The sequence below is a fragment of the Silene latifolia genome, chromosome 7 (assembly GCF_048544455.1).
Source record: "Silene latifolia isolate original U9 population chromosome 7, ASM4854445v1, whole genome shotgun sequence".
Taxonomy (NCBI): Eukaryota; Viridiplantae; Streptophyta; class Magnoliopsida; order Caryophyllales; family Caryophyllaceae; genus Silene; species Silene latifolia.
The window spans coordinates 80,902,924-80,975,012 of record NC_133532.1 but is presented as its reverse complement, the minus strand read 5'-3'; the positions used below and the strand labels follow the sequence as shown (position 1 = coordinate 80,975,012).

The following is a 72,089-nucleotide window of genomic DNA, read 5'->3' as shown; positions in this document are numbered from 1 at the left end:
GGAAAATGAATGCTAAACTAAGTCCGTCTGAGTAACTGTTTCTTGGGGGTTTGATTGTTTATTCTAAACTAAGGAGATGTAAAGGAAAGAGAACGAAAGAGGAATAACAAATAAGCTTTAAAGAGATCAGCAAAAAGAGAGAAATAGCTAGGATAGTCGGTTCACCATGGTTTCCTAGGAGTCCAGTCTAGGGTCATAGGTCAATATAAACTCGGTCTGCAGGGTAGTGAAAAGGTCCTCTCGGTCCGCTATTCGCCCTAACACATTACTAACTTAGCTTTCACCCTCATTAGAATGCTCTAATGTTCATTGCAAGCCTTACCCCTTCCAATCTCTCGATCTAGGTCAAGGTGTACCGAATCAATTAGCTAAATGCGTCGACTCAAGCAACTAATCGCTATTAAATTCAATGATTAACAACACAGACCTAATTTGCACCAAACCATAATCACCTATTCATAATCCCCCAAATTACCATGGCTCCCCTATGTCCTATCATAGAAGATTAGCTATGCATACTTATTAAAGAATCAATAACAACAAATAAAACAAATATATAGGACATGGTGATAAATTACTAGGCAAAACAAGGGGAAGAATGAAAGAGAAAAGAGATGAATAGAACAAGAATGATAAAATGCAATAATGATTAATTAAATTGAAGATTAGAAATACCAATACAAGAGAGTTCCAAGCAATCCAGAATTTTAGGTTTTTAGATTAAAGTTCTAAGAGAGGAGATGAGATAGAGAGAGAGAGAGAGAGAGAGAGAGAGAGAGAGAGAGAGAGAGAGAGAGAGAGAGAGAGAGAGAGAGAGAGAGAGAGAGAGAGCTGTCTGCCGTCCTTTCTCTTATTTATTCCAAGATATAAAATAGAATATCCGAAATTCAACTAAAAGATTGCATAATAAGTTAAACCTCATGATCGAGTAGAACTAAACTACTCGATCAAAGACAATAAGCAACAAACCTCTCGATCGAGAGTAACAAAAGTACTCGATCGAGGAACTCAGTAAACACCCATCTCGATCGAGTAAAGAAAGGACTCGATCGAGATCTTTTAGCATCCAAAGTACTCGATCGACTGGTTTTGACAACCAATCTTGGTCGATCGAGTATAGCAGCAATATATCAGCGTAGATCAACTCCGAACATCTTCCGAGGCCACTTCACGCACCCATAGGCAACAATTTCCGGGCTCCGATTCTTCTTTCTTCAAAATGCACGCAAATGGGGCAAGTTTAGGCTCCATTATGCTCCTTCCGGCTCATTCCTGCAATTAATACAACATAGACCAAAGTAGAGTATTCGGGGGACATTTGTAGCTAGATGCCACATAAATAACACATAAATGCGTGTAAATATAGGGTACCTTATATAAAATACACGCATTAGGTATCCTGGGTGAGTAAAAGCGGGTGGTTCCTCCGGTTTTTGTTGGGCTTGTTGTTGGCGGGCATTTTTCTCTCGGGTACTCCTTGTATTCCTTGACATGCTACAAAATGAAGCCACATAACAAGATATAGAATAGGGAAGGTAAGAGTTGGAAGCCAAAATTGGATGTAAATGAAAATTGTCCTCCACTTCTCAATTTGGTAAAAGACCATTAGAATCAAATCCTAACATAAGAGGTTACATGTTATCGCAAATCCATTTAATTCCTTAAGAAGTAATTAAGACAAGAATTTACTTGATAAAATTACAGCTCCGGGTAAGTGAAATGCTTATTTTCGACACTTTAAAGTCCTTAAGACGGAAAAAATTTCAATGTAAGGCTACCTCAAGCATCATAAGTTTAAGGTTTTGAGAAATTATGAGTAAGCAACACAATTAGTACGGATAAAAATTAAAATTTTTACATGGTTTGTGCCGGATTTTCAAGAATTTGGTCACATTTTAAGACAAACTTTTCTTAGTTTACCTCATATTATAGTAACAACTATCAATTTCATAGTCCAACAACATACTTAAACCATTTTTAAGACGCAAATTACTTTTGTTCATGGGTGTTTTAAGAGGAATTTGAAAATTTCACCCAAGTTTTAAGACAAATTAGGTTTCGTTTTGAGACCGGACACCACATTACTAATCAAGATAGTAGTCTTGTAAGGCAATTAAATCAAGTTTTTACCCAAGAAAATCAAAATTTGGGCATGACTTACCTATATTTCAAAAATTTGGGCATGACTTACCTATATTTCAAAAATTTAAGACGGAGTTTTAAGACGAAATTTTCACATGCTAAACAAGATTCATCAATAACAACAAAGGTTAAGCCTTTGTTGTTCAATTAAACTCAACAAGAAGTACCAAAATCTAAGGTACAAGCTCGACTATTATTTTCGTCTTCTTCACATTAGGTTGTAAAATTGGCACAAAATCTTGATATTTAGCAACAACAATGGTGTAGAAAGCTATTTACTACCATGAATTAAGGAACAACATTAAATTGGTTGGCAATTCTTGAGCACATTATTGTAGATCTAGCAATTAAGATGGAGTGAACAAGAGAAAAGATGGTCTACTTACATTTTTAATTAGGAAGAGATTTAAGACGGAAAAATTAGAGTAGAAGCTTAATCCAAGTAACAAGTTTCAACAATAGAGTTTTGGTATGATTTTTGCAGGAATTTTGGCATTGAAATAATGAGGTGAAAGTAGGATATGAAGGAGATAAGAAATGAGAGGAATCGGATTAAACCCGTGTAATTCCCAGCCCAGCTCTCACTCGGTCGAGTGGTGAGTGCACTCGGTGTGAGTGGCATTTTTTCAGAATGTTTTTAGTTTCTGGAAACGGGTCAACTCAGTCAAGGGCCAGGGTCCATTTGGTTGAGTGCACTTTACTCATCCGAGTGTGGACTCATACTCGTTAGAGTAATTACTTACGGCTTAAAATTTTAGGTCGAATTAGAACGATGAAGTTCCTGCAACACAAAGAGAAGGTTCGGTGGTCCACCGATTATCGGCGATTCACCCGAGTTAGTCCCTACATTACGCTACATACCCTCTTTGGTACGCTACCGTAGCACTAGTAATTACGCTACCAACATACTTCACTAATCATATATTACGTATACACTAGCATGCATTTAATTAGCACACGGTGCAACAATTTTGAGAGTAAAACTATCATCCATATACCAACACGTGCTATTCATCCTCAACCATGCTACTCACACTAATCTAAGCATTCAAACTCATGCACATTCACACATCATTGAGCACAACTATATCATATAAGGAATTTAACGCTAATCATACATTCATTCAACCCCACAACTTTTCACACAGTGTTCACCCATGACCGTAACCACCCTCGTAATGACCAATCGAGACAATAGGCACTAGTTTTGATATGACGGCGCCTACTCATCCAAAACCAATCTCCCATTATACTCATGTCGGGTCCATTTTATTAGATACAGAAAGGTTCATTTTGGTTCATTGGTTTGGGTTCCATAATCGTCGCTTTGATACCACTTTGTAACACCCCCTTCTTGCCCGGCAACCGCAATGGGAGGATGTTACCATCTCGGTCTCTCGAGGCGGTGAAATCGGAGTTGCAATTTATAAACAACTTAAATAAATAACAAGTTTAGTCATTACATTAATGCAAAGAAATGAATAAAAGAATAAACTCATGACCACTATACTTTTCTAGCCAATTATACTTGACTCGGATGTCATCAAGCTCGTCCCATCTCCCAGGTGCTACCAACGATAACCTGTACTTAACCTGCTCCCCATATGATCGGAAATATCATATGGATCAACACAGGCCACCCCGGAAATAGGTGACAATTACACAGACACACAACAGGACAATTTCAATAATTCAATATAAGACAAAACATGATAAATAAGTATCCAACATGCCAATTACATGAATTAGACATGATTACACAATCATTATACCCGTAACGGGACGTGCCCAGACGTACCCTCAACCATCGGTGCTAGGGACACGCCCACGACACCACACCTCACCACAAAGGTACTGAGACAATGTACCGGGTTCGGAAGCCAACCGGATCCCCTGCCAGACGTTGTGTCTTACCCACACGAGTCCCTTTGATCTCAAGCTATTAATGTGCACATCCCTCTTGAAGAGGGAAGCTCCAAGAGGCGACTCAAGCGTAAGACGGTCTTCCAACCAACTTACGTCTTCGGAACAACAAAGATCACCACCAACAATTATCAACCATCACAAATATTGTTAGATACACCACAATATCAATATGTCAATATGCTCGTCTCATAATGATTATGCAAAACTCTTACCAATTTACCTTTTTCTCATACATCATGATTACTAACTAACCATATCATTTCAATCCTAACAACATAAAAGACTCCCCAAATTCCTCAACATTACCATGTGATACAAATCCGACTTAGTTTATGCAAATGATGTAAAAGACATATAAATATACACACACATTATTAAAATCGAGTAAGATTACCCTGCCTTTTCACATTCTTCATGAGCTACTCGAATTTCATACGACTTCGTCTTATAAGACCGTCTTATCCCTAAACAAATAATGTAATACCATCACCAATACATCCTACACTAATATATAATACAAATCTCTTATTATCACCCACTAATTATCCATATTACTTATACTCATTACTAACTAATTAACCCAAATAAAACCCCCAAAAGTTAGGGTTAATACTTAAATAAGGTTGAGTGGAAATCGACTTACAAGTGTGGATGGTGAATAACAAGGCGAGGAATTCCTTAAAGCAAACTTGGATCTTTGGAGGAGGAGGTCTATGAGGTTTCTTAGAGAGAAGGGAGAGGATTTGGAGTGAGAAAGGATAAGATGAAATGAATAAAGATGAGGTTTGAGATTATCTTATCCCTATTTCTGATTCAGTGACACTCACTCAGTCGGGTAAATGACTTACTCGGTCTATAATTGTCTCACTAGGTCTAGTCCAGGTCTCACTTGGTCTAGTGTATCATCATACTTTCACTCTCGAGTACATCTTACCTCGTCCGATGGTCCTCTCACGCAAACCAAGGTATAAAAGTGGGTCGTAAAAGGTACGGGTATTAAATTTTCACATGGATTTGTTTATAAAAGGTGATAACAAAAGACTCGAAACAACGTATAGAATTTGTACAAACATGCATTATAACTGTATGCATAGTGCTAGTAACGGGTTTTGGCTTAGAAGGGTGGTTGTCACACCAAGTTATCAAACACTGGTCTGTGGAGAAATCTGTCCCAAACATGAGCAGGGTTAGTTCCTAGTACCATTCGCTCGAGTAGTAAAAGCTCTTGATACAAACATGAGTATGCATCACGGTGTGGTTGACATCAATCGCTATCCATCCTCTAAAAACAAATAGTAATTTGTGCTTGATAAGAGTGTCGTTGGGGCTCTCAAACAAACATGATAGGGCAGTCGTATACCTATCAAAAATAAACTAACTAAACTAACTATATAGCTAGGGAAGTCAGGTCGATCTCCTCAGGGAGGCAAGATATTTGTAGAAGTCCGTCTATTTGGTCACAAATGCGGGGGGTTGTTTAAATTGGTTTTCTAAACTAGAAGGTTTTAAGGAAAGAGAAGTAAAGACAAGAGCAGTAAAGGCAGGAAAATAAATTTAAACTATCAAATAGCGAAAGGTCATGTCAGGATTTCAGTTCACTACGGTAGTCCAGTGACTCAACTGTAAACAGCTTAGACAAATTCATGCGAGACGGATATGGAAAGGTCCTTCCGGTCCACTTTCTACCCTAAACTTCCACTAACTTCACTTCCGTCCTCGTCAGGGTAGTCTACTGTTCATAGCAGGCCTATTTAGTCCAATCTTCCGATCCAGGATTAATTTTAGCCAGATTAAAGGGGTGACTCAGAAGCGTGCAGTCAACTAAGTCGGTAAAAATACAGTTAAATTAATATGGTGACAGAGTCTCACAATTAACTCATCTAAACTATTTACTACATCGTCACATTTCTACCGTAGATCCCTTAATCCCAACATGAATTAGATTTAGCTACTCATATCGCTATTAATATTATCAAAACTAACAACAAATGATGAACTAACAATAAACATAATGAAATAAATAATAAAGTGCATAAAAGAGAAGTAGGGCAGAAAATAAATGAAGCAAGACAAGTAATTAAAGCAATCGAAATAGAGATTATTATTAAGAAAGGAGAAAGAGATTACAATCGTGCGAATCCGGCGTAAAGAACACACAAATCCAAGCGAAATAATTTCGAAAATAAGGTTACAGTGAAGAGAAAAAGTAACACAGTCTTTGTTGTGAATAATGGATAAAAGCTCAGTAAAGAAAAAGAATCCTCCTAATAACCTAGCTAATGCGTGCTTAAATAGGAAAATAACCAAGTTTATCAAGTTAAAACAACTCACGGGCTAATTAAAGCCCACGCCAACAGAAACCACTCGATCGAGTAGAATAAATCCACTCGATCGAGCAGAACACCAGAAAATCTACTCGATCGAGTAGAATAGTTACTCGATCGAGTAACTCTCTTTTCAGCACTTCTGGATCGAGTAAATAACTACTCGATCGATCAACTGAGGCCATAAAAACCACTCAATCGAGTGATAAAACTACTCGATCGAGTCTTCTTCCTTCAAATCAGCCCAATCTCGTCACCGACTGCCTCGTAAACCGTGCCTTCACGCATTCCAATGCAGTATCTCACTCTGGAAAATCCCGTCTCCTCTAAATGCATGCAAACAGGACGAAAAGTGGTACGATTCCACTACTTTCGTGTTTATTTCTACAAAACAGACAAAATGAACCAAAGTAGCCAATTCGGGGCATAATACTATATAAACAGTACAAAAATGCATGGAAATACGTGCTAAAATAGGCTAAAAAGACTATACAATATGCACGTATCAAATCTCCCCAAACTGAACCTTTACTCGTCCTCGAGTAAACTAAAATGCAACTAATGGAACGGAAATGAAAACTCAGAGCTAGCTTAACTTGTCTACTTGAACCAATTTAATGCAACAAAACTAACAGTTATAGTTAAGCAGTCAATACGCATACGTGTTATAAGCTGTTCAGAAATATAACCAACATATCGACCTTGCAAGACCAACAAAATCGGACTCTCTCGTGGTCACTCTTCTCTCATGAAGTAAAGGGTGAATGTTATATGTAAAAGAGAGAAGGAAAGACAGTCACTCACCTAAATGCGACCTACATAGCATGCATGCAACAAAAATGAAAGACAATTCAAGTACTAATGCACACACTCCAACCAATAATGTCCGTCACAGCCGAGGGCTTACAAATAATATGGGAATAGTGAGGTTCAGGTGAGAAAAGGCAAAACAAGTTATGGTAATGTGGAGGTAAAAGCGTCAAGCTAGTTCCTAACAGGACTATAATAAACCATCCGAATCTCAACTAACTGAAAAATAGAATACAAGTGCCCTTCATTTGGCACACGGCTCACTAAACTCATACACAATCTCCTCAAAAATATGGAATAAGAACGGAGGAGTCGGACGGTCACAAACTTTCCTTTTTAACACCGTCTAAATGAATCAAATCAAACGTTTTTTTTCTTTCTTCTTCTTTCACGTGAATCAGCCTCTTTTTTTTATTATTATTATTATTATTTTTTACAATATTTCTTCTTCACGTTTTCCACTTTTTTTTCTTTTTCAATTCTCCTTTTTTTTTTCTTTTTCTCCCTCCTCTATTTACCCCAACTCCATACAAATAAATACGGGCCAAACTGCAGACGGAAAATCATACCACAGAAGACATACTAAACTAGCTTGACTAGGCAGGCTCAGTTTGGAATGTAGCTAATGGGTCAAAAAGGCAAGTTTTGGCTTAAGTGGAGCTAAATGGGTGAAAAATATAAGGAAAGGGGGAAAATTTGCAAGCACCTCCCTGCATGTGACACCAACCACAAACCCGAATGTGTGCATTTGACAAGAAATTGAATGCCATAAAAGTGCAATAAAATGATGAACATGCTATGCAAGGAGTACTACTCTCAATTCCTAATGAACCGGTCATGAATGTCACCAGTTATGGGCTCTAAAACTCAGAATTTATGGAGTAGTTTGCCAATTTATCAGGTCAAGTCTAAACAGTCAGCTATATTTGAACAGAAACTCGTAGACTATGCGTATGATAGAGCTAATAACTATCAACAGAAGTGCAAGGCTCAAGTAAAATGACAAGTTATAGTGCAGTTTCATCACGGAAATCTACCGTTCCGACTCAACCTATATGCAAAAATAAACGTGAAATTTTTGAATTTTTGAATTTTTTCTAATTTTTTTGATTTTTTTTTTTGAATTTTTTAAAGAAATAAACAAACAATGCAAGCTGAAATAAATAAACGTGAATGCAAAACAAATGCAAATGCGGACTCAAAAGGATGCAATACCCTCGTCAAACCAAAACGGACAACGCCCTCGTTGTCCTCCAGCATACACCAACAGATATATACAGGGGAACGGGAATATACAACCAATAAAGAATAAAAACAATAAAATAAAAAGGAGACAAAAATAAAAGAGTAAGATGTACATACAAAACACGAACTTCCCCAAACCAGCCAGAAAACTGGGGAAGTGAGTAGACCAGTAGCTACTGATCAGCCTCGTCATCACGGACGTCCTCCACCGTGAACTCTGGATCCTCCTCCTCTGCTCAACTCGAGCTCTCTCCTCCTCCTCCGCTCAGCTCGAGCTCTCTCCACTACCACCTCGGGGTCCTCGTCCTCGTCCTCCTCCTCCTCCTCAGCAGGCTCCGGGTACCCCTCAGCTGGGTACCGGTAAAAGGAAGGGTGTGGCCAACCCTCTGGGATCGGGCGGTGTCGACTCAAGTGGTACTCGTATAGAGGGAACAAAGTCAAAGCTAAGTCCCCCTCCATACGAGCCTGTCTCTCTGCAATCTCAACTAGAAAACCGTCACGACGCCCTTGGTCCGTGACCGAGGACTCCTCAAAGGGTGGTGGAGGTACAAAATTAGCCGGTTGGACCGGCTGTGCCGGTGTCTGGTCGGTGGGTGCAGGAGTAGGAGTGGGAGTAGGGGTCGGGATGGGAGTAGCCGTGGAAGGCTGGACACTCCCAGAAGGTGTGGACCCCTCTCCAGTCTCAAGTCTACGCCGCTTCTTAGCGGCGGGTAAAGTGGGAGGTGGTCGGAGTGGAAGGTGGTAGTCAGACAGTGGTGGAAGTCGGGCGCCCCTAGCGACCGTAGGCAAAGGGGCTAGAAAGGGGGAGAGTGTCACAAGGTAGGTCGACAGACAAGGAACCGTCTATCTTTCATGTCTGGTAGTCGGTAGTGAGCCAATGCTGACAGTGCATGGCATCCAGGCTCAAGTACCTCTCTCCCCGGAGGTACGGTAAGTCACGAGGCCAGACAGGGAACAGGCAAGAATGGTGGCTATGCCATCGCAGGCAATAGATCCCGTGATCTTCAGCCCCTGGGCCTGGAAGTACTGGGCGGTCAGATACGCGATGTTGAGGGTAAAGGGACCCTCGCAGTCGATGTTCAGGTAACCGCCTAAGATGGAGAGCTTGTTGTTGTTGATGTTGTTTGGCTCCTTTCGGCCAAAAATGGTGCTCCTCATCAGTCTAAGAAAGTAATGGGCAGGGGGGAGGTAGACCTGTGCGAGCTTTCGCTCGGGAAAGTTGGTCTGGGCCAAGGTCCGCCAAAGCTGAACAATGACCTCCTAGGGGCAGTAGCGTCGCCCGTAAAGGAGAGGCCAAGTCTACTACCAAAGTCCTCCAAAGTCATCGAAAAAGTCCGGTTGAACAACCGGAAAGACACAGAAGGACTAGTGGGGGCAGCGTCGTGTGCCCTGGAGGAGAAGGTGAAGGAGCTGAGGAACTCAAGACTCAGCTCCAGAAAGGTACGGCCACTCATAGTAATGAGTCCGGCTATCCCCGTGCCCCGTAAAAGCTCACAAACTGTCTCGTAGATGTCGAGTCTCTCAAGTGCCGATTTATCTAAAAACCGGGTAGGTAAAAACTCACAGCCTAGGAGGTTATAAAACCTCTTACGATGTACACCGTTAATGAAAATTACCTGCGGGTAATCTGGGTGAGAGTCGAAGGAGTTATCCCCTCGAACAGTGACCGTGCCAGAAGGAGCAGCTGAAGTGGAAGTGCTAGGAGCTAGCGTAGAATGGGAACGTCCACGACCTCGGCCCCGACCTCTAGAACCCGAAGTAGAAGCTCGTCCAGTGACGGTGCAAGGAACTAAGGCCGCTCTAAAGGCAGCTGCAACTGCTGGTGAGTCTGCCATAGGTGTGCTCACCGTGGCTGGAGTAAAGGTTGTGGCTGTTGTGACCACCACTAACGAAGAAAGACTAGAAGAGCGGCGGTGGTGGTGGTCAGAATCGAAGTGGCAGCCAAAAAGAGCTAGCAAGCAGTGCTAGTCGGCGAAAAAAAAGATCCGGCAACTGAAACTAAGAAGAAGTGAAGTCTTTGGGCGGTGCGGGGACAAGGGACTACCGTCTCGCAGACAGAGACAAAGACGGACGGCGTAAGAGCTCGACGAAGGCATTGAGATAGAGTCCATCCCGAATAAATAATAAAGGGGGAATTGATAAGAAAACAGCGGCTAAACAGCATGAAAACCAGCATGGTAACGGCATGACAATCCTCAAACAGTCGAAGAATTCGACTACAAAATTTAAAATTCCCATAATTTCCTCAAAATTTCGAATGAAAGCGGGTAAAAAGCAAGAGGGGCGGGGTAGCAAGCATCAACAGCAGCAGTTAAGCAACAATTGAAGTTAACTAAGCATATGGCAGCAGCAAAAACCAAGTCTTTCAGTCAAAAACCAGGTTTCAGTCGAAAAATTCGACTGTAACGTGCCCTAAACGCAAATTTCGCGCAAAATTCGAATTAAACATGTAAGAATCAATGAGGCAAGGGGTAGCTCTGGCTCGAAAGTACTCAAGTCTTCCTTTCGTGATTTTCTCTGCAGACGGAGTCTATGCCTGAATAGTCTCTTTGGCTCTGAATCAGCTGAAACTAACTCAAACCTGTCTGACCTGGGCATAAACAACACTGAAAGAAAATAAATAAGAACTGCCTCAAGGAATAAAAAAATTCCCTGAGATGGATAAAATAAACGAAACAAAGAAAGATAGGGCAATTGCCTCCCCGGCAACGGCGCCAAAATTTGATAGGGCAGTCGTATACCTATTAAAAATAAACTAACTAAACTAACTATATAGTTAGGGAAGTCAGGTCGATCTCCTCAAGGAGGCAAGATATCTGTAGAAGTCCGTCTATTTGGTCACAAATGGGGGGGTTGTTTAAATTGGTTTTCTAAACTAGAAGGTTTAAAGGAAAGAGAAGTAAAGACAAGAGCAGTAAAGGTAGGAAAATAGATTTAAACTATCAAATAGAGAAAGGTCATGTCAGGATTTCGGTTCACTACGGTAGTCCAGTGACTCAACTGTAAACAGCTAAGACAAATTAATGCGAGATGGATATGGAAAGGTCCTTCCGGTCCACTTTCTACCCTAAAGTTCCACTAACTTAACTTCCGTCCTCGTCAGGGTAGTCTACTATTCATAGCAGGCCTATTTAGTCCAATCTTCCGATCCAGGATTAATTTTAACCAGATTAAAGGGGTGACTCAGAAGCGTGCACTCAACTAAGTCGGTAAAAATATAGTTAAATTACTATGGTGACAGAGTCTCACAATTAACTCATCTAAACTATTTACTACATCGTCACATTTCTACCGTAGATCCCCTAATCCCAACATGAATTAGATTTAGCTACTCATATCGCTATTAATATTATCAAAACTAACAACAAATGATGAACTAACAATAAACATAATGAAATAAATAATAAAGTGCATAAAAGAGAATTAGGGCATAAAATAAATGAAGCAAGACAAGTAATTAAAGCAATCGAAATAGAGATCATTATTAAGAAAGGAGAAAGAGATTACAATCGTGCGAATCCGGCGTAAAGAACACACAAATCCAAGCGAAATAATCCCGAAAATAAGGTTACAGTGAAGAGAAAAAGTAACGCAGTCTTTGTTGTGAATAATGGATAAAAGCTCAGTAAAGAAAAAGAATCCCCCTAATGACCTAGCTAATGCGTGCTTAAATAGGAAAATAACCAAGTTTATCAACTTAAAACAACTCACGGGCTAATTAAAGCCCACGCCAACAGAAAGCACTCGATCGAGTAGAATAAATCCACTCGATCGAGCAAAACACCAGAAAATCTACTCGATCGAGTAGAATAGTTACTCGATCGAGTAACTCTCTTTTCAGCACTTCTGGATCGAGTAAATAACTACTCGATCGATCAACTGAGGCCATAAAAACCACTCGATCGAGTGATAAAACTACTCGATCGAGTATTCTTCCTTCAAATCAGCCCAATCTAGTCACTGACTGCCTCGTAAACTGTGCCTTCACGCATTCCAATGCAGTATCTTAATCTGGAAAATCCCGTCTCCTCTAAATGCATGCAAAAAGGACGAAAAGTGGTACGATTTCACTACTTTCGCGTTCATTTCTACAAAACGGACAAAACGAACCAAAGTAGCCAATTCGGGGCATAATACTATATAAACAGTACAAAAATGCATGAAAATACGTGCTAAAATAGGCTAAAAAGACTATACAATATGCACGTATCAAAACACATTTGTATTTCAACAAACAACTAGTTAGTGGTTAAGTCAAGCTCGATCCATGGGGCGGGGGTACTCAAATTGTTTAATCTAATTATGGTTGTGCTTGGGGTTGTCACAATTGTAATGGGTTGATGATTCTAATCTAATAGAAGCAATGGAAAGTAAACAAGCAACAAAAGGGAAAGATGTAAACAAATGACTAAAAATGCTAGGGTGTCATGGGTTCATAGGGGGTTTATGGGAGTTGATCATACAAACATGTTCTCTACTAGATGCAAGCACTTATTGTTGTGATGGGATCGAGTTGGTGTATAAGCTTACAATCCATAAGAAGGTTTGGGTCCCGGAGCCGAATCGAGTAGATTGTACAACACCTACAAGTCGACTTAATCCTTCTTATTCAACTATATGCATGGTCTAATGAGACTCGAGTTGGTGTATAAGCTTACAAGTCTCATTGAAAAGATAGGTGATGGGTAAAAAATGCAAGGATTCAAAGGCTTGCATTTCATCAAACATAACATGTGCATAAGTTGAAATCACAACAAGCAAGCAAATTAATTATGAAAACATATTAGATTAAGCATGAATCATTCCCCATGTTTGTTTCCCCTAATTCCCCATTAATCCTAGCTAAATGACTACTCACTCATGATCAAGTTTAACATGTTAATAAGGTTGTCAATCATACTAACAAAGCAAAACATGATGAATAAATGATGTGAGTAACAATAATTAAACAAGAGTAAAAGAGATTATACACCTACTTGATATGATCCAAATAATAAAGTAAAGAATAAAAGAAGAGAACTTGATTGATTGATGAAGAGTTGTCAATTCTCCAATAATAACCCAATAATCTTCAATTACCCAATAATAATAAACTTGAACAATGATTAAGGAAAGATTAATATGTAATTTTGTGGAATGATTGAGATTAATCTATTCTAATCTACTCCTAATGAAAACTTAATCTAATCTAAGAGGACTTGATTTAATCTAAGGGAACTTGATCCTTTTATTATTACAAATGGAGTATATATAGTGGTACATCATTAGGTTAAGCAAGGGTAGATTAGTAAATAACAATGCTAAGTGTTTGAGCACGGAACTGCAACTCTCGAGGGATATGCGCGGATCACGTAGCAAGGAAAAGCCTTATGTATAACAATCCGCTCGTCCCGAGCGAAATACGAGCAACCTGAGCCTCAACCCAAGCGGGTTGATTTTGTCCCGAGCGGGTTGAGGAGTATCCCGCTCTACTTGAGCTTCACCTGCGCGGGTTGAGCTGATGTTCTCTTTTTTCTTGCTTTTAAGCCTATGATGCTTCAATATACTCTTTATTCCTACTTCCTTGGTCATCATTCTTGCCTCCTCTTTATACTTAGTCCATCCAAGATCGTCAACAAGCTTCCGAATATGCGCGAGAGACGGGAATTCCGCCTCATTATCTCCTTTCCTATAAGACATATAAAATGCACTAGGAAAGCAAAATAGAAAGCATTTGACGGATAAAATGGCCATGAAATGTTATAATAGTATGCAAAATAGGTTCAATTAGGGGACTAAATGTACGCAAATAAGAGTCACATCAAACAGCCCCAAACCGAACCTTTACTCGTCCCGAGTAAAGAGGTGACTAGAACTAGACCTTTATTTAAACTATCCTAATAATATAACCGATGTGAGATAATTAATGGGTCTCACTCTGCCCCTTCAACTCACAATAAGACAACCATAAGGTAGGATGCCTTCTTGCAAGGCAAGGTGGGGCTTGCCAAAATGGCGACACATCCAAGCATTAAAGCACACAAAACAAGTAATGGATGCATCTACAAAAATAAATAGCCACTTTCCTCATCTAAGTGGCAGAAATCATCTAAAGGGGAAGCAATTTAAGGGTACACACTCCATCATAGATATTGTTTCTCCAAGCTACTAAGTCTAAAAGGATACCAACAAATCACCTCCAAGTTGTGTCAAACAAGGGTACCTTTGTCCACAATCGCTAAATGCTTTTGTCAAGAGTAGGCTCCATATGGTGTTAGAAACACTGTAGGATCGCGGAATTCCCCTTTTTTCTTAGACAAGAAGAAGGGTCGTCCCTTCTCCACCATGCAACAAATAAGATCAATGGATAAAAAAGGGATTCAAAGTGTATGAGTTTCACATTTGTAGTTTGCTTTTGTTTTGTTATTCCCCCCAATTTCTTATGGTATTTGACTTTTGAGAACATTACTTGCCATTTTTTATGTATGGCATTTTTGATTCTTTGCAATTCTTTTCAATATTGCATTTTTGAACATTTTTCAAAGTCACCCCATTTTGTAGCAAGGGCACTTTTATTGAAGCATAGGATTCTATTTTTGCTCATCTTTTCATTTGATGCAATTTGCAAACTTCTTATTTTTTTTCGTTTTTTTTTATGCTTGAACTCAATTTGGTAATTTTTGTGCCAAATCCCTTTTTGTTGACAAAATATGATGATAGAAGTGTAAGAACGGTTGCATGGCTTCAAAGGTCACCTTGGAATAAACGGTAACCAAGGAGTTATCACACCACAAGGTACTCTTGACTAGGCCTTAATCCATGGGTCAAAGGATACTAGCATGTCACATCCTAGGGTGTTTTACAAGCATTCTAATGACCAAAGTCTTAAGAAGAAAAAGTATCTACAAGGGCCTTATATACACTTGTCAAGTTTCCCAAATAGATGCTTTCACAAAATTTTTTCTAAATGCAACTATATGCCATGATGCAACTATCATTTATACAACCTAATGCGTATGCTTCTACCTACTAGTATGTCATATAATCTAAATGCAATCCTATAATCACATTGTTTATACCGCATCAAACAAAATAGAGCCACATAGTCATTAACATAAAGAGGAAAAAGGAGATTGGAAAGATCATACCATGTGGTCTTCAATATCCTCATGTCTCGGATGTGGCGTAGTCGATCAATGTGAAAAAGCATAAACAAACAAGCAAACAAGTACATACAATATATACAATTCTACAATATGAAGGAAATGAACATGTTTTTGATTTTTTCAAATTTTCAAATTTTTATGGTTTTTGATTTATGAAATAAAAAGACATGTTTTTGTATTTTTCAAAATTTTTAATTTTTTTGTATTTTTGGAATATAAATTCCCATCCCCCACTTTATTTTGGACATTCTCCTCAATGTACATGTAGGAGTAGGAATGAAAAAGAAAGTACATGTTTTTTGGATTTCTGAATTTATGGAAATAAATGCAATGATATGAATGAATGCATGCTCTAACTAAATGCAATTCTATATGACATATATAACAAATGAATGCAATCTAAACTATATTATATAACGCATGATTTCTAGTAAACTATGGTCACCTATGATCAAACTTCCCCAAACCGATTTAAACACTATTTCTAGTGTAGATAGAAATAGGTTTGGTCATTAGCGACTATGCATGAATTCTAGTCTATATGCAACTAACTATATAAATCATGTGAGATATATTACAATGCAAACTAGTCTAACCATGTGAGATATATTACAATGCAAACTATACTATATGAACTAACTAACGCAATATAAAATATAATACAAATACAAGCCTAAAATATATGATATATGTATGTCGCTTCATGGTTTAACCTCCCCAAACAGATTTTAAACACTATTTCTAATGTAGGAAGAAAGGGGTTTAATCATGAGGTAACTACATAAATACAACTATATATGAGAGATAGGGAAAGAAAAGGGTTATTACAATCATTGTTGGAGATGAAGATGGTAGATATGAAGCATATATATAGCCATGACACAAGCCAAATGAGAGAAAAAGATGAATTTCAGGGTCAACCCGCTCGGGTTGAAAATAACCCGCTCGAGTTCAGCCTCAACCCGCTTGGGTTGATTTGGTCCCGCTCGGGTTGAAGGCTGGGACGCGCGTTTTCTCAGGAATCCGCCCAGATTCTTGAGCAGGGAACTTTCTTTCTTTTCTTGGCCTTCAATACGCACGAGTTGGACTCGGGACGCACGGATCTCAAGCAGTTTTGACCCAACGCCTTTTTAATGATAGAAAAGATGTTCACAAGCCCAAAATCTCAATTTTCTTCATTTCTTTACATTTTCTACCTTCTTATTTTCATCAATTTCCTTCAAAAAGCTCAATTAAAAATATGAGATCCCTCCCTTTCATCTCTCATGCAATTTATTAAATGAATGAATGCAAAATTACACTAAATGCATATATACAAATTAATGGTTATTGAGGAACTCCATCAAACCAAATATTATCAATAAACAATTTCATGGAAGATTATCACGAGCACTCAAAGCACGTAGAAGTCGGTCAATTCTTGGGAGTGAGATATAAATAGGCATGGAATGGGTAGTTGGTTGGCAATTCACTCAACTCTTCCTCCAAATAGTCAAAATCACCACATTCAATGCAAGTACTCTCATTATCATCTAAGGTGATTTCAAGTGCGTCTATTTTGGGTTCCCAAATGTTCTCATATTCTTCATCCCAACAAGGACCATTATCAAAGGAGTTGTCATAACAAGGCTCGCCAAGTTCAACACAATTGTCTCCCTCTAAAATGTCATCCTGAAAGGGTGAATTTTCACTCAAGCTCACATACATATCACTCTCGCTTTGCCCATTAACATCAAATTCCATGGAAGTTGGTTTCATTATTACACAAAAAGAGTAAGGTGACGGCATCCAAGCATTGGTTTCACAATCAAGAATGTACTCCTCCTCCTCATCACTCTCTTCATCTAGCACTCCATCTTCCCAAGGAGGGGAAAATGTATGGGCATAGTAGGTTGGCTTAAGGTTATAGGAAGGTTTCTTATTCTCACAAATCTCATTTTCATCATAGTTTTCCTCAATGAATTTTTGAAATGTGGTTTTTATCGCTTTCATACCTTTCTTGGCACTCTCAAAGTTGTCATGTACAATTTGCTTAAGACAATGGATGGTCATAAACTCAACAAATTCCCAAAATTCCTCACAACTCATCTCACATATCCTACCACCACTCAAGTGAAATGCCAAGTTGCGGGTTTCAAGGTTTATGCCATTATAAACAACACAACATACTTCATAATTTGAAAGAGTAAAACCATGATGCCAAGCATGAGTCATATAATCTTCAAATCTTGCAATATATTTATCAAATGACTCATTTTCATATTGCCAAAAAGTGAATGTAGACATGTTAAACATATGAAATAATGTAAGTACAAGAATTAAAATTCTCAAGGAACCAAAATCCCTCAAGAAGACGCACAACTAAAACTAGACAAAAGAACAATTCAAACACACAACACCGTCCCCGGCAACGGCGCCATTTTGATGAACGTGTCGTTGTACGCCCTCAAACACATTTATACCCAACTATTAGCATAGCAAGCAAGTCGGGGTCGATCCACGGGATGGGGGTATTCGAAGGTAAATAAAACGAGATGCAAACAATTGATTAAAGGCACTACGGTGTCATGGGTTCATAGGGGATTCATGGGAGTTGATCATACAAACATATTCTCAAATTATAAGCAAGCACTTATTGTTGTGATGGGATCGAGTTGGTGTATAAGCTTACAATCCCTAAGAAGGTTTGGGTCCCAGAGTCGAATCGATTAGATTGTACAACACCTACAAGTCGACTAAATCCTTCCTATTCAACTATATGCATGGTCTAATGAGACTGGAGTTGGTCTATAAGCTTACAAGTCTCATTGAAAATATAGGTGATGGGTAAAAAATGCAAGGATTCAAAGGCTCGCATTTCATCAAACATAACATGTGCATAAGTTGAAATCACAACAAGCAAGCAAATTAATTATGAAAACATATTAGATTAAGCATGAATCATTCCCCATGTTTGTTTCCCCTAATTCCCCATTAATCCTAGCTAAATGACTACTTACTCATGATCAAGTTTAATGTGTTAATAAGAATGTCAATCATACTAACAAAGCAAAACATGATGAATAAATGATGTGATTAGCAATAATTAAACAAGAGTAAAAGAGATTATACCTACTTGAGATGATCCAAATTATAAAGCAAAGAATAAAAGAAGAGAACTTGATTGATTGATGAAGAGTTGTTAATTCTCCAATAATAACCCAATAATCTTCAATTACCCAATAATAATAAACTTGAACAATGATGAAGGGAAGATTAATATGTAATTTTGTGGAATAATTGAGATTAATTTGTTCTAATCTACTCCTAATGAAAGCTTAATCTAATCTAAGAGGGCTTGATTTAATCTAAGGGAACTTGATCCTTTTATTATTACAAATGGAGTATATATAGTGGTACATCATTAGGTTAAGCAAGGGTAGATTAGTAAATAACAATTCTAGTGTTTGAGCACGGAATTGCAACTCTCGGGGGATATGCGCGGATCATGTAGCAAGGAAAAGCCTTATGTCCAACAATCCGCTCGCCCCGAGCGAAATACGAGCAACCTGAGCCTCAACCCGAGCGGGTTGATTTTGTCCCGAGCGGGTTGAGGAGTATCCCGCTATACTTGAGCTTGACCCGCGCGGGTTGAGCTACTGTTCTCTTTTTTCTTGCTTTTAAGCCTATGATGCTTCTATATACTCTTTATTAATACTTCCTTGATCATCATTCTTGCCTCCTCTTCATACTTAGTCCATCCAAGATCGTCAACAAGCTTCCGAATATGCGCGAGATACGGGAATTCCGCCTCATTATTTCCTTTCCTATAAGACATATAAAATGCACTAGGAAAGCAAAATAGAAAGTATTTGACGGATAAAATGGCCATGAAATATTATAATAGTATGCAAAATAGGTTCAATTAGGGGACTAAATATACGCAAATAAGAGTCACATCAGTGCTATTGAGACAGGACGATTGGTCAGAATTGGTTTTGGTAAGAACCTAAGAAGGCTCGCTAGATGAAACGATCGAAGAAGATCGAGTAATGAGAATCAGCAATTGTCTTATATTAACTATTTCTCAACCATGTTCAAATTTCAAAACGGGTACTATCAGACTAAGTCTAAGTGTATCATCCTCAGCGAAGTCGACAAACTGTGGAACAACGCCACCTGTACTGCACGCACCGACGAGTTAAAGTTTAAAGCGGCGGCACTTCTTCCCATGGAAATTTGTAAACAAAACACGTCATGGACCGTTACGGACTTGTAAGGCTTAGAAGCCAGTGGAAGGTTGAACAAGCCAGCATTTGAGGAGTCGTCGCCATTTTTTTGTGGAAAACTAGAAACCGTTCGAATACTTCATGCCATTTCAAGGGATAAAGTATTGACATGAACACTAAGAAATTCGTTACCCTTAGAATTGTCTTGAATGACTATCAGAATGACAATAAACAAGGGTGCTCACATATATCAGAGTAAGGGATAAGGGTACGTACTAGGAAGTTCTTTAATCGAACATCTATCCCCCCCCCCCTCCCCTCCACCTCGATAAGAGCCTCTACTAATGATTGGGAACGTCGTTTATACTCGATATAGTTGATTATATGCATGCAATGCAACATCCATTGGATTAATCCTACCATATGAATATTAACAAAGGCTCTGTTCTTTTGGATTGAAATTGTCCGAACTGAACTGAACTTAATGGAGCAGAACTGAACTGAACTGAACTGAACTTAATGGAGTTGAACTGAACTAATCTGAACTGAACTAAACTGAAATAATAATAAAAAGATTACACTAATAATAGTAATACCAATAATAATAAATATTATAATAACAACAATACCAATAATAATAATAAATATTATAATAATATTATTCATTAAGAATAATAATATATAAATATAATAATAATAATAATAATAATAATAATAATAATAATAATAATAATAATAATAATAAAATATAATAATAATAATAATAACGAAAAAATAAATAATATAATAATAATAATTATAGTTCTAATATAATAACTTATTAATATAATAATAATAATAATAATAATAATAATAATAATAATAATAATAATAATAATAATAATAATAATAATAATAATAATAATAATAATAATAATAATAATAATAATAATAATAAATAATAATAATAATAATAATAATAATAATAAATATGTTATGAATAATATTAATAATAATGAATATATTAAAAAAATAATAAATATAAATATAATAATAATAATAATAATAATAAATATATTAAATATAAATATAATAATATAAACAATAGAAATTAATTATTAACAAATACTACCTTCTATTCACAATAAACTTCCCTATTTCCTTTTTCGTCTATTCACAATAACTTTCCTATTTCCTTTTTTGGTAAGTGTTTGTGTAGTCCAAATTTAATTGTATGGTGGGGTAGTGTATTGTGTGGTCCAAATTTAATTATATGGTGGGGTAGTGTGTTTCCTTAATTTTTGTGTCAAAATGAAAGGGGGAGTTTATTGTGAAAAGAATGGAGTATAATAGTAATATAATAATATAATAATAATAATAGTAATAACAATAGTAAATACATTAATACAATAATAATAATAATAATAGTAATAGTAGTAATAGTAGTAATAATAATAATAATAATAATAATAATAAGAATAATAATAATAAGAAGAAGAAGAAGAAGAAGAAGAAGAAGAAGAAGAAGAAGAAGAAGAAGAAGAAGAAGAAGAAGAAGAATATCAATAAGAATATAAAATAAGAATAATAATATTAATGTTGAAATAAACTAATATGAACTTACCTGAACTGAACTGATCTGAACTAAATTGAACTGAACTGAATTGAATGGAGCTGAACTGAATTGAACTGAACTTAATGGAACTGAACTGAACTGAACTTATCAGAATTGAAATTAAGTCCAAAAGAACAAGGCCTAAGTCGGTGAAAAAACAATATAGAAATTAGAAGGTCAAAGTGGGAATTTACATAAATTACATGTGAGGAAAGCCAAGCAAATAAAGCATACATAGCAAAATACTAGATTAAATTACAAGGCGAAAGATGAAATTTACGTCATAAGTATGCTTTTAAAAGATGTTTAAAAGAAGAAAACAAAATAAAATAAAAGAATAATTTTCAAAACAGTATATAAACGATTGGATATAAATTACAAAAGTCAAATATATTAGAATTAGGCGATAAACAAGCATATTAGTCGATTTGTAAGGAATATATACGAGTTACGTTGGGACGAGCTTAGTTCGGGGGCATACACCAACTCGGAACAGGCACAACAGATGATGCGTCTTCTGGAAGAGGCACAACATCCTTTGCGTCTGTTCTAGATCAGTGGGTTCTGACTGTGAAAGTCAGACCCATAGTTGTTAGTGTCAATTGATTTGATTTAATCGATTGCTTTGATTATTATAACACGCAGGAAGTAATTTAGGCATATTTTACATCTTGGGATCGTCACGAATTCATTGAAGTCTGGTTTGTAGGTGGATCATACAACGATAAAGAATGTCGTAGTCGGAATTGATTTACAAGTTACAAATTCGAATTAAGGCAAATAATTAGATCGAAGATTTAAGATTGATATAAAGATATTTATCTGAAGTTAAGAACGTGTACAAAAATTTGAATTCAAGAGACTTAGGGAAAATCGAAGCTCTTTAACCCGAATTTGAGACGGTGACGAAAAACGATTAATATTGATTATTAGCAATTTAGGTCGAAAAAAAGGGTTTGATGAAAATAATTTACAAACACGGTTTAGAAAGAACTAAATGAAATAAAGAAGAAAAAATGAAGAAAGGAAAATAAAGACGAAACAACAAATACTCGAGGAAGAAGAAGAAGTGCAGCAACTGAATAGGAGTCCCTAGAAGAGGCGCAACATCTGCTGCGGCTGTTCTAGAAGGCGCATCAGTTGATGTGATTCTTCCCCACGTTGTTTCTTTACTGTTTTTGTCAAAAGGGTTTAAAGCCTGATTTTTATGAAATACTTATGACTTGTTAGCATCCTCGTGATATAAACTCTTACAAATTATTACAGAAACAATAAAACAAGAATAAATGATCGGATTACACCCTCGTACTTGCATGTTAGAGAAGCGAGATTTAACTAAAATCATCCTTTAGTGGTAACTCAACTCGATTTTAATGAAGTTTGACAGTGCCCTTGATTGCTCAAGAAATTTAGCGAAATTGATTGATTGATTAATGTGTAGTAGTAAAATTTGGTTAGTCATAAAACGAGACGGGTATCACGAAATGATTCGGGTTTATGTTGTCGAATTGATCAAGCACGTAGATGTCAAAGGCAATAACAAAGTTCTAGGATACAAAGAGAGAAGAGAAGGGCGGACACTAGCGTGAAAAGTATGACGGACGAAACCCTGATCTATTTATAGTAGTTGTGAAAAGATCCGGAAAATACTTCAAGCTGCTAGAAATCAGGCTCAGGAGAAGGCGCAAAAAGTATTGCAACCCTTCCAAGAGGGGCAGCACCCATTGCGTCTTCTCCTCAGACCTTTCCTCCTCAACAAGAAAGTTTATGCGGTTTATTTAGGAAAAAGGAAGATATAGGACTTCTTTATTCCGCAAGGCAAAATTTTCGTGGAAATTAGTAATAAAATAATATTAGTGATACGAACTTCTAGAATATTTTGATTCGGATTAAGACGGTTTTAGAAAATGAAGACGGTTTTTTACCCGTACTCCAAATGAACCCTAATAACGGACAAACGACCGTATCGGCACGTAGTTGACGACCAAGGAGTTAACACGAATGTTTGAAATACCACTTGTCGACGGATTTATAAGATGTCATAAAATCGCAATGTATACTAAACATGCGGCCCAATTATCATCAGCTAATTGGCGAAAGGTGTAGAAATGAGGTACACTTATCATGATTATTCAATTTTTATCTACATTTTTCAAGTTTCACCTAACCGTTAACTAATCATGCCAAATAGAGTTGTAGTGTGCTTTCTAAAAATGAAAAAAAAACTTGACATAACTAAACAGTTATAAATACAATCAGATGAATACGAAACTTTAGCAAATATTAAACAACAATTTCCACCGTAGAAGAAAATTTTGTTTTATCATTCTAATTTCAATAAAATGGAGTTAATGGCGAAGTTGTTGAAGCGTCGACTGTAGAGCTATTGTCACGGCATGCCAACCAGCTTGTGTAGGGTGGACTAAATCCCAAAAGAAATATGACTCGGGATTTTTACAAACATTATACATTTTATTACCTTTTTCATCCACATCTCCGCATTCATATGCCTTATTTATACCCATGCAACATGGCTTTAATGGATTGTCAAACCTTATATTTCCTGCGTAACAAACCCAGATTAATTGAGTTGACATACTTATATATATATATCGTCACATAATTAACTAATAAACATGAAGAAGACAAACCTTGTTGAGCTCCTTTTTCATGGATGATGGATGAGAAGGCGGTGTATAGATCAACAACAACAAAAGGGTTATGAAGGTGTTTATTCAACTTGGAGACCGCTTGTTGTAACAATAGATTATGAAACTTGACAGCCTTGTTAGATGTAGAATTGCACAGCTGAAATGATGTTTCAAATGTGTTTGTAGGTAAACATCCCAAGGGTTGTAATGATGTTAATGATATCTTCTTCACTCCTAAATTGTATATCCGTTGAAGATCAATTACTAGTTGGTTCACCACTTGTGCAATATATGATTGAAGATCCTGTTGCATTTATATAAAACAATGCTATCTAGTTAGCACTTTTGCAAGCCCGCAAAAGTGGGTGTTTTTTTCACCCGCTTTGAAAATTACTAACTATTACGTAGTAGATTTTTTTTTTTTAGATAAGGACGATATAAGTTATATATACGTAAGAAAAAAAAATTAATCGTTACCAACCAACGACTCTAAACTTATGTGATTTTGATACGAAGCACCCCATTAGCTCCTGCCACATGGTCTAATAAGATTTTAAACTTATAAGTTGTAAACTATTATAATTACGCATGTAAAACTAATAATCTAGAAAATTCTTGTACATATATAAGTAGTTCTTAAACCTTTAATGATAGGCAAAAATGTCATTAAGGAGGGTGCCAAAACATCTTACGATGTTTGTATGTAGTAATATAAAGGATTAATTCAAAACAATAATCCCAATTATGAACGACCTTTTTATATTAATTCATACTATATTTAAATTTAGAATAATCTTAACTATTTGCCTCGTTTTCTCAAAATAGAAAACTGTAGATTTTAGCTTGTTGTTTTGTAAAAAAAATGTATATAATAATAACTACTCAATTTACTCTCTTTAGGGCTTGCTTGGGATGAGAGTAATAACTAAGGGAGTAATAGAGCTAAAATGAACTAAAAAATTGAGGGAAGAGATGGAGGTTGAAGATAGAAATGGGCAAATATAGTGTAATAGTCCCTCCATGCATTAAGGGAGTAATTGTTATCCACCTCCCCCTCCAAGTAATTATTACCTCCATATAGAGGTAATAATTCCTCCCTCACCTCCTCTTTCCACCCTCCACAACCACCACAAAGCATCAATCTCCTCTCATTTCTTCTTATTTTAGCTCTCATTACTCCCTTAATAATTACTCTCATCCCAAGCAAGCCCTTAAAAGAATCACTACCTCATATACTTTTGTCCGCCATTTAATACAAATGAGGTTTTTTGACCGGCCTTAGCTTAGACTATTTTAAGTTGAAGATTTGATAGTTGAGTTTATTCTAAATTAAAATGTAGTATGGATTAATATGATAAGATCGTCCATAATTAGAACACCAGGCGATGTCATTAGACCCACTCGAGGTATTCGACAGGAAGACCCGCTTTCGCCGTATATATTTATTATGTGCGCCGAAACTTTATCAAGATCACTACAAAAAAAATAGTGATCTTAGTTCTATTGATAATGGTATTAGAATTGGAGTTGGGGTGGAGAAAATTTCATTTCTTACTTTTGCGGATGACACTATTATTTTCACTAAAGCCTCTAATCAGAGTTGTAGAACCATTAAGTCTATATTAGATAAATTTTGCACGATATCAAGACAATTTGTTAATTTTGACAAATCTACTTTTCAATGCACTAGAAATATTGATCGTTCTCTTCGTGAATCTTTTAGCGGTATTATTCGTATGAACGAGGAAGCTCATTTAGGTAAATATTTATGATGTCCTATAATTGACAGCAGAGTGACTAAAAATACTTCTGAAAGTATTGTTCATTCTTCTTGCACTCAATTATCGAAATGGAAAGCGAATTCATTATCGCAAGGAGGTAGACTAGTTCTGGTAAATGCTAATTTAGCCGCGAAGGGAACTTTTCAAATGCAAAGCTTCCTTCTTCCTTCATCATCCATAATAGATTAGATAAAATTAATCGAGACTTTCTCTGGAATAAGAACCATTTTCAGCGTTCCAATAATTTGATTTGTTGGCATAAAGTTTGTTTACCGAAATCGTTTGGTGGACAGGGGATAAAGTCTTCTGAAGCAGCTAATAAAGCTCTTCAAACGAAACTTTTATGGAAAATTCTTATGGATAAAGAAAGCATATGGGTCAAAGTGATTACTAAAAAATACCTGAGAAATTGTTCACTCTTTGATCATAAGCCTAATTCAGTCTCTTTGTGGCAATGGCGTAAACTTATGAGTCTTTGGGCTCTATTTAGAAAAGGGTTGTGATAACAGGTAGGAAATGGCAGCAATATTAAATTCTGGACTGATAATTGGGTCTTTTCACACCCAATTACCAGCACTATTGGTGATGATAGTACCCGTGATCCTAATTTTTTGGTTAAAGATTTCATTACCTCTGATAAACAATGGGATGTTTGTAAATTATCCAATTTAGTGAACAACGATGTTGTTAATCGGATTACTAACATTCCACTGCCACATAATGATATTCCGGATACCCTCCTTTGGGGGTTGTCCGTAGATGGAATTTTTTCTACCAAAACAGCAACATGGTTAGCACAAGGTTTGTTCGATCAAAGTCTTGAAAAATATGAATTTTACTGGATTTGGAAATTGAATATTCCTCCAAAGTTAAAATTTTTCCTTTGGAAAGCCTGTGTTGATGGCCTTCCAACGAAGAGCAGCCTTCTTAAAAGTCATATTAATGTCCCACCTATTTGTGTTTTGTGCAACCATCATATTGAAAATAAAGAGCATTTCTTTTACGAATGTCCCTTGATTGGTTCGGTTATCCAAGACATGAATATTATTAGCTTTAATAATTTTTTGTCAAATTATGATAATATTACAAGTCAAAGCTTTCTTATGAAATTCTATTATCTCAAAGACTTAATTCCAAAAGATGATTTCATTAAAATTATCTTTATTTGGTGGAATGCATGGTTTTATAGAAATGACTTTATCTTTAACAATGTTCATATCAATAGCAGCAAAATTATTATTTTATGTAATAATAACATTAAGATCTGGAATGAGACTAGACAAAAGGACCTAAACAATCCCAAAAAAGACAAGTCAACTAGAATCAATTCTAGTAAGGAAGAAATCTGGTGGGATCGAGAAACTTAGAAACAGTTTCCTAAAGCTAAATTTTGACGGTTCGAGAATAGAAGGCAATAAAGTTGCTTTAGGATATTGTATAAGAGATCATAATGGTAAAGTCGTTTTTTTAGGAGCAAAAAAATGTGAATCTAATAGTATTCTTCTTGCGGAAGCTCTCGCTTTAAAAGAATGTATTTTCGCCGCTAAACACTTAAGAATCTCAAAATTAATTGTGGAGGGTGATAATTTATGTGTTATTAACTCACTTCGTAGTACTTGGCAAATTCCTTGGAAAATCTCTAGTATTATCAAGGATGTGAAATTAGACCTTCATTTCTTCGATGAAGTGATAATTAAACATTACTTTCGTGAAGCTAAACAAGGTTGCTGACTTCATGGCTTCTATTGGATGTCCAACTCTTTCGAGGTGGTTTGAAAGCCGGTGGCTTCAACTTACCTCTCTCATTCGAAAGGATAAGATAGGTTAGTTCTATCCTGGAGGTAGGGGCATCTTGTAACAAACGGAGGCCCGGGACATCGCAAAAAAATGAAGCCCCAAATATGAATGTACAAGTTTACTATACTTCGATGTTTATATTGAATTCATCAACAATGCTTGTAAATTCAGTGTCCAAAATTGAAGGCCCGGTTTCTCCGCCCGTGGTTGCACGGGGTCTTAGACGCCCTTGCCTAGAGGATCGACACTACTAGAATAAATGGAAAAAAGATCATCAATAAATAACCAAGTAAATACTTACATGGTTTCTTTAACATAAGAAACCAATTTTCATAGATAAATCGTGTCTTAAAAAGTAACAAAGAAACCATTGTTCTTATAAAAGGTTTCTTAGTTTTAAATTAAAAAAAAATTAAAAGGCTGAAATTAACCCATGCCATTCCCTCTCTAGTCATTAGATTCCCTTCCCACACATTATCCCTAATAACCCCTTTACCCCTCTATTTCTATCACAGGTATGCCGCCTCTCCAGCATTCCGTGAGTGGCAGGCCGACGGTGCAAGGTCACCTCCACGACTCCGTCACAATCATCGTTGACACGTTTTTCGCCCTCTCTTCAATCTCTCCACGCAGCTGTGAGTCGATTGTAAGTATTCTTCCCCAAATCCCAAATCTCAATGTTATATCATCAAGCCCTATCTAAAGTCATATTAACTCTATTAGATTAATTATTACTAGTTTTTGGATTTTTTGCATAATTGTATGCATTTTCGGAGTGGTTTTGTGGTTATATACCTTCAATTCTCAATTGCTCAAACCCTAATTAATTAATCAATTTCAATTCATATTCTTTAATTTTGACGATTTGGTAGTTAGTTTTGAGATAGTTCTACTTTGGTACCTTGACTTTTCACACGATTGAAATGTGGTAGTTTTAAGACTGTTTTTACTGATTTCTAAGTTATGGATTGAAAAAGGTGAATCGTTTATATGGTTTAAGCCTGTGTTTACTTGAATTCGTCATGAAAATAAAGAAGATAGTCTTTTTGAAAGAATTACAATGCTAGATGATGCTTTCTTTAGTGCGGATGTATAAGGAAATGCTAGAATTTGGAATTGGTTCTTCAATTAGAATCGCTGGTACTTTCTAAATAACAAGGTTTGGTTGCCTGTTTTGGGAGTTTTAATTGTTCTAGAGGAGTGAAAGGATTAATAGCTTAATGTTTTGACTGCAATGACTATTTTGTTCACAGGTTATTATGAAACCTGGTACATTACTTAATACCATGAATTTTCTTCAAGATTCAATCAAGGTAACTTGAATGTAGATACATCAGTGAGTTAATAACTATTTAATATTAATGAAACATAGATAAAGATAAATGAACATGTGTTCATAACGGTTCAATGGAAATTACTGTTTGTTTCTAGGCTGGTACCCTTGGTAGCTACAACGTTGAGCAACCAAACCCTTATTAAAGGCCATGGTAATTCCCCAAAGGTATATCTGAGTTAATAGTTTGTGTTTATGTTACTCCATCTCCTCAAATTGTCTAGAATGACATACCTATCTGAGGTTCTTCAAAATGAGACTAAGTAATACTGTTAAGTGTTTAAGAAGCAGGTTAAGTTGAATTCTATTGTAAGTTGATGAATCACTCATTATGTTTGTTTGTTTTATCAAAATACAGTCAAGGAAACTAAAGAACTGAATCTTACGAAGCGACACTAGAATAAACGTTGGGAAGGACACACTTTTCGTAAGTTAATCAGTCTCTTATTATATCGAACTTCTTTTTCTAGGAATTATGAAATTTATATATGGCTTTTAGTCGTTTGTTGTTTTTATAAACTTGAGTTTGTTAACGTTATGGGCTACTATTTTTTAGTCTCATATTTAGAGTAGATTTATGAGTTCTTATTTAGGGTTTATATGCAAATTTGCAATTTCCATGTTGTTCGTTTGATTTCCACCAAAGTTCAGAGATGTTACTTGTATGTAACACCTCAAAACTAGTGTCTAAGCAAAGCACCCGATCATGTTCTTAAATAGATTTTCATGTGAAATAGTCCCATTATATCTATTATTACTGAGAGCATTTTTATATTGCAATTTTGAACACTTTTGCAAGCTTTAGAGAACTGAGGTTCGTCTTTTAGATGTAATGTCATCACATCCAATAAGCCCCTTCTCTTTTTCTCCCCCCACCTCATCTATGTAACTTCTTGATATTTTTAAGTTAAAGATAATACTATATTGTAATACCCAGGATATTTAAGAACGTTGTTGACCGATCTTGTTGACGAAACAGACCTTAGGGATGAATGGGTGAGGGATCAGGCTTGTAACATGAGGTTTATAGGATTACTTACTCAACCTAGCTGAGGCTTCTCGGCCGAGTATCACCTATACTCGACCGAGTAGAGCCTACTCGGCCGAGTACTCCTGTACTCGACCGAGTATGGCTGCTGTCGACACGTTAATATAAACGCAAGTTCGCGAGATTAATTTCATTTTCTCATTTCCTCGACATTTTCTCTTTCTCTAACCCTAGCCTATCTCCCTCCCCTATCACTCCATAGCTTCACACTTTAATGTAATTAGCCTAAACCTCCACCATGGGAATGACGGGATTCGCTGAGGAAGGATGACGTGGGTGGTGGTCGTCTATGCCATCGTCGATGCGTAATGTTAGGTAAGTTTCTGCCTTGTGTTCATTTGAGTGATTCTTTGAGTATAGATGTGTAATAGGAGATGGTTATCGTGGTTAGGATGCTTATTAGAGTCGTGCGTGGCTGTGTATGGAGGTCTTACATGCTTAGCGACGAGGTAGGGTTTCCCTACTCAGTTTACTGTTAATTGATTTAAGATTGTGATTGTACTGTGTATAATTTTTATCTACTGATCATCGGAGTATTGGTGTAGTGATGACGGTGGTGTTGTGGCGGTGTTATGACGATTGTGGTGTTGTGACAGTTGTGAGGCTGTGTGTGTTGTGATGGTGGTGGGGTCACTTGCGGGAGTGACTTCACACCCTAGTTCGCTCTCCGTGGAACCCGCCACGGGAGGGGATGTGCACATTAAGGGACAGGGATTGTTAGTCGCTCGTTGATGAGCTGGACTAGGTGGGATGGACTGCGGTCACCCACTGGCGACGAGGATTATCTGTTGCGATGGGTAATCTGGCAGGGCTACACCCTTCGGGGTGTAGTCAGTTATTGTGCGAGGTCGTGAGACTGGGATAGAGGTGATGATTGTTTACATTGTTATTGTCTTACATTTGATTAGTCGATCGACCCCCGTTGTTTTTTTGTAAAACTGCGGTGATCCATTCGGGGATGGTGAGCGGTTGGCTTAAGGTAGTCTTGATTGTGGTGCTAGGATTGGAGGGATCGAGTCATCACGCTACCAGTTTAGAGATGGGGGTCATAAGTGTTGTAGTTGTATCTCAGTTATAAAGACTTTGTATTGAGTTGTATGGTACGAATCATTTAATAATATAAGATTGTTCTTTTGTTGTCTAATTTGATCTACTCCCTCGGGAAACCGAGATGGTGACACCGTCATACACTGAAATGGTCCTTGGTAAGGCATCCTGGTGTGCGGGGGTGTTACAAAGTGGTATCAGAGCCGACGATTTTGGAACCTGAACCAATGAATCTAATGAATATAGGGTGTCAATTAAATTAAACCTGGTGTATGTACGTTGGGAGCCCCAGCCGATGCTAGATTTTGGGTGAGTAGGCGCCCTCATTTAAAAATCATGGCCCCATCGGACTTAAGCCAGACACGGGAAAAAGGTAGCTAGTGAGAGTCGTTGATTTCTTGGTGATGATTGTTGTGTGTATCTATTATTAGGGTGATATGTGTTTTGATGTATGTGTGGAAAAGTTGGAGTGAGTGATGGAATTGTTGCAATGTGCGACCAGTGGTAAGTTAACCAATTTGTTTCACGATGAATGGGTTGTGTGTTGAATTGCTGCTTTGCAAATGTGGTTAAGGTGTATGGCTGGTGACTAGTAGAATTAGAGATGATGTGACATAAGAGCTAAATCTTGCAGGTACCGTAATTAGATTGTTGACGTATGTTATAAGGGTATGGGATAATAGTTTCTTGGCATAGTGAGGAATGAAGGTAGGAGTGATGATTGTCTGACGATGGATGTACAAATATACGTGTTGTTATGTGTTTATGTGGTAGAAATCAGCTTTAATAGTGACGAGCCGGTTGCACGGAACTCCGAACGATATTATCTAATTTTGCAGGAACAATGAAAAGTTACGACTTTGTCTTCACTTTCGGAAAACTCGACCGAGTAGGTGACTGTACTCGACCGAGTAGACCATACTCGACCGAGTATCAAGCTATACAACCGAGTATACGTTTTGTGGAAATAAAAATTGCTTCTGTTCTTCAAAATTCGACCGAGTAAGAAGGGTACACGACCGAGTAAACCACACTCGGCCGAGTATTCCTAAACACTCGACCGAGTAGTCGACACTCGACCGAGTATTCCCAATACTCGACCGAGTAGTACTGTAGCAGGTCTTATACGGGTTATACAAAAACCCTATTTTCGTGCCTTTCTTTCTTATTTCCGCCTCCCATCTTCACCTTCCCTTCTCTCTAAAAACTCCATATCCTTCCTTTCTCAAGCTTTTGGGTAAAACCTTGGTGTTCCACCTGTTCTTGTTTGCCCCAAATCAATTTAAGGTAAGATTTAAACTCAATTTCCTCATTTGTTTCCAAAGTTATGGTATACTAGCATGCTATATTTCGATTTTCTTGCTAAAACAGTTGAAATTTAGTCTTTAACTTATTGGTTCTTGGATCCAGCTGTATATAGATCTTGTGTATGCCTTGATTGATTAATTTCATGGTTTAAAATTCAATTTCTGAATTCTAGGGTTACCAAAAACGAAACTCTCTTGGTTGTTGATGATTATTCCTTAATTTGAAACAATTTAAAGCTTGCAACCATATAAATTGTAGGGTAATTGGTGATTTTCTGATAATTTGTCTTAAAAAGATTGTTCAAAAATCGTTATACAATTGAAAACAGTCCGTCTTTTGCACTAAGAATTTTTGTGTCAATCCCTTGTTAAAGATTGTTTCCTTGCAGTATGGTGAAAACCAGAGGCTTACCCAACAAAAGAACTCATGCTAATGTCCAGCTAGAGACTGGTCAGTCAAGCACTGAACCGGTAGTTCCACCGGTGGAGGCACATCCATCGGTAATATTCTCTGACTTCAATCATCGTAAGGCTTTTGTGGCTCTTATGCGTCGCCCTTTTCGTCCCACCCGCTGTGTTAATCCTGGTATCCTTGAGACTTTAGGGATCAAGGAGGACATATTTCACATCTTTCAGATTTTGGGTATGGAGGGTTTGTACCATCAGAGAAAGAAATCCTACCCCCACTTGACCTTAGAGTTTTTGAGCTCTTTTGTTTATGATAAGAAGGGAAAGACTGTCTCTTTTCGTTTCATGAATGAAGATCATGAGCTTACCCTAGATGAGTTTGCTGATCATTTGGGTCTTGAGGCCGAGGGGGAGGGGTACCTTAGTGATGTAGCCAAGAACAGTGGTGCACCTCTTTACCTTCCATATTGGACTAGCAGACCTGCCCCTAGTGCCAGTGCCATGCTTATTAATGATGTTCAGCACATTTCCCTTCGTATGTTTCTGAACATGATGACCTGTTTGTTGTACTCGAGAGATGATGTGAGCAAGCTTAATTCTCATGAGGTTATGCTTCTTATGTCTTACCTTAACCTACACCGTCAGAAACCGTTCTACTATAGTGCCCCTGGTGTAGTGTGCTCTAGTCTTGAGCGCATGGCACAGTCCGAGACTCGACATATTGCCTGCGGGGCCATAGTGACCCGCCTAGCTCAGCGCCTGACAGATTTTGAGGCCCCACCTCCTGAGGGGAATGAGTATGTAGAGATTGTGCCTACCATGGATGCTCAGTACTGGCGTCAGAACCGATGGTTGAGGAAGATGGATGATGGGTCTTATGCCTGGAGGGTGAGGGGAACTATGTGGATGGTGCTTCCGAACCCAGCTCATCTCCATGTTGTTGATCATTTGGCTGAGTGGGAGACTTGTGCCATTCCTAGACCTGAGCCCCAGTCCTACCTGATTGACCCACGGATTCTCTTGGACTTACCTGAGCCTGTCACCGTACCTGAGGGACAACAGCAGGCACCTCCCCCACCTAGGGAGCGCCGTGGAGTGAGGCAGTCTAGGGCAGACCCGGTTGTACCTGAGCCCTCTTACTCTGCTCCTGACTCCTATCCTTACCATCCTTACCAGTATTCGCCCTACCCCACAGTGCATGATCCCAAGATGCAGCCGCATGACCTGGCTGAGCGGATCTCTTCTACTTTGGTGCTCCGCAACCTGCATGAGATGACCCTCAACCAGGGCATAGGGACAAAGTTAGCACAGCCTGTCTGGTGGAGGGGACCGGGAGTGGATACTGGAGTATTCCACAGCTATGGGGTTGACCCGAGTTACTGGAGACCTCCGGAGGAGACTGAGTTCGGCTACCTCGCGGGACCGTGGGGAGCCAACGCTAGCAGTCAGCTAGGAGGGGATTACTCAGCAGCAGCAGGCTTTCCAAGAGCGGGGAGTTCAGGTGCAGGTACTTCTGGCGCAGGTGGTGATGATGACATGGAGGAGGGTCCTCATTATTGATCTTATGTTGTTGCGTTATTTGGTTTGACTTCTTTGATGTTGGATTTATTTCGTTTGTGCCGGATTTAGTACTTCTATTTTGGTTGTTGCTTTCGGGATTTATTATCTATTGTTGGATGACTGTACTCGGCCATAAGGCCGTTACTTACTTAATTTATCGTATGGAGACGTGTTGAATGTCGTTTATGTTAGGAATTAGTTGTGTTTAATATTACTGGGAAGAATTTGATGCAGGTTGATTGTGAATGCTCTAGGTAATGTCGTCAAAACGCTCTCTGACTGTCATAACTCGACCGAGCATAGTTACTACTCGACCGAGCATAGTTACTACTCGACCGAGTAGAGCTTACTCGGCCGAGTATACAAATATACTCGACCGAGTAGAGCTTACTCGACCGAGTAGCCTTTCATACTCGGCCGATTATTGCTGATACAGAGAACTGATGGGAAATAGCTATGTGAATTACATAATTATTGTGATAATTGTATGAAAGAGTTTGTTAGTGCCTTATTTTTGCTATTTTATACTATAAGATGTTCCACAGATGGATTATGATTGTATCACGGATACGTGATTGTTGGAATAAGCTATGAATTTGTGAATGTTTCGTTGTATAACATTGGTTGGGTACCATAAACTTAAATTGTTTAGGGGAGGAATACCCGAATCACTAAATTATATGAAAGGTAACACCATACTCATACAGCGTGGTAACTGTAACAAGTTTTATACGTATATATGTTTGGTTACAGTGATAATTGCCTCAACGGGTTACGCATAAAACTGCTATTTCTCATTAATTCCATATTTTAATTTTTATACACTACTTGGTTGCTGAAATATTTTGTCTTTATAAGTCACAAGGGTGTAATGTCATAAAGTAAGTGTGCTACAAGAGTCTATGAGTAATGTCACCGTCATGAGGTACGTATTGGCTTTGGGCACGGGAAGTGGCTAGTGGTGAACTTCGGGGAGGAAGTTCCTTTAAGAGGGGAAGAGTAATGTCGCGGAACTAAGTATTTATTTATATGAAATATGTATTTAATTATACGTATTTATTTATGAGAAATATGTATTTAATTATACCTGTGATATTTGGAATCACATGTATGTTAGGCATGTTAGCATTCGGAATTACATTCATGTTTCCTTTAAGTTGTATCCATGTTGTATTCAAGTAATATGAAGGTTATACTGTGCACGGGTGTCTCAATTCAATTTATGATAATTGATATAAGCGTACGGAATGTGGTGGTTCGCATTTGTGTATGGTTTTGCATTTGTATATTTGTATATTTGTATGGTTGAGTGCTCTTCTGAGTATTGCTTCACATTGGTGTATGGTTGATAGTAGTTGTGTCGCTTTTGGCAAAAGAATGCATATGAATTCGTTAATTTCCGTATGTATATGTGAAAGTTGGTGATTAGTATTGTTTGGAGGAGTAGCTGTGATAGGTGGTTGTTGTTTGAGTAAGGTGGTATGATGGTAATGTCAGGATGGTTTGAATTTGTGCACCTTGGTGTAGGTGGTTAATGTCACGGTACGTAAACCTGAGGAGAGTGTCGTGCGGGCTGAACTTCGGGGATGAAGTTCTTTATAAGGGGGGAATACTCTAATACCCAGGATATTTAAGAACGTTGTTGACCGATCTTGTTGACCAAACAGACCTTAGGGATGAATGGGTGAGGGATCAGGCTTGTAACATGAGGTTTATAGGATTACTTACTCGACCTAGCTGAGGCTACTCGGCCGAGTATCACCTATACTCGACCGAGTAGAGCCTACTCGGCCGAGTACTCCTGTACTCGACCGAGTATGGCTGCTGTCGACACGTAAATATAAACGCAAGTTTGCGAGATTCATTTCATTTTCTCATTTCCTCGACAGTTTCTCTTTCTCTAACCCTAGCCTATCTCCCTCCCCTATCACTCCATAGCTTCACACTTTAATGTAATTAGCCTAAACCTCCACCATGGGAATGACGAGATTCGCTGAGGAAGGATGACGTGGGTGGTGGTCGTCTATGCCATCGTCGATGCGTAATCTTAGGTAAGTTTCTGCCTTGTGTTCATTTGAGTGATTCTTTGAGTATAGATGTGTAATAGGAGATGGTTATCGAGGTTAAGATGCTTATTGGAGTCGTGCGTGGCTGTGTATGGAGGTCTTACATGCTTAGCGACGAGGTAGGGTTTCCCTACTCAGTTTACTGTTAATTGATTTAAGATTGTGATTGTACTGTGTATAATTGTTATCTACTGATCATCGGAGTATTGGTGTAGTGGTGACGGCGGTGTTGTGGCGGTGTTATGACGATTGTGGTGTTGTGTGTTTGTGAGGCTGTGTGTGTTGTGATGGTGGTGGGGTCACTTGCGGGAGTGACTTCACACCCTAGTTCGCCCTCCGTGGAACCCGCCACGGGAGGGGATGTGCACATTAAGGGACAGGGATTGTTAGTCGCTCGTTGATGAGCTGGACTAGGTGGGATGGACTGCGGTCACCCACTGGCGGCGAGGATTACCTGTTGCGATGGGTAATCTGGCAGGGCTACACCCTTCGGGATGTAGTCAGTTATTGTGCGAGGTCGTGAGACTAGGATAGAGGGTGATCAGCTGTTTACATTGTTATTCTGTCTTACATTTGATTAGTCAGTACTGACCCCGTTGTTGTTGTTGTTGTTTTGTAAAACCTGCGATGATCCATTCGGGGATGGTGAGCAGTTGGCATAGCAGGTAGTGCTGATTGTGGCTGCTAGGATTGGAGGGATCGAGTCATCACGCTACCAGTTTAGAGATGCGGGTCATAAGTGTTGTAGTTGTATCTCAGTTATAAAGACTTTGTATTGAGTTGTATGGTACGAATCATTTAATAATATAAGATTGTTCTTTTGTTGTCTAATTTGATCTACTCCCTCGGAAAACCGAGATGGTGACACCGTCATACACTGGAATGGTCCTTGGTAAGGCATCCTGGTGTGCGGGGGTGTTACATATATATTTTTTAAATGATAGGTTCCTAAACAACCACTTGAATCGCTATATTGTGGATTTTAAGTTTGCTGCTATTTGCTAGAAACAATTGCAAACAACTCCTGAACAAGTATTACTTCTAACTTGCATCTTCGCTTTAACTACAATATGCTTCCATGATATATTTGTAGTAATGGCCAATGGGTTACTATGGTAATGGGTTGTTATAGATGTTCTTGTGATAATGCATTGTTATAGTTATGTTGTTGTGCGGGTGAGATTGTGTTGTTGTGCGGTTAACGTACTGGTTATTGTTATGAAACTCTTCCAAAAATTAGATTATTAGAAACCTTTATTTGTCATAGACTATAAGGATAATGTTTTTAAGTAAACTTTAAGGATAACTTGTAAAAGGTAGCCTAAATCATTCTATCTCAAGCAATTTATCGTAATTTTATCATGTGGTCACTTGATTGCTCTATTGTTACTATATTGTCTACTTTATCTTTTTGCCACTATTCTTAGCTTGACGAGGTAGCCTAAATTTTTCTTTTCGTAATTTTTGTTTGGTAGTATTTTGTAGATGTCCCAAAGACTTGTTCCCAACAAATGCTTGACGGATGAGGTTAGGGAACTATGGATTACATTTGTTCTCAAACACACACACAAGGAAGTAGAGGAAGATGGTACCGAGGTTGATCATTGAGAGTTAGGTTTTATTTATTATTGTATTCTTTTTTTTTTCTTCTGAAGATATAGTAATCTTTTTTTTTTCTTCTGTATTAGTGCCACAAAATGTTACTTGCTTTAAGTGGTTGTATGAACATATACACTTTTCAATATTATATATATGGTTTAGAATTTTAAAATTTGGTTGTATGTTTGTCCAGTTGCATGAAACATGAGTACACGCATTATCACTCCTTCTTGCCCCATTAATAATAATGTCGATGCAGCAGTTCAGGCGAAAAAAAAATAATAAAAAAATCGAAGAGACCATACTTCTCTAATAAATGGTTTTAGTAAAGAAACCATTTATCTATGTTGAATGGTTTTTAATCCTAAGCTAAGAAACCATTTTTCTTACTTTAATGGTCTCTTTTTTAGTTGGAAAAGAAACCATTTATCTATGAGGGATGCTTTCTAACTTTTATTCAAAGAAACCATTTTTATTTACATGGTCTCTTACCCTAAGAGACCTTTGAGCTTGAGACCATCTCTATGTTGGTTTCTTAGGTCATTTTCCAATGGTCTCTTTTGCCTTTTTTCTAGTAGTGCGGCCTAGTTTTCTTACCTTATCAAAAAAAATACTCCCTTCGTCCCGGTCAATTGTTGTCCTTTGGTTTTGGCACAAAGACCAAGGAAGGAGGAGATGACCAATAACTAAATGACAAATGGAACAAATTGAATGAGTATGATCAAATTACTCATCAAGTTCATTCTTAAAATAGAAAGGACAACAAATGACTGAAATACCCTAAAATGGAAAAGGACAACAAATGACCGGGACAGAGAAAGTAGTAAAAATAAAAAAACTGAGTTTAGTTGCTATGTACCAGAATAGAACCACCTTTAGCAAGGTAGTTTGAGTAGTCGTTGCCGGCTAAGCTGACATGGGCCACCGAATTTTGGAGGTCCGAATGAGTGAAAACGGACTCATTGACAAGTCTTTGAAAAAAATCAATCTGGGTTGTCATGTTAGGGTACGGAGCCATTGTATCAAATACTCCAGTTCCTCCATATGCAAAGTTCATACCATATTTCAATTGCCTTTTCATGTATTTTCGCCATCTATATGCTATTGGGGACTTCAATCCAAGTGACCTTGCTGCCCATTTAGAATTATCACAAAATTAAACTAAAACATATTCTCCTAATATTTAAATTAAAGACAAATAAATGATTGAAACGGACAAAATATTTGGCCAAATATGACTTACTCGTATTTTATTTTGTACTGTCGTATTAGTTATAAAACTATAATTTAAAAGGTTGGGTTAAATATAAGTATGTGATAATCCTAAGACCATCTATCTTTATTTGTATAGAATTTTACTTCCCGTATGTGTCTGTGATAAGAAAACAATAATCAAACAATTAGTTGCAGACGCGCGAATTTAGTACAAAGAGGCACCGAAATTTTTTTAGCGCATTATCTTCCATCTTCGATTGCATTTTCATATTTAAAAAAAAAAAAAAATGATATTGATTATTCAGTTTTATACCAAGCTTGTTGAATTATGAGCCACTTAAAAATAATATATAAAAATAATATGAATAACTCAACAACTTAAGCAACTTCAAAGTTTATGAAATCAAAAGCACCTTTAATAAAAGGATTAAAATTGTCTATTATTGTTATTTTTTATAAGACCTTTAACAGCACTAAAGAAATATAGACGATGGATAAAGATACTGCAGTTAGGGCAGTGCGTTTGTAAAGCCGAAAAGGAAGAATAAAGAGGAAGAAAGTGCGGCAAGCAATTATGTAAATTTGACAGACAGGCTTCAAGTGATTTAATCTAAATTGGTAACCACAGCATGCAAAGTAGGACTATGGTATAATGATATTATTGTAAAACAGCAAGTCTTCCGGATAACGACGGATATATCAACGGGTTAAATATCATCTATATAGATAGATAACATAAAAATTAGAGTGCCTAGGATCTATCTAAGTGAATTTTATATGACCTTGTCACAAGATTGTGACGGAGATTATTGATAAAAAATAAAAATATGTGATGCTAAAAGCCATTTTCTAAGAAATAGTGTCACACGTGCTATTTGAGCCACCTTAAATTGCTACTCATTACGGGTTTCCGGCATGTTATAAGTACTAAATCTTTTATATATATATATATATATATTTATAATTGGGTTGAAGTCCTATGGATGTGACACGTGTCAACCCAACATTAAATATAACTATTAATTACAGCTGAATATTAAATATAAACATACTAAATGCTACATAAATTTCAGCAAAGTATTAATTAAAGTTTAATAAATATATTATAAAATTAAATATAACAATTACGGTGATTTAATTTTAAATTTTATATAAAAAAATTTAAAATGTAAATCATTACCTTTATTGCGAAAAATGCTTTAAATTGAGTATACTTTCAATTATATTTATTGAGATATTTTGATATGTATAGATGATTAAAGTGAGTGTTTCACAACGTGTTACATTTACTTATCGAAAAACATTTTGAGAAATTTATAATACTTAGAGCATTAAATCCATCAAGAAAAATATACTTGGAAGAATCATTATTATGTTTATTAAAAACAAAACTTAAAGTAACTACTAAGAGAGAGGTTTTTATGATGTGATAATGAAAAAATTATATTGGACAAGTTAAATACATTTGAGATTTAAGAGGGTTTAACCAATGTGATAACGAGTGGAGATTTGTACATGAATGCTGGCTTTTTGGATTTTTTTTTCGAGTAGGTTAAGATGATATTTTCAGGCGACTTTATCCCTATCGTAGAAAAAAGTTAATATTTTGGTACTAATTAGTGATTACTAATTATTGATTATGTTTGTACTGATTATGAAAAAATTTCCTTATATTGGTTTGTTTATCAATTCATCCTATTTTATATGTTGTTGTTTCAAAAAACAAAAGGTGCGAATTTCTTATAAATAAGTTGTTTGAAACATAGCATATGCAACACATATACAACCAAAACATTCGAATAAATTGAGTTTTGACCATATATGTTTGATACATAAATATCACACGTTATACATTAGAAGTTGAAAAATCCATCAAATTATATTCACATCGTTTTGAACCAATATTAATTAATTTGGAGCATAATTGATAGTATCAAATAAGTCGTGTCTATTTTGATAATTTTAGGTTGTTTATTCTAATGTTGGAGCCAAGTTTTGCGTTAATCTCGGAATTACCGGCTCACTCTATTTTTGTGTAGTTTGGGTCACAAAGGATTTAGTCTTGAATTGATCACCTTTTGAGACAAAGGAAGCAACCGTGTCAAAGAGTCAAGGTGAAGATTTCATGTGGTTTCAACCAAGACAAGAAGTCCGTCTCAAGCAAGCAATGACGAGTGAAGTGTGGAAAGTAAAGAAGCAAGCAGAACTTGGAAGTTGATAGGAGAGTCCCGAGCTGGTGCGCAGCCTGCGCCACATTCCTGCGCAGCCTGCGCCGCTTACAGAGTTTCCTGCGCCAGGTTGTTTTAAAGACGGGCTTTATTAAGCAAATCAGTTTTTGGGCTTGTTTTTGGAGGGTTTAACCTAGAAAGGAGTGCAGCCCTATAAATACTCCTCATGTTTGAAGACCTAGTTATCATCTAATTATTGAATAATCTCTAGAAACTTGTAGTAGAAAGAACACTTTATTTTGGGCGAAAGTTGTAATCTTTTAGCTTTGGATGGTAATCTTTCTTCATTTCTTGGGTTTTTCTAAGAAGATGGAACCCTTTGCTTGATGTAATTTGATCAAAGTATCCAACTTTGGTATTGTAAGACTCTTAAACCTCTCTTAATTTATCTAATGCTCTTTTCTTGTGCTTAATTTCTTATGTTGAGTAATTGAATGTTTGGGTTGGCCATCCTTGCATGTTATTTACTTGACTAGTGCAAATCCTAAGGAAATGGTTTAATTTAGTTGGGATTGTTGAAGCAAGTTTGTTGTTTGTTGATTTGGTTTAAAGGATTCATACAACAAATAGGAAAGTCCATATCTTTTGCTCATTTGTATGGTTTAATCTTATGAGGAATTGATCCTAGCTTCATCTTTTGGTAAATTCTTAATGCTCATGCTTAGTCTCTTTTCATGGTTTAATGACTTGTTGTCAAAGTTGAAGGGTATGTGTAGATGGTTTAATTTGCATGTATCAACATCTTGAGGTGATAGTATTGGGTAGAAATTTGTAAGAGAGTAAAAAGAGTCAAGCTTTACCATTGTTGGGTTACTAAGAGAGAATTACATCAAGTTTTCCTCTTTATATTGAATCTTGCATACTAGTTGTTTGTGGAATTGTCTCAATAGGAAGATCTCCAATCTTTACTCATATTTCCATGTTTGTTTCCCAAAACCAATCATTTTCCATCTATGTTTCCTACTAGTTGATCTTTGTTAATAGCCATTGTTTGTGATTATTGCCTTTTGTTAAGTTTAAGTTGTTATTAGGATCTTGATTAGTAGTAGAGACCTACTTAGTAGTCAATAGTTTACAATTCAAGTTGTTAGTCTTAAATCTCTTCTCTTGGGTTCGACCCTTACTTCCCTTTACTACTATCCTTAATAACATAGTGTAGAGTTGAGTTTGGTTTATAAATTGTTAATTTGATAGGTTAATTCTAGCTTTTTACGACACCTAGTTTTGTGCTATCAAATTTTGGCGCCGTTGCCGGGGAAGGGCAACATAGCTAAAGGCTTGATTGTTAAATTGCATGTTAGTTATTTCTCTTCTCTTTGTTTTGATAAGTAAGTGAAAGTTCTAACTTGTGTGTGTAGTGCGAAGGTTTATGTTTAGTTCTCCACAACACGGTGAATCAACCCTCGTGGAAGAGGACGCTTTTGGAGCATATTCGCGGTTATTTACTAATCCTTGGTACCAATGAGCACAAAGAGAACATCGAGTAGAAGAAGCACCTTTAGAAGAACCTATTGAAGTAAATCCGATTGAAGTAGAGTATCCCCCTATGGCGAACGACACGAGAACCATCCGGGAGATACGAGCAAAGAATTATGATGAGCAACCCTTGTGTATCACCTATCCCCCTTTAGGAGCCAATGCAAATTTCGAACTCAAAGGCTTCTTTATTCATAACTTGTCTAAGTTCCATGGCCATGCGGGGAATGACCCAAACCGTCACCTTTCGGAATTTCACATGATGTGTGAAGGTGCCATTCCGAATGGGGTGACGGAGGATCAATTCAAACTACGAGCCTTCCCATTTTCTTTGTTGGATTCGGCCAAAGATTGGCTCTTTTATCTTGCTCCGAGATCTATAAGAACTTGGAAGGAAATGAAGGCGGCTTTCCTTGAGAAGTACTACCCCGATTCATGCCACAACCGTGCTAAGAAGGCCATTACCACCATAGAACATGACCTCAATGGTGAAACCATGTATGAGTATTGGGAGAGGTTCAAGAAGTTGGTAGCCCAATGCCCATACCATGGGTTGAGTGATGATGATCTTCTTGTGAACTTTTATGAAGGGTTGGGGCAAGATGATCAAAGAATGGTCAATTCCGCTATCGGAGGAGGTTTGGAGAATTTCTCCATAGTGGATGCCAAGGAAATCATAGAGAGACTTGCCTCAACTACAAGGAACTATGGAAGAAGCCAAAGGGGAACAAGGAACACATCTTCAATGGGAACATCTTCCTCATCTACTCAAAACCTTGAGCAAAGTGTGAATGATTTGACTAACTTAGTGAAGAATATGATAGTGAACAATCCAAACAAAGATGGGGGTAAAGGGAATCAAGTGAAGTGCAACTATTGTCAAGGTCCTCACTTGGAGGAAAATTGACCCATCATGATTGAAGAGGGAATTGGTGTGGAGAATGTAAGTGCAATGGGCTATGGGAATTACAATGCTAGGAATCCTTCCGGGGGAGGGTATTACAACTATGATCCTAGTGGCAACACTTACAATGTTGGGAGTAGTGACAACCCTCGACTTGGTTGGGGTGGTGACACCTCAAAGAGCTTTGTGAATGGTCAATTCAACCACTTGAGGGACCAAAATTCCCGACAAGGTCAAGGTTCAAATTCTCAAGGAAATAGGAATGGGAATTTCAATCAAGAAGGAAATAGGAATGGGAATTTTAACAACCAAGGTAGAAACCAAAACCAAGGTAAATCATCCTAATTTAGCAATCAAGGTAACAACAACAATTCTCAAAAGGAACCAAGTGTTCAAGACTTGCTTAAGAACATTTTGCAAGAGCAAGTCAAAACGAACAAGAGGTTTGACAAGATTGATGCCGAAAAGAGTGTTAGTGATGCCAAGGTTGCCATCCTTGAAGTCCAACTTGGCCAAATTGCTCAAGAACTTGCCAAGAAAAATCAAAGGACCTCAACTTCTATTCCCTCCACTACATTTCCTCCTAGAGAGAATGCTAGTGCTATGACATTGAGGAAGGGGAGAACTTTAGAATCCCCTCCCAAGAAGAAGAGAAGGGGCAAGTAACAAGAACGGGTTATTGACATTGAAGAGCAAATTGAAGAAGAGCTTGTGGTTGAACAAGAGAAAGGGTCATCTTCAAAAGCTAGTGAGGAAAAAGAAAAGAGTCCTTTGAGCATTGACAAAGGAAAAGAAGGAAGCACCAACACAAAGGATCAACTTGAAGAGATTGAAAAAGAATATGAACCGGAGGTACCATTCCCAAGTGCCCTCACAAATCCCAAGAAGTTTGATAAAGACTCCGATCTTTATGAAACTTTTAGGAAATGTGAGGTCAACATCCCTCTTTTTACCATCATCAAAACCGTTCCTAGGTATGCAAAGTTTCTCAAGGAACTTTGCACCCCTAAACGGAAGCCAAAAAAAGGAATTGAAAGAGTCACGGTTAGTAGGCATGTCTCGGCAATTTTCAAACAAAATCTTCCCAAAAAGTGCGATGACTCGGGCATGCTAACTATACCGTGCTCAATTGGAGGCAAAACCTTTGCTAGAGCGATGCTAGACTCGGGGTCTTCTATTAATGTCATGCCTTATTCAATTTATGAGACTCTAAAATTACCCCCCTTGTCTAGAACCAATGTTGTGATCCAATTGGCGGATCCCTCTACAATTCACCCCAAGGGTCTTGTAGAAGATGTGTTGGTAGAGGTTGACAAATTCATGTTCTCGGCCTATTTTTACGTTTTAGACATGGAACCGGACTCTAAGGCTACACCCCTCTTGCTAGGGAGGCCATTTATGAGAACCTCCAAAACCAAACTTGACATGTATGATGGAACTTTGACCATGGAGTTTGAAGGGAAAGTTTTGAAGTATAATGTGTATGAGACGATGAAGAAGGCCGATGACTTGAGTTTTTGTTACTTTCTTGATAAAATTAAACCCTTGGCAAACCGAGTTTATCAATTGAATCATAGGGACCCACTTGAAGTGGCCCTCACTAACAATGTCGAGAAAGAAGGGTTGCGGTTTTTGTTGTCTCATGATGTGCAGGAAAGTATAGAGGAGTTGGAGAAGGAAGAACCCTTGGAAGAATCTAAAGAAGAGGAAGAAATGAGGGAAATTGAGGAGGACATCCCGAGCGAGGGCGCAGCCTGCGCAGTTCCCAGCTCCACCAAAGATTTTTTTTCTTCCTCCTGTTATGATTATCAAGATAAATTTCTTCCTCTAGAGGCCTCCTTTGAAAGAACACTTCCATCCATCATTAAGCCACCCACCTCCAATCTAAAACCACTCCCCGACCACTTGAAGTACGTGTTTCTTGGGGCAAACAACACTCTACCCCTCATAATTTCAAACCAACTTGAGGGTGATCAAGAAAAGAGATTGGTGGAAGTTTTGCACAAGTACAAGGAAGCTTTTGGGTGGAGCATTGCGGATCTAAAAGGGATAAGCCCAAGCGTTTGCATGCACAAGATCCGGTTGGAAGGGAAAGCAAAGTCGGTTCGGCAACCACAAAGAAGATTGAACCCACCAATGATGGAGGTGGTGAAGGAAGAGATCATCAAACTATTCCAAATGGGAATCATCTACCCCATTAGCGACTCTCAATGGGTAAGTCCCACTCAATGTGTACCTAAAAAGGGTGGTGTGACGGTAATCGAGGGCAAGGAAGGATCTTTAATTCCCACCCGGATTCAAACCGGGTGGAGAGTTTGCATCGATTATCGCCGCCTAAATGCCGTGACTTTCAAAGATCATTTTCCTCTACCCTTTCTAGACCAAATGCTAGAGAGGCTAGGGGAAAGGAATTTTATTGTTTCTTGGACGGATATTCCGGATACTTTCAAATTCCCATACGTCCGGAGGATCAATCCAAGACAACATTCACATGCCCTTTTGGAACATATGCATACCGAAGGATGCCTTTCGGTTTATGTAATGCTCCGGGTACATTTCAACGATGCATGGTGAGTCTTTTCTCGGATCTTGTAGAAAGAGTCTTAGAGGTCTTCATGGACGACTTCACCGTCCATGGAGATAGTTTTGAAGCTTGTTTGAACCACCTAACTATGGTCCTATCACGATGCACGGAGTCACACCTTGTGTTGAATTCCGAAAAATGTCACTTTATGGTTAAAAGCGGCATCGTGTTAGGTCACATCGTCTCAAAGAGAGGGATTTAGGTGGATGTGGCTAAGGTTGAAGTGATAAAACCCTTGCTATATCCTACTAATACTCGGGAGATAAGGTCGTTCCTAGGACACGCGGGCTTCTACCGTCGATTTATTAAAGACTTTTCCAAGATTGCTTACCCCTTGTGCAAGCTTTTGCACAAGGATGTGGAGTTTGTTTTTGATGATGCTTGTAGGTTGGCATTCGATTCTTTGAAGGAAAAGATTGTGACGGCCCCGATAATTCAAGCTCCAAAATGGGACCTCCCGTTTGAAATCATGACCGATGCTAGTGATTATGCCCTTGGCGCGGTTTTAGGCTAAAGGGACGGGAAGATTGCTCATGTGATACAATATGCTTCTTCACTCTTGAATGATGCTCAACTTAACTACACCGTCACGGAAAAGGAATTCTTAGCGGTGGTGTATGCCATTGAAAAGTTCCGGGCTTATCTCTTGGGTGCCAAGGTCATCATCTATACCGATCACAAGTCTATAAGGCAACTTGTAGACAAGAAAGACACCAAGGCAAGGTTAATGAGATGGGTGCTTTTGTTGAGCGAGTTTGACATCGAGATCAAGGACAAGCAAGGAAGTGCTAATGTGGTAGCCGACCATTTAAGTAGGCTTCACATCAATGAGGATCTCGTGAAGACCATGGGAGTAGTGGACGGTAGCTTACCACATGAATCTCTATATTCCATGAAGGCCGTTGAGCCTTGGTATGCTAACCTTGTCAACTACATGGTAACCAAGAAGTTTCCCACCTCACTCTCATCAAGTCAAATAAATAAGATCAAGTCCGATTCTAGATTCTATATATGGGATGACCCATATCTATGGAAAATATGTCAAGATCAAGTCATCCGACGTTGTGTACCGGATGTAGAAATCCCATCCATCCTCAAACATTGCCATGAGTACGCTTGTGGGGGTCACTTTGGGCCTCATAGAACGGCACGTAAGATCCTTGAGTGCGGGTTCTATTGGCCCAAATTGTTCAAAGATGCTCACGTTTTCGTCAATACTTGTGACAAATGCCAACGGGTTGGCAACATCTCACGACGAAACGAAATGCCTCAACAACCGATGCTTTATTTGGAGGTTTTTTATGTGTGGGGGATAGATTTCATGGGTCCATTTTCCAAGTCGGATGGGTATCTCTATATCCTATTGGCGGTGGACTATGTTTCAAAATGGGTCGAGGCTATACCAACGAGGAATGATGACGCAAGGACGGTCTCAAGCTTTGTTCACAACAATATCTTCTCGAGGTTTGGCTATCCTAGGGCGTTGATAAGTGACCGGGGGAATCATTTTTGTAATCGGATTTTGGAAGGGTTGTTGAAGAAGTATGGGGTCGTGCATAAAGTCTCCACCGCCAACCACCCACAAACCAATGGGCAAGCGGAAGTATCCAATCGGGAGATCAAGAACATCTTACAAAAAACAGTGAACCCCGATAGGAAAGATTGGAGTCAAAGGTTAAATGATGCTCTTTGGGCGTACCGCACCGCTTACAAGATACCAATTGGTATGTCCCCATACCGACTCATTTATGGGAAGGCATGTCATCTCCCTTTGGAAGTGGAGCATAGAGCCTATTGGGCCATCAAATCCTTCAACCAAAGCATAGATGATGCGGGCCTCCATCGGAAGCTTCAACTTCAAGAAATTGAAGAAATCCGTCTTGACTCTTATGATAATGCCGCCATATACAAAGAGAAAGCTAGAATATGGCATGATCGAATGATAAGTCGGCGGGTTTTCAAAGAAGGCACCAAGGTTCTTGTTTTTCAAAACCGGTTGAAGTTGTTCTCCGGGAAGCTAAGATCAAGATGGGTTGGACCGTTTATTGTGAGCAAAGTCCACCCTCATGGAGTGGTCGAAGTTGAGAACCCAAGCACGGGAAAGACAATCAAGGTGAATGGACAACGACTTAAAGAGTATCATGAAGGCATGGAAGCACAAATCGTTGAACAAGTCAATTTGGAAGACCCCATTTACCAAGCTTGATCATGAGAAGCACTAAGTCGAGCCATCGACGTTAAACATACGGCAACTTTTGTAAATATTCTCACTTTATAGCATAGAATTTACCGCTTTCTTGTCAATTTATTTACTCTTAACGCGTTTTAGAAGCATGCATTATGGATTCTTTTGATAGTTTGTTGAAATATTTGAAGGAAGTAGGATGAAGTTCCTTGGGAAGCGTGCCCCAAGTCGTAATGGGAGGTGAAATGACTCGGGACACCATCTACACGAGTCAAATGAAGGAAAAGCACCAAAGGAAGGCAAAAAATCCCGACAAGAAAGAAGTTGAAGGCTAGCAATTTGCACGACAACCCGCCAGGAAGCGCAGCCTGTGCCAAAAAGCGCAGCCTGCGCAGTTTCAGTGCGCAGCCTGCGCAGGTAGCAGCCACGGGATAAAGAAAAGGCTTTTTACAAACCAAAATCTACTTACCCTTCATTATTGTCGACACACTCCACCCTCAACCCCCAATTACCCATCTCAAACTCCATCAACCTTCATCAAATACACCATCAAACCTTCAACAAACTCCCTTCTTTCATCAAAATCATCTCTCAACCCAACACAACAACTCAAATACTCACTTTACTCTTCAAAATTCTGATTTTCCCCAATTTCATCCCAAACCCTAACTTTCCAAGCTTTGGATTCAAGTTCGTTTCAAGAGATTTATGGGCCATTGGAGCATTCTTGGAGGGATTTTTAGCATTATACTTCGATCACCTAGCATTTTAAGTGGATTCGGGGAGGTATAACAACTTTTCCAATCTTTCTCTTTACTTACTTTGCTTTAATCCGGAATTTGGTGTTTTTACATTGAATTTTTGAATATTTTTGTGATTGATTGTAGTCTATAATTGCTGGGATAAACTTATTTTCTGAGAAAGGGGAGAGGTATTCAACAAACATCACTTAATTCTACCTTCTTGAGTTTGTGCCTAGAAGGTGTTTGTTGAATTGCCTCAAAGAGAGCAAAACTGTTTTGAGTGTTTTTGTTGGTCTATTTGTACTCTTGCTTGCTAGGTACCATGGTTTTTGGTAAGAGGAAAACTCAACAAGGGGAGGGAAGTAACCACAAAGTGTTTAATGGGAACGAGGGGCTTAATGCCGAACAAAAGAAATTTTTTGCAAAACTTGAAAAAGAAAACCCCGTCCCCATCACAAAATTTCTCCACCGTGACACCCTTCAAGAACTAGGAATAGAGGAACTCACCTTTCAACTTTTGAGTCGGGTAGGGTTAGAGCAATACATAGACCTTCATGATGACACCTACCGATCTTTCACTTATGAATTCTTGTCCACCATCTCAAAAACGGGGGAGGGGGCAAATGAGAGAGTGAATTTCCGTCTTCATAAAGTGTGGCACTCTATTTTTTTTGATGAGGTGAGAGAGATTTTAAGAATCACATAAATGCCTTCCCCGGTCAACCCACCCAAGGGGAAACTAAATGAGGTGTGGTGTCATCTCACGGGAAGACAAGCACAAGATCATAATGACAAACTTTCCGCCATCACCAATCCCGCAATCCGCCTTTTGACAAAATGTTTGGCTTGTTGGTTCTTCTCCATGGGAGAGCCAACAAAAGTTAGCGATGCGGTGAGGGAGTGCATTTGGGCCATGCTCCTGGAAGGGAGTGGTGTGCCGGATTGGGCAAGACTTTTTATTGATTCTTGTTTGAAGCATAAAAAGAGGAGGGGAGATAACATCAATAATGGGGGTTTAATCACCCTTTTGTGGAGAAGTTTGTGGGCTCGACGTCGGATGACCAACTCCCCATTTGGGGAAATCATTTTTACAACACCCAAGGACTTGAGGAAACACACATGATCAAGGTCCTAGATAAACAGAATTTTTGATTTAATTGGTTGGGAGTGGGGAAAGATCCTTACATGGTTCTACCAAAGAATGGCCCGATTCCTCATGGTACCCATGCCATTCATTTTTTTTGCCCGGCCGACACGCCGGAGCAAAGAGGGGTAAAAAGGAGAAGGGTCGAAGCACCCTCGGTTGTTCATCTTGATAGTGAAGAGGAGAGGGAGATAAGGAACATAGAGCGTGACCCACCCATCCATGACACACCAATGTTTGAGGCGGGGGCAAGCTCTACTCCACCAATCGCCCCATGGCAACAACAAATGTTTGAATACTTCACGGAGACCCGAGGGACTTTGGAGGCAATTAGTGGGAGAGTTGATAGCTCTCATGCTTGGAAAAAACAACAAACGCCAAGACTTGAGAGTTTGGATCAATGGAGGGTAGCTAGTATGGAGCACCAAAGATTGAGTGAGGAGGCCGAAAAGGCTCAAATGAAGATGCTTCAAGAGATGGCTAAAAGGCAAGATGAGGCCTATGCTTGGCAACAACAACAAGCCAAGTACATGGAAGAACAACAAGCCATGTGGAAGGCCCGAAATGCATGGAGGGAGCAAACAACTCAACAATTCGGGGTGCAAAATGAGAGGCACCACCAATATGTTGAAGACTCCTTTGAAGATGCTCAAGCTCAAGAGGATTCTTTTGGGCTCATCCGTGGCCTTTTCGGCATGACCCTCCACCAAAATGACCCCCATTAAGAACCAACCATCACCGAGCCATAAGTGGAGGAGGCCTATGAGAGGGCCACAAGAGTGAGGCAAGCAAGAGAAAGGAGAAGGAGAAATCAAGGGACATATGAGCAAGGGGAAGGCTCGGGTCCCTCCAACTACCAACCATGAGAGGATGAGCATACTCCTCCACATTGAGGACAATGTGGAATCTAAGTGTGGGGAAGTAAGATGATTGAAGTTGTAATATATGTACAATTCTTTACATTTCCATTGAATGTGTGCTTAAAAAAAATGAAAATCCCGGCTAGGTAAAAACCCACAAGGGTGGGCGCCTAGGCAAGATTGGGAAAGGTGGCCGAGGACGGAATGAAAACCCGAAAGGGCATTCCGGGCAAAATGAAGAATCGAGTTGCGAGCCACCGATGAGAGGAAAGGAAAAGCTAAGGTGAAAACCCGAAAGGGCACCTTAGGCAAAATGAGGGATTTTCACCAAAAAAAAATTGAAAATTTGAAAAATTGCAACACCAAAAAGATGGAGGGATAAGAAGGGAGCGATAAGGAGGATTTAGGAAGGAGGCTAGATTTAGGATTTAATTTATTTTTGAGTCAAAGAAAATTGTTTCAAATTGGTGGTTTTCATGTTGGCTACTAAGTTGTTGATCTTCATTGGTGTTTGGCCAACTTAGTAGCATGACTTGCTTTGCTTGGAGTGATAAGGGGGTGATATAAGGGGAGCATGAATGAATTGGAGGATTGTGTAGGTCACTTTGCTATTGCCTTGGGATAAGGCAAGAGTGACCATTACTACTTGGGTGATATAAGAAGGGTGGAGTTGCGTGATGAGTCGGAGAAGGAGGTGTGTTGTGTCTTGTTAAGAGGGATGACATAAGGAGGGCATGTGAGAGAAGAGAGAGTGTGTGTCAACTTTGAGTCTTTGTTTTTCTTTTCGTAGGTGGTTGTCAATGAGGGAGACATAAGAAGGTCGTGGTGAGGGAAGAGCGGTCATTTACCCCCGTACTCACCTTTGGGCTTGTGCAATTTCTTGTTTCGGGTTTTGCTCGGGACGAGCAAAAGTCTAAGTGTGGGGGTATTTGATAGTATCAAATAAGTCGTGTCTAGTTTGATAATTTTAGGTTGTTTATTCTAATGTTGGAGCCAAGTTTTGCGTTAATCTCGGAATTACCGGCTCACTCTATTTTTGTGTAGTTTGGGTCACAAAGGATTTAGTCTTGAATTGATCACCTTTTGAGACAAAGGAAGCAACCGTGTCAAAGAGTCAAGGTGAAAATTTCATGTGGTTTCGACCAAGATAAGAAGTCCGTGTCAAGCAAGCAATGACGAGTGAAGTGTGGAAAGTAAAGAAGCAAGCAAAACTTGGAAGTTGATAGGAGAGTCCCGAGCTGGTGCGCAGCCTGCGCCACATTCCTACGCAGCCTGCGCCGCTTTCAGAGTTTCCTGCGCCAGGTTGTTTTAAAGACGGGCTTTATTAAGCAAATCAGTTTTTGGGCTTGTTTTTGGAGGGTTTAACCTAGAAAGGAGTGCAACCCTATAAATACTCCTCATGTTTGAAGACCTAGTTATCATCTAATTATTGAATAATCTCTAGAAACTTGTAGTAGAAAGAACACTTTATTTTGGGTGAAAGTTGTAATCTTTTAGCTTTGGATGGTAATCTTTCTTCATTTCTTGGGTTTTTCTAAGAAGATGGAAGGCTAATCTTCCCTTTGCTTGATGTAATTTGATCAAAGTATCCAACTTTGGTATTGTAAGACTCTTAAACCTCTCTTAATTTATCTAATGCTCTTTTCTTGTGCTTAATTTCTTATGTTGAGTAATTGAATGTTTGGGTTGGCCATCATTGCATGTTATTTACTTGACTAGTGCAAATCATAAGGAAATGGTTTAATTTAGTTGGGATTGTTGAAGCAAGTTTGTTGTTTGTTGATTTGGTTTAAAGGATTCATACAACAAATAAGAAAGTCCATGTCTTTTGCTCATTTGTATGGTTTAATCTTATGAGGAATTGATCCTAGCTTCATCTTTTGGTAAATTCTTAATGCTCATGCTTAGTCTCTTTTCATGGTTTAATGACTTGTTGTCTAAGTTGAAGGTCGGGTATGTGTAGATGGTTTAATTTGCATTTATCAACATCTTGAGGTGATAGTATTGGGTAGAAATTTGTAAGAGAGTAAAAAGAGTCAAGCTTTACCATTGTTGGGTTACTAAGAGAGAATTACATCAAGTTTTCCCCTTTATATTGAATCTTGCATACTAGTTGTTTGTGGAATTGTCTCAATAGGAAGATCTCCAATCTTTACTCATATTTCCATGTTTGTTTCCCAAAACCAATCATTTTCCATCTATGTTTCCTACTAGTTAATCTTTGTTAATAGCCATTGTTTGTGATTATTGCCTTTTGTTAAGTTTAAGTTGTTATTAGGATCTTGATTAGTAGTAGAGACCTACTTAGTAGTCAATAGTTTACAATTCAAGTTGTTAATCTTAAATCCCTTCTCTTGGGTTCGACCCTTACTTCCCTTTACTACTATCCTTAATAGCATAGTGTAGAGTTGAGTTTGGTTTATAAATTTTTAATTTGATAGGTTAATTCTAACTTTTTACGACACCTAGTTTTGTGCTATCAATAATGTATCGTGAAATGATCTAACTTAAGAACTTAATGTTAATTGTTGGTTTATTCGAATACATTTATTTTAATTAATATGATATTTGATAAGTCACAAAATTATTTATATAATAACGTTTATCATGAATAGAACTATCACTTACTCCCTCCATTATTCATTATATGTCGTTTTAGGAAAAAACACAACTATTAAGAAAATGAATTAAGTGTGATAATGACATTAATTAAGCATTTAAATAGAACTTTGGAATGAGCAAAATGGTTGGAATTTACATCTCATAGTGAATTTCTTTATTGTAAACCAATAAAACAAACGGTTTGCATAGGACGTAATTCAGAACCCATAAAGAGAGAGCGTCTGTAAAACGACATATAAAAAGTAAAAATTTTAATCACCTAAAACGACTTATAAAGAATAATGGAGGGAGTATTAGTTATAATTAAAACTCTATGTATTTTATTTTAAAAGATTGAAGTTAAACCTAAGAAAATAAGAGTTGAGAAAGTTAATTTATTTTTATTTATAAGTAAAGATATTAAATGTCATATATGAATTATATTATTTTTCTTCAATTATAATTATAAAATTTTCAAACAGATCGCGCGGAACGCGAGATACTACCTAGTTTAATAATGTTTGTGACCAATTAACCATTTTTATGGCATCCTTTAAGTACTCATTACGGGCTTCGGGCATCTTTTAAGTACTGACCAATTTAAAAAATTTCATGTCGCAGATTTTCTTTACGCCTTTCATTAACTGTTTTATTTTCCATTGTGAAATGATACAGCTTGTAGGTGATAAGTGAATAACACATATACTTCCGTCTCAACTCTCAATCATTTGTTAACATCTGAATAAACCCCAACAAAGAATAAAAAAAAGTAAATAATTAAATGGGGCGGGTATAATCATTACACAATCGTATTAGTGGAGTACAAAGATTTAAGTTATAGATAATGATATGCTTTCAAAGCGTCACGAGTTCATTTAGCTATGTATCTCAAAAATGTCTTAACCTAACCGAGTAGTCTCCCTTTGAGATGGCTTATATTAAGACCAGAAAATGTCCAATATTTTTTAGTACACGAAAATAGTTAATGATAAAATGTTATAACTGAAGTTGTCATATACTATGTTACCCTTCTCTCTAACTTCCTCTCTCTTACTTTCCCAAAACAACCAAAAACAAAAACCCTAGATTTTGCTCCGCCGCCTCCTCTGACCAAACACTTCCATCCCCGTCTCCCTTACCCCTTCGCCGGAGATGGGGTCGTCCCAAGGCCTATCTCCGGCGAAGCTTTGCATCTCTTCTCAGTTTTCGCTCCCTCCGATTGACCTCGGTTTTTGTCCCTTTTGACGGTGATCGATGGCCCTGTTGCTCGGCCGATGGTGACTTCGGGTGGTTTCCTGGTTTGGTCTTTTTCTCTTCCCGCTCTAACGATTCTCTGTCCTGTCATTGAAAGTTATACATGCAACCCAGGGGTGTTCCCCGTCCCCTCGTCCCTTCCCCCACCCCTGGTAGAAATCAATCTTGCGTGTCTTTAGGTCGGTTGGTGTCGATGAGTATAGCTCATCTTGTTTGGGTTTTGTGTCGTGATGGTGAGGGCTGGGTTTTGTTGGTGTCCTTTTCCCCTCGGTCGTCTCCGCATCTCGGTGGTCTTTTTCAGGGTCTCTTTCGTGTCAGTATGTGGGTTCTTCTTGGTTGATCTAGTTGCATGTAGACCAATGGTCCTGGGGAGTCTTGTTTGCTGTCGGGGTTGTTTTTGGTGTTTTGGTGTTTGCTGGTTTCGCCTCTTTGGTCGAGTTTTTGGATCATTGTTTTCGTCTTTCTTTTGTCAGAGGTCAAGGTTGGGGTTTCTTGATGGAGGTGTGTGGGGTTGGGTGGAGTCGGGTGTTTGGATGTGTTGTTGGGTCGGGTCGGATGCGGTGGGATCCTTTTTCCGCGCATGATTAAGTCAGCGTTAGCGTTTTTCCTGTTTTTCCTCATTCTGTTTTTTCTTATAATAAATTACCGGTGGTTTGGGGTGTCCTGTCCTCTTATCCACGGGTTAATTAGGACGACTGGTACTTTGCATTGGGTCTGTGTTGAGCCAACCTCTCTGCGGTCGGCGGAGATGGTTTTGTTTAGGGGGAATTTCAAGTGGTTTCCTCCTTTAGGTCCCACCTATTTACTCGCTTTAACTGGCTATGGGGTTCTGGTCAGCGGGGCTTGTGTTACAAAGTGTAGGAGTTTTATCTCCTCTGGAGTCAGATTTTTGTGGTCTGCTTTCCGTCTTTTCTTTCTACGTCCTTGGGGCGTAAGTGCACTTTGTTTTCTCTCGTTGGGTTTAGGGGCTTGTTGTTGTCCAGATGAGGTGTATCACAGCCAAGGAGATGAATCTCCAAGACGCTTTTTTGGGTCTTGTAGTAGGTATTTCTCTGAAGCTGTTTTGATTAAGACGAGTAAAAATAAGTTTGTGGAAGCTCGTTGGTTTTCTGAGGAAGATTTTCACAGCCAAGGAGATGAATCTCCGAGACCCTTTTTTGGGTCTTGTTGCAGGTATTTCTCTGAAGCTACATCAATCAAGACAAGTAAAGATGGGTGTCTTCCTTTGGCCAGCGTTGCTCATCCATTAGAGAATAGGGTGGATTGTGAGTTTGAAGAGCGTGTTCCGACTTCAGTCGTACGCCATCAACACGACGTTGTTTACCGATGCATTTGTTACCAACCTTTAGTTTATGTTATTAGTAGATCTATAGTGTTTTATGTTGTAGTTTATAGGTATGGTTTATCAACGTACTCACTATAATGTAAAATAAAAAAAAAAAAAAAAAAAAAAAAAAAAAAAAAAAAAAGAAGTTGTCATATACTAACAAATAACTTGGGATAACATTTTATCAAGAAATACTTGCATTATATTGTAAAATAATAATAATTGATCCGTTCTAATTTCATACGAAAATAGTCCTTCTTGCTTAACCTAATGGATAGTGGATATAGTAATGGATAGTAGATTTGTAAGTTCAAATCATCCGCCTTCATTTGTTTTGATGCCAGAAAAGTTAATCTATGCAAATTTAAAATTTTTATGTAATGGTCACGGAGAATTTATGAAGGATGATGTTAAAGCCACGTTTGAAGCGGTCACAAATAATATTGAGAGTTATGAAAACATGATCGAGTACGCGAAACGTGGGGAGAAAAGTAACGAACCTAGGAAATCGGTGAATACGCGACCATCAGAGAAACGGCCAGAAGGTTTTCCGGGAAAGGTGATGCCATAAGGTTCCTTCCACGAGCCGCTCATAGATTTCCGGTTATTCCCAGTGTCAGCGTATGAATCTCCGAATACTAAAAGCCTTTTCGCTATCCGGTGGTGGCTGATGTGGTGTTGATGGAGGTTAGAGGAACTTTGTACCACTTCAGTACCTATATAGATTCCAAAACAGAAACAAATTTCATTTAATTTTAAGGTTAGGTGCTCGGACTTAAACTTCAATTCATTTGCATATGTGTGCATATATAGACTCAAATGTTAGAAACGATAACGAACTGATCATAAAAGACGAGTGTTATAAGCATGCAAGATGAACAAGAATGATGATTAATCATAATGAAATCAAAACTTGTCATGTATAATTACCAATTATCAGAAGAATAATGGAGGAGAGGAAGAAGGTGAAAAAGAGATTTTGTGCCGCCATTATTATGTTTGGTATTAGTAACAAAGAGGAAATTAAAAGGATGAGGGTGTGTGTATATGAAGAATATGGAGATGATGAATTGGTCATAAAAGAAGAATGCTTTAGTGTCTTTTTTCCATTATCAAAAGCAATATTTATAGTACCTTCCTTGTCAAGCGGACAAAAAAGCAACTACATGCAACTAACACATACAAGAAAGTAGAGCTGGACAACATAGCGGGCCAGCCCAGCACAGCCCGGCCCAACCCGGCCTCACGGGCCAAAATTCAGCAGCCCGACCAGCCCATGGCCCTACACGGCCCAGCCCTACGGGCTGTGCTAGTGTTGGGTTTTTTCAGCCCAGCCCGGTTTCCAGCCCGATTTTTTAAAAAAAAAAAAAAAAAAAAAATTGTAACTTGCCCGGCCCGGCCCGCCCCTATAGTGCCGTGCCCGGGTCTGACCAAAACCAGCCCAGCCCGACCCGGCACACCCCGGTCCTATGTTAGTGCCGTGCCAGTGCCGCTCTACCCCAGCCCAGCCCGCCCTTGGCCCGCACCAGCCCGGGCCAGCCCAGCCCAATGTCCACCTCTACAAGAAAGTATTCACTCACCTTAAATATTTATATAGGAAAAGGAGATGGCGACACCGGGTGTTACTCAAATTGAGCGACACCCGGGTTATTATTGTAAATTACTAAGGTGTTTTTCTTTCCTCCATCAAAATTCGAATTTCAAACTAATTAGGATTAAAGGATAAATTAGGAACTTAACATTAATTAATTAATTGTAACAATAATATCCAATGGCAAATAATCTTTAAACTTCACATTTTTTATGCTTGTTTTTTATTCACTTTGACAAATTCATCCAATCAATTTGGCATCAATGGACAAAAATTGCAGAATTGACGATGAATTAATTGTTTGGTCAATTCTTCCCTTAGAAAGACCAATCTCGACGACTATTTCTCGTCTGAAATAAGACGGGCAACATGTTATCATTTTACAATAAAATATTGTTATTTTCGAATAACATGTTACCATTATTTTCCACAATCATTTTCAGGGTAAAAAGTGACACTTCTAGTAACAACATTTTGTGGATTAAATGTTTACATTCTCTTAGAAAACGGCAACATTTTGCCGGTCTTATTTCAGACGGGAAAACAGCTCGTCTGAAATAAGAATTTGTGTATATTGAAACTATTAAAAGAAGATGTAGACATCAAGACATGTAGGGGAACAATGGCAAGAAGATTGATAGCATATCTCAGATAGCGTTGTACTTTGTATGATATAGTGATGATAAAGTGATGAAGATAAAGAATAGTTTGTTATGATATGTAATTATAAGATTATTATATTGTATATTATATTAGATATAGATTAACTTTAATTAGTATATTTGATTAATATAATAAAAGATTATGAATTACGTTCTTACCCTACTATGTTGGCGCAAAAACGAAAACTACTTTACTATTTTTTCTATTTTTCTATTTTTTTTAATTAGGGTGTTACCGAAATTCGGTAACACCCGATGTCGCCCTATCACTCCCCATTTATATATTCTAATATTTTTTACAACAATAAATTGATGTATTAAATATAAAAGCGTTAATAGTTCATATGACTCGAGAAATAATCAGCCTGTAGCAAGACCGACACACCAATGACCGTACAAGCATAGCAATCCGCGAATTTCTCGTAAAGAGTTTCGCAAATCAATTGGTACTGGAATTGAGTTGACCAGAACTGAAGATATTTTTCGTGAGGTAACCCGTAAAGGAAACAAAAGGGGAGTGAGCAGATTGCTCCTTGGGCATAGCGAGTAGCAAAGCTCTAGGACAGGTGACAAATAAATTAGGAGCCCGAATAGAATTGACGTTTGTCGTGCCAGTGAGGGAGTCTGTTTTGGTAATTTTTACCGGATTAGGTTGTATGAGGTCAATGCGGTCTTACTCGTTGCGTATTGTTTGTATGATTGTATTTGATGCTAAATAAAGGAATTAAATGCGTAAATAAGGATTGACACGTAAGATTTGGTGACGCGGCAAACCCAATGTGGGAAACAACCGCGGGAAGGGACGGTACCCTTCCAAATATTGCACTAGCTCGTTAATTGGGGAATGAGTACAATGGAGAGGGAATGTAAATCTAGCTAGCACAATGTATTTTTCGTGAGATCTCGAATGTCCTTTCTTGATTGCTCCTTCTGCTATTTATAGGGTAAGAACCCTAGATGTATCCTACTCCGTGTATGGTAAGGAATAACACTCCTATCGCAACTCTTTCCATAATGGGTCGTCTCCCTCCATTCTCCCTGATCTCCCTGAATTCTTCCTAGGATCTCCCTGAAGACTTTCCAAAGCTTGGGACTCCTCCATCAGCGGGCTTCCTTTCCGTTGCTTGTTATCTCGGCCCAACTCCTTAGACGGTCTCCTCTTGCTTTTGGGCTTCCTGCGATTGTTCTACCCTTGCGGCCCAATTCTTCAGATGGAATTAAGTGGGCTTTCCCTTTGTCAAGCTAAAGTGGAGATTTTAGCCCAAACAGTTTGCCCCTAATTCCTTGTGAGATACGTCTCGAGGCGTCGAATAAGGAATTACGTATACATATTTTTTGAAAAGCCCTGCGCCGTCTTTTGCACTCCTTCCTATGTACTCATCATTGCCCCTATCCCTTCTCTCCCTCATTTCTCGCGCTCCCCCTCTCTCTCTTCCTTTATAATCTCAACTCCCTTTACCACTTCATTAACTCCAAAGAATTTAAAACCCTCCTATCTACCAAAAACCCTTCCTCTCCCTTTTGATCCCTCGCCGGACGCCGCTCCTCTTTGCCGCCGTCTCTCTTCCAGGTACTTCCTCTTTACCACCTTTCTTTAATCTTTTCCTCTTTTCTTTCTTTCCTCTGACCATAGGTAAAACTCGACACACTGCTTCAACTTCCACCCCAATCGACCAAAACCCAGATTCCATCTTCCCTTCCCGAAATCTTTTCGTTCACCCCCATGATTGTAATTCTGCTTTGACTACCGCTGACATCCCCTTGATTAAGAGTTTGCTCGGCCTCAGCGATGGGGTCGATATTGCTATTCCGGAGCCGGGTCAGAAGGTGGACGCCGTCCGGCCCGGATGGGTCTGCTTTTACCTCTACCCGTTTAGGTACGACCTTCGTTTCCCCTTTCCAAGACTCATGCAAGATTTTGTTTGCACCAACAACTTTGCCATGGCACAAATTTCTGCCAATATTTGGAGGGTTCTCCTCTACTCTCTAACCGCTAGCCATAACACCAGAAGCTCTATCTCCTTGGGCGATCTGGCCTACATGTATGATATCAGGTCTCTGGGGAGAGGCCAATTCTCCTTCCGGGGCTCTGGCGAGACCCCCTTCAGGCATGTGTCAAAATCCAGGGATGAGAAGTGGTTCGAGGACTTCTTTTATGTGAGGAAGGCTTTTATCCAGCCGCCTGCTGACTACATCTTCGAGAAATGGGTTATTACTTCGAGTAAGTGGCTCTCCAGACGCCTGATTTGTTCATCTTAATGCTTATTGGCTTACTTTGTCGCTTTCGCGTAGGTCCCTGCTACCTGACTCGTCTGGGCGACCCAATATCTGCTCGCAACAAGCTGTTCTGCATCCCTCAGTTTGAGAGAAAGTTTCCTGATCTGCTTCCTGGTTTCTCACCTGCTTCTTCCTCCAACCCGCAGATCACCACAAGATGTCTTTCGCGCAGCCTCTTTTTATTCACGCTATCTTTGCTTGTAATCTTGCTGCCAATCTGGTACTTCTGACATTCGATATTCTGTCTGCCTGTAGGTTCAAAAGTTGATCCTTTGGAGGCCATCCTCCAGAGTGCTAAAAGAAAAAGATCTGCTGCGAGCCCTGATACAGCTTCTGCCTCCAAGAGGAGTGCCCCTGCTGCTTCATTCCAGTCCCCTCCTAATCATTCCAGTACCATGTGCTCTGAACCTTTAGAAGTAAGCCCGATGTCCCGTCATCCTCCTACGCCGCCTACTTGTCCTCCTGCTGCTGGCAGTGGTGGCATCATCGCTCACTTCCCTGATGGTTTTGGGAATATTGACAAGATGCCCTATTCGCCTGAAATCGACCAGATCCTCTTTTCTTCCTTAGTGGAGGCTTTCTCAGAGTTTTCCCCAGAGGAGATGGCTTAAAATGACGTGCATAACGCCTTCATGGTGTGTATCCCTCCTTTATTGCTTACCACGAACTTTTCCTTTTTAATGACAAGTTTGCTGACTCTTTCTTCTTCTGCCACAGGCCTTCCAGTCAGCCCTATATAATAGGAAGATGATCAAAGTGGTCCAGACTACTAGTAGGGCCACCAACGCCAGAAATCAGGAGCTGACCGGAAACATTGCTGAGCTGGAACAGCAGCGTGCTGACTTGAAAGGACGGGTGGTGGAGCTAAAAGCCGAGCTTGCAGGAGCCAAGAAAAAGCTGAAGGAGGGTGCTGACCAGCTGGCGCGTACTCAGGAGGTATGCAGTACCTTCTCTGATTCTCTCAAGCGTTCTGAAGAGAAGATCAGCGAGCTGATCTCCCTGGCCACCAATATTGTTGCATATGCTACCTGGCGGGGAAAGATTAGTGGAATGCGTGCTGCTCTTGAGGAGGCTCCAACCCAGCAGGCCATTGAGGAGGAGGAGAGGCAGCTGGAGATGCTTTACCCCATCCAACCTGATTTAAGCGTGCTGATGCCCGAGGTTGGCGAGGTGAATTCTCCTGCACTGGCGGAGCAGACGGCTGCTGGGGATGCTAGCTCATTTCAGGAAGCTACTGTTGCTAAGGGAGCTCAGGAGGCTGCTTTTGCCGAGGGCATGCAAGCTGGTCTTATACCTGAAATGGGAAGTCAGCAGGAGGAGGCAGAGGAAGTGCCTGAAGTGGAGGTCATTAATGTGACCTAAATTTGAAGTTTTTATTTCCTAATTTGTTGGATGGCGGTCTGACCCTGTGTGGTGCAGACTTGTAAAATTTTTTAAACATTTTCTTGTTTTTGGTTTGTCTGCCATGGTGGCAATTTTGAACTTGGGGCCGTACTTTTAGGCCAATTTTTAAATGCCCCTTGCCTTAGTTTGGCAAGTTTATTATATCTTGTGCGTTTTATTTTACACTCTTAACTTAGGAAGTTTGCCGTGTCAGCCTGCTGGCTGATTTAGGCTAGTCGTGTCAGCCTGAGGAGGCTGATATAGACTCAGCTAACTGTCATGTCAGTCTGCTGACTGATTTAGGCTTATGCCGCATTATAGGTGGGGTGGCTGTGTCAACCTTCAAGGCTGATTTAAACTAGTCGTGTCAGCCTGAAGAGGCTGATTTAGACTCAGTTAGTTGCCGTGTCAGTCTGACGACCAACTTAGGTGTATGCCGCATTTGACTACTTAACCTTGTTCATGACACAACGTGTATTCATCATATACAAAGCCAACGGGGGCGTACCTTAGGCAAATTTATCGTCATAAACGAAAAACAATAGAGAAAACGATAAAGCATAAGAATTAACCTCAGGTCCTTTGAAATGCGGCCTAAGACAGAAATCAACGTAGACTTCCTCCTAATCGATGCACCCAAGACCGTCTGAGACTATGCCCTTGTGCTAGAATGTATTCTCTAATTGCCTTGCAATATTGAGAGAATTGTTGTCAGTTTTTTTTAGATGTGAGATCTAGGTTTTTGAGAGAAAAATGATCTCAAAAACCCTAATAATTTTGCAAATGAAATTGGCTTGGGCAAAAGGAGAGAAAGCTCTCCTTTTGTTTGCTTTGGTTCGGCCGTGAGCCTCAATAGGGGAGAGTGGGCTTTCCACTTTCTCCTCATTTTTACTCGTGGTCCGACCCGAAAAATGGTAAATGTATATGACGCGGTTTATTATAAATCGTCATCGGTTATCGGTTATTAAAATATCAACGTATGACACGGATTAGTTGAAATATTAATACATGTCCGACAAAGACAATATTGTATAATTAATTCAATATACATTAATCAAATATAATCGTTTATATTTAATTTACGAATTAACCGCTTAATTCGTCTTAGCCATTATTATTTAATCCGTATTAAATAATCATCTCAACATCGCGTTTGACTAATTATTAGTCAATGACTCCGACTAACTGCTTAGTCAACTTTGGCATCAACATGACTGTATTTTCATACCGTCACATCTCTCAAACGTATCCTATAGGTGTGACTTTTAGGGACCAGTTGATCACCGCCATCTGTATGACAATAACGTCAAACTTATCTAGCAAGCCAACCGTTATTGATAAACGTGGACCAACTGATAATAATACAAAAGTATACCCTTTGATCCTTTTAGAGATTTATATGTCCTTGCACTAACCGTAGAGGACACCAGCCCCAACAAGCTCCCACTTGTCCGTACAAGTGTACGTGCAATGACGTTATCCGCACTAACTGGAGGACACAACCTCCAACAAACTCCCACTTGTCCGTACAAGTGTATGTGCGATAACCGATTCTCATATTCATTTAAAATTTCTCCCACTCAATGTAAAACAATTTGCAGATCCGGATCCGCAAAGGTCGTATTTTAAAATCGATCTGTATCAAGAGTGGTTTCCCCGACTAGAGAGTAACTCAACTGATAAAACGAATTCGTATTCGAGCATGGCCATGCATTTCGATTCTGACCCCTCGAGTGGCCCCGAGAAATATCGAGTACCAGATAAAGGCTGAATATTTCCTTCAACTCGACTCCTTCCGATCTAAGCACAAAGCATGAAATGACCGAAAAAATCTACTTGGCCCCCTGTTACGGATGACTGTGAGAAAGGAACCAAAGTCACCCAAAATCTGCCTTAGTCTCAAGAGACAGTCGATAGTCAAAAGAATCGACTCTTAGGATCACCATGGAGGTCCTATCCATGACCGGGCACCGAATGTTATAAAACATTTAGGACTCCAAGTCGATGTCACAATTGTGTCCTACGAGATATCCGTATAACTCGCCTCTGTGATTGGTCAGTCAAACATTTGACTTATGGCTCGTTGAACCCACCATCAACCAACGTCACAAAATAATTGCCTGAGTTATCAGCTCACGTGGGCAATTAAGGACCAAAATATAATGTTTGTTCAGTTCACTTTGTGGTGTTCAAAAAGGTCGTACAAATCCACATGAAAAACAAAATATATAAATATCAAAACGATGATGTCGTATAGAGTACAAAAGAGAATGAATCTAATCCATAAAAGAGTACTACAACTCAGGAACACGTTTAATTCCCATGGAATTAACATGCCCTTCATGCTTATCTTGTCGTAATGGTTTAGTGAGAGGATCTGCTATGTTGTCATCTGTAGCAATATTTTCTATCACTACCTCCTTTTGCTCCACGTAATCTCGGATTAGATGAGCTTTCCATTGTACATGTCTAGACTTGTTGCTAGACTTAGGCTCCTTAGCTTGGAAGATGGCACCTCTATTGTCGCAATAGATGGTGATCGGGTCATTCGAACTAGGCACTACAGATAGTCCTTGTAAGAATTGACGCATCCATATCGCTTCCTTTGCAGCTTCAGACGCGGCATAGTACTCCGACTCGTCGTAGAATCTCTTTGTAACACTTTGTTTGGAACTCTTCCACTGATGCAGCGCCATTAAGAGTAAAAACGAATCCGCATCGAGATTTGAGTCATCTCGATCCGTTTGGAAGCTAGCATCTGCGTAACCGGTTGCGCATAGCTTTTGTTCGCCTCCATAAGTCAATGCCCAAGCTTTAGTCCTCCGTAGGTACTTAAGAATGTTATTGACAGCCATCCAATGTGATTCACCTGGATGCTATTGGAATCGACTTGTCATACTCAATGCATATGCCACGTCCGGATGTGTGCATATCATGGCATACATGATTGATCCTATAGCTGAGGCATAAGGAATCCGTGTCATGCACTCTTTCTCTTCCGGTGTCTCTGGTGCCTGAGACTTGCTCAAATGCACCCCTGGAGCCATAGGAAGAAACCCCTTTTTGGAGTTAGTCATGCTGAATCTCTCTAGGATCTTGTCTATGTAAGACTCTGATCGAGAGATAACATCCGACGTGATCTATCTCGATAGATACGGATGCCCAAAATTCTTTGTGCCTCACCCAGATCTTTCATCTGGAAATGGTTCTTCAACCATACTTTTACCGAAGTTAAGAGAGGTATGTCATTCCCAATCAGGAGTATGTCATCGACATACAATATTAGGAAGACAATCTTGCTCCCACTCGACTTGATATATAGACATGGTTCCTCGACCGATCGAGTAAATCCATTTTCTTTTATCACTTGGTCGAAACGATGATTCCAACTCCTAGAAGCTTGCTTAAGTCCATAAATGGAATGCTTAAGCTTGCACACTTTCTTAGGATGTTCAGGATCGATGAAACCTTCAGGTTGTACCGTGTACAACTCTTGCTCCAAAAAACCGTTTAAGAAGGCGGTTTTCACATCCATCTGCCAAATTTCATAGTCATGAAAAGCGGCAATCGCTAAGATAATCCGAATGGAACGCAGCATGACTACGGGTGCAAAAATATCAACTAATGACACGGATTAGTTGAAATATTAATACATGTCCGACAAAGACAATATTGTATAATTAATTCAATATACATTAATCAAATATAATCGTTTATATTTAATTTACGAATTAACCGCTTAATTCATCTTAGCCATTATTATTTAATCCGTATTAAATAATCATCTCAACATCGCGTTTGACTAATTATTAGTCAATGACTCCGACTAACTGCTTAGTCAACTTTGGCATCAACATGACTGTATTTTCATACCGTCACATCTCTCAAACGTATCCTATATGTGTGACTTTTAGGGACCAGTTGATCACCGCCATCTGTATGACAATAACGTCAAACTTATCTAGCAAGCCAACCGTTATTGATAAACGTGGACCAACTGATAATAATACAAAAGTATACCCTTTGATCCTTTTAGAGATTTATATGTCCTTGCACTAACTGTAGAGGACACCAGCCCCAACAGGACCGATGGAACGTTGCAGGATTCTGGTAGCTCAGAGATCCCTACGCTCCATATGTATGTGCATGCATGCTGGGGCCCTAATCAATTGCGTTTATTACGAGCTACGTCCAGGGGGTGGTATCAGGGGTAGCTGGATAAGCTTTCAGCTGTCAGCCAGACTCCCTTTCGTATGTTCCACAGGCCTCCTGGTGAGGGTGCTCCTAATGGAGAAATATAGGTTAGGCATGTTGGAGTGTCGTGTGCCTTGTCACCCCACGTTTGCAGTTGACAGTCCTGCTAGTTACCCTTTCAATGTACCATAGACGTTAGAATTCAGAGAGGTGCATTTAGAGAAGCCTAAAAATAGAAATTTATCAGAGCGATGTGAAGTACCTGATGCCATCTCATGGGGTACCGGAGTAATTATGGTCCCATGAAGCTTACAGACCACACAACTCCAATACTTTTTGAATTTTGAAAGAAATAAAAGAAAAAAGAAATTGACACGAAATTGGTAGTATGCTACTACCGTTTTTTTTTTTTTTTTTTGGCTTTTCTTCATACACTACTCTGTATACTAATTTCTACTTATTATTAAAAGTGATACCTCCTCAGGTGAAGTATGTTCCTGTGACCATGGGCCACAGGCCGGTCTGTGGATTTGGGCCACTTACCAATCTGCGGTCACGGGCCACCTGCACGCCAAGCCAATCTGTGGACATGCAGCGGTCTTTTGAAAGCCACGCTTGGCGGCGTAAAAATTCTTTCGACCGGATCGCTTTAGATCGGTCGGTTTCGTCTTGGTAAAGGTCTCGAAACGATTAGAGATGTTCGGAGTCGCCACCAAGCATTTGTGGGATGCCTGGAACCCGTTCGAATCCATTTTATACCTCGGTCAAACGAAGCACAAAGCAGTGTTTGACATAGGTACTAAAGATAAGGACTTGTCCCCCTTTTAGCATTCTATGCCTAAAATAACTCTCGTGCGCCCTGAATAAGGCCATCCACTATCCAAAGGTTCTGAGTAAGGGGCGAGGGTACGTATTGGGATGCCCATTAATCGGACACCCAATCCCGCCCGCGTTAGCGGCCTCTACTGATCGATCGTGGTTGTTTAAGTGCAAAAGTTGATAAAACGGTGTAAATGCATGAATGCACATCCTAAAGTGTTAACCTAACATGTGAGCTTTCTAAGTCGGTTTGTTAATCCAAATATCAAGTATAAGATGTCAAGTTGGATTTTGATTGATTTACATGTGAAAGCGGAAATTAAACAACCATTTACCAAGTTCGGGTTATTATGCTTAATGATACCGTCGTTTAGTATCAAAAATAAACCTAATACTACTAACTGAAGCTAGCGGTAAATAGAGTCGAGCTCCACAGGGAGGCTATTGTTTCTACTTGCTAATTTAAGTTTGTCAGGTGTCACACTTGGGGGTTTAGATTGATTACTAACTAAAACTAAATAAAGGCAAGGGAAAGATATGAGGAAAAACAATAAGAGGAAGGTACTAGGATGTCGGGTCCTCAATGATTATAAGATAAATGCAGTTAAGGTCGCAGATAGATCACATAAATCAGTCTAAAGGGTAACGAATATCCCCTTCCGGTCTCAATTCACCCTAAAACACTATTAGCATAGCTTCCGCCCTCACTAAAGTATCCTAATGTTCACTACAGATCTCACCCCTTCCAATCTTCCGATCTAGGTCAAGGTTTACCAAATCAATTAGCTAATTGCGTCGACTCAACAACTAATTGCTATTGTATGCAGTGATTAACAACATAGACATGATTTAGCGTCGGATCCAGAAACCTAATTAGCAAAAATCATTCATTCATTGATTCCCCTAATCCTAGCAAGGGAATTAGCTACACATGCTATTAATAATGAAACTAATAATAACTAAAGCAATAATTAGCGATATCATGATATTAAGATAAGAGAAATTAAATAACATGAACTAAATTAACAACAAGGATTAAGGGAATAAGACGATAAAAGAGTAGATATTAAAAAGATGCAAAGAATAATAAAACTAGAATTAAGATAGAGAGAAAGGAGAAGATGTTACATAGTTCAGATCCGGAAAATAAGAGAGAATAATTGCTAAACTGAGTAGAGGGGATGTTTTTAAAGTAACAGGGAAGAGATCCAATTAATGACCTAATTATCTCTTTTTATAGTAGAGATATTATTCTAAGATAAGCTAACATAAGATAATTAAGATTCTCGACTTGTCCATGCTGCGTCAGACTTGGTTTACTCGATCGAACAACTTAGAATTATTTGATCGAGTAGTTTCTCCATCAAAGGTCTTCGATCGAGTGGTTCTTTCATAAGTTGGTCGATCAAGAACTTAAAGTGGTCGATCGAAATGTGTATATTTCAGAGTTCTCGATCGAGAGCTTCAGCGAGTAATTTCCTGCTTTGCGCACCGAACTTCAAACGGCTGCCATTTCATCGTTACTTGTCCGAATCAAGCGCTTTTCATGGCCTTGGAAAGCTGAGAGGATAAGATTTCACCTCAATTTGAATCAACTAATTATCTATTGTAGAACTCGATATATGGCTCTTCAAAATAGGCACTAGTAGTTTGAAGCTCTTCCTTTGTCCGCTAAGCTTCCCTACTCGTGTGCGCATCACCATAATGGTAGTTCCTAAGCTCCGAATCTAATTGTCGCCAAAATGCAAGCTTGGAAGACGGTTTTAGGCTCAATTACGCATCTTTAAGCACATTGCTGCAATTAGTACAAGAAATCCCAAAGTACGCAATTCGGAGCATATTCGTAGAAATAACTACTATAATAGCATAGAAATACGTGCATTAATTTCCTAAAAAGACTATATAAAATGCACGCATCAAACTTCCCAAAACCAAACCGTCCCCAAGCAAACTAATGCAGCTAATACGGACTAAATAGATAGGAGCAAAACATGGACTAGCTGAAAACCGTCAACTCAAACCATTTAATGCATATGAATCAACTACTAATAGCTAAATTTCAAAGCAAACGAATTTATACATATTTCAAAAAATAGTTGAACTTTTGACCTTGCAAGACTTTCAAAATCGGACTCTCACGGGTCGCTCATTCACACAGTTTAGCACAAGGTGATATATAATGTAAGAGAGAAAGAATAAAGAACACTCACCTAACTGCGACCTATAATTACATGCATGCAATATAACATGAATAAAGTCTCTACAATCGTACATATGCATTCCAACCAAACTGATGACCAAGACACATGCCAAGGACTTACATTTGGGTAAGTGAGGTAATGGGTAAGAAGGGGTTAAAATGAATTTGGAAATGTGGAGTTAATAGCCAGGCTAGAAACAACGGATCCAAATTTTGAAACTACATCCCAACTTCATACTCAATATATATCAATACAAAACAGTGCAAATTGGATGCACTCAACTCACAATACACCATAAACTTGTCAACTCTCCATAAGATACAAATAAGGCATGGGAGTAAAAATCATCTATACAACTTTTCATTTTTCCGCATATGATTTTTTTCTTTCTTTTTCACATTTCTTTTTCAACTTTTTTTCCGAATTTTTCATTCCAATACTTTTTTATTTTTCTCCTTCATTTGTTTTCACCCATCCTTCCTATAACAGGATACATTAACCAAAACGCGACACAACACATTCCCAACAGGCTACCATTACTAGCTCGGCTAGGGTAGGACAAATTTTGGATTCTAGCTATATGGGACAAAACAAGCAATTTGGCTATATGAAGCTCATGGGTAAAATGAAATAAAGGGGATTGCCTCTCCTAACATGTGTTACCAACCACAGACCCAAATGCATACAGGTACTAAGTAGACTGAATTCATGCTTATGCAATTCGATGTTACATGCCTTATAAGGAGTAACTACTCACATTCCTACATGAACTGGTCATGAATGACACCAGTTTATAAAGCTCTAAACCTCAGAAAATTATTGTAGTTTGCCAAAATTTTCAGTCACGTCTACTTGTTCAACATATTTTGAAACGAAATTCGAGATATTACTTTGAATTTTACTAAAAGGTGTGATAAATTGCAAGGCTTAAGCAAAGAAACAATTTACAACATAGTAATACTCTAATCTGACTCAACCTAAAATGCAAAAATAAACATGAGTTTTTTAAATTTTCGAAATATTTTATTTTTATGAGTTTTTAAATTTTTTTGAAATGAAATAACAATGCGTACGGAAAAATTAAACGTGATAGCAGAAATGTAATAAAGACAATATGTAGACACAAAGATATGGATGCATTACCCTCCCCAAACCAAACTGTACAATGTCCTCATTGTACTCAACAACTAACAAGAACAGTAGCATAAAAGAGAAAGGAAAATGCAAACTAAAGGAAATGGAAGGAGATAAGGAGCTAAATGACTCATAATTAAGCGCGTAAGAAGGAAGTATGGACCTCCCCAAACCAGCCAGCAACAAGGGAGGTCACAGCCGGCAGCAACAGGTTGGCTAAAATCACGAACAAAATGCAAGAGTACCTGCAAGTTCGCAAATAGCAACCACAAAAAAGTACTACCGAAAATCGAGAAAGCATAATTGTTCGCAGTCTATAGTCGAGTAGGCTAATTATTAAATCACACAACAAAACTAAATAAAAATGTTTTAAAACTCCGGGCTGCCTCCCGGTAGCGCTAGTTTAGAAGGTCCCAGCTCAACCCTCTTTTAGATCAACCAACAGCACAAATCAATTGCCCCCTACTAGGCCTCTGACTCAAAGCGGTAGCCTCAGCAATCGTCAAATCTACTTCCGGCCTCCGCAACATGGCAATGGAAGAACAACAGCTTCTCCAATCATCGGGATCCTAATCTCCAACGTCGGCACGCAGCAACTTCCTAGACGGCATAGCTTCCTCAAAACCTCCTCTAGGGTCATCTATCTGGGTAATTCCAGGCTTCAACTTGAGAGCACCCATCTCACCTCCTGGGTCCTCGGACCTGTCGAGACCTGTAAAAAGAGAAACAAGGTAATGTTCCTCCAATTTGCTCCCAAACTGGGGCGGAGGTGTTATAACAACAGCAATATGTGACTCAACAGGAGGATCAGAAAGAACCTCATCTGGCTCTATAGGAGGAACAACATTGGACTGAGTGAAAACCAAGTCCTCTCCTCCTACCCGAAGGGTAAGTGTCCCAGCCCCGACATTTATAAGTGCACCAGCAGTGTGCAAGAAAGGTCTCCCTAAAATAATAGGGGTACGAACGTCCTCGGGTATATCTAAGACAGCAAAGTCAACGGGAATATAGAATTTACCGACCCTAACAGGTATGTCTTCTAAAACTCCTAAAGGCCGTAATATAGAACGGTCGGCCATCTGAATAGTCATGTTAGTACATTTAAGCAAAGTCAAACCTAATTTCTTAGCAAGAGATAAAGGTAAGACACTGAGACCAGCACCTAAGTCACACAAAGCATTGTCTATCAAGCGGGTCCCTATATGACATGGTTTATAAAATCTACCCGGGTCAGGCAGTTTAGGAGGGGTCCCGTTCTGAAGTAGTGCGCTGCACTCTTCAGTCATAGCTACAGTCTCTAGGTCATTTTCTCTCTC

The 72,089-nt window shown here is 38.8% G+C and overlaps 1 protein-coding gene across 1 annotated transcript; it reads right to left on the bottom strand.

The window, feature by feature from the left end:
* Positions 1-23,598: 23,598 nt before the first annotated feature.
* Positions 23,599-57,646, bottom strand: LOC141592330 (GDSL esterase/lipase At5g03610-like). The gene is made up of 5 exons (XM_074412943.1): positions 57,443-57,646; positions 57,013-57,228; positions 38,851-39,122; positions 24,046-24,349; positions 23,599-23,957 (listed from the first exon to the last, which is right to left on the bottom strand). The coding sequence occupies exons 1-5, from the start codon at positions 57,588-57,590 to the stop codon at positions 23,743-23,745; spliced, it is 1,155 nt and encodes a 384-aa protein (XP_074269044.1). The 5' UTR covers positions 57,591-57,646; the 3' UTR covers positions 23,599-23,742.
* Positions 57,647-72,089: the final 14,443 nt, after the last annotated feature.

Coding starts and splice junctions, on each gene's coding strand:
- LOC141592330 (XM_074412943.1), bottom strand. CDS start 57,590: ATGACCAATTCATCATCTCCATATTCTTCATATACACACACCCTCATC. Junction 24,350..38,850: donor CTAAAGGTGGTTCTATTCTG/GTACATAGCAAC, acceptor TAAATGCAACAG/GATCTTCAATCATATATTGC. Junction 23,958..24,045: donor TGAAAAAGGAGCTCAACAAG/GTTTGTCTTCTT, acceptor TTTGTTACGCAG/GAAATATAAGGTTTGACAAT.